Raw genomic sequence first — 71,632 nt, forward strand, 5'->3', positions numbered from 1 at the left:
GCACTCTAGAGAACACTGAGGATGGTTAGGTTTGCTTGGTGGCAAAAGAGGCCACCACCACCTCTTCCAGAAAGCTAAGGAAGCCAGGCAATGATTTCCAATGAGACCCCGGTGTCCACCTGGGACTTTGGGGGGGCAGGTATGCAGAGGAGGCACGGAATGTGTTTGTTCACCTGTCTTTAGTAGACGTATAAGACTCCAGACACGCTGTCCACAGCCAAGCTGAACTGCTCCCGTGCTTACCCAGGCGCCCTTTGCTGACCTCTATTGACGGATGGCGCAGGGTTTCTATGCCTCATGTCCAACCAGGTAAATATTTATTGAAGTGATTGGGCATCCTAATTAAGAGATTTGTGCCCTTCCTCTCTTTCCTTTTTAAGGATTCGTAGCAGAGGCTTAGGAGATTAAGAAATATTTTGCTGGTATTAATGCATCCAACTTCACAAGGGCGAGGCCCATGTTGTGAGAATGATCCCGGCCAGTGGAGGGGAGGGCTCTGGGTCAACCTGGGTGATTAAGGCTGGATTCTTACAAAGCACACTGACTTTCCATGGGGGGTAGGATGAGGGGAGGAGAGAGAAGAGGGTGTTCATTTGCCCGACTGCTTTGATTTTCACTTCCAAATATGCTCTCAACTTTCTATCCTTTCAGTAAATGAATTCATAAATCTGTGTTTGTCACATACATAAAATAATAGTGAAGAGTTTGTTTATCCAGTGTGTTCACATACACGGGTGGTTCTCAACCGAAAGTGATTTTGCTCCCAAGGGGACATTGGACAATATCAGGAGACACATTTGGTTGTCACAACTCAGGGTAGGGGTCATCTGGTGGGTGCAGGCCAGGGATGCCTGTAAATATCCTACAGTGCACAGAACAGCCCCCACAACAAATTATCTGGTCCCAAATGCCAATAGTACTGAGGTTGAAGAGCCCTGACATACATTATCTCATTTAATCTTAATAAATAGGGTAGTTCTCTGTGTCCCTAGTTTGCAGATGAGCAAACCAAAGCACAAGAAGAAAAATATCATGTGTGCAGGCAGGAGAAGGTGAGATTGCTGAACTCAGACCCTCTACCTTCAAACTCTTTAGTAGGGTCTTCAGACCCCTTTCTTCTCTTTTCTCAGGGCTCTCTACAAGTAATTAAAGTCAACTGGCTCTGGGATCCTACCTAGTGTAGAATTTAAGCCAATTTAAAGGTTGCCTATAAATTAGCAATTATGTAGTTATTCAAATGAGGTCTCTGTGAAGATCCAGCTTTAGGCAAGGTCCTAAGAACCCCCCCCCCCCCATAACTCCTACAAGTGGGGACAAGTGTGGGCTCTCTACATGTCTGTGTCACACCAGAAAATAGGAAAGTAGCTGTTGGCCCAGCTCTGACAGATGTCAGGCAGAAGGCTAAAGAGGACAAGATTGTGTGCATTTTGGGGTGGAGGGGTGACCCAGGAATGGTGTATACTTTGCTTTATTTGGGGGTGCTCTTCCTGGAACTGAGGTTCTGCAGGAGGGAGTCTGGGGCAAGAGGAGAAGGGTTGGCTAGGGAAAGGGTTGGGGGTGCAGAGAGAAGAGGGCGATGGGGACTCTGAAAGTCCAGGCTGCAGGTAGAGCCTGGAATTCTGGGAACATGGAGAGATAGGGGCAGGAGAAGAGGGAAGGGGCTTCAGTTGTAAGAAAGAGGGAAATAAAGCAAATAGACCATTTCAGATTTTGATGTTGGAATAAAATTGCAAAAAGAGACTCAGTTAGAAAGTCTGGAGGTTTAAATTACCATTTGACCACTAATCTACTGCAAAACATCTACAGAACAAAGCAAGGTGCAAACACATCCAACGTCACCTTACTTCTGTGTTTTCATCTTAAAGTACTATCATATCTATGGACTCATAGACAAGACACAAAATGTAGAGCTGGGAAAATTATCCCCATTTAACAGATCAAAAAATTGAGGACCAGAGAGATTTAAGTGTCCGCCACCATGCAAGTTGATAATGGTGAGTTCTGCCAGAATTGGGTCTTCTAGCACTGAAATGAATTCTTTCCATAAGCCAGCAGGTTTTCAAATTGTGCTCTAAGAAGGTCCTGGGAACTGCAGAAGTTGATGAAGTGAGAAGAAGAAGGGGAAGTAGAGAGAGAGTGGCTGTGGGGATCCCTTCCCCCACCTCAATCAGAACAACTCCAATTTTTATCTGTTTTACAGGTTAGGTTCTACAAAATATTTTGTTTTGGGGAAAAGCGGGGAGGTTCTGGGCCTAAAAAGAAGTTTTAGAGTCACTTAACTACACAGGATCTGTCCGGACATTCTCAGCTGTGACTACAGAATTTCTCCTGCTTAGAGAGAAGGGCTGCAGAAGTTCCAGGTCTCCAGGGGTCTTGACGATGCCTTAGAGCAGAAGACTTAGTATTGTCTTCACGCTTAGGGAGCCCAAATTCAGCCTCCCATTGGCTCTAGTGAAATGGCCTCAGAAAAAAGGGAGACTCAGAGAGGCCGAGGGCTGTACTCACACCCCCAGAGCCGGTGGGATGGCCAGGCAGCCCAGAAGGGGAGAGCTGCAGATTATTTGGGGCCCCCTCTCTCTCTGTTCCCCATTCGCTGCCCTTTTACAGAGGAGAAAAGAGAGACCCAGAGAGACCCATTGACCTGCTCAAGTGACACAGCTCACACCTGGTAGACCTGGGATTACACACCAGCCCTGTCCAGCTGCAGAGCCGGTGCCCATAACTATTGCACTACCATACCCAATACGTCCCTGCCTCATCAGCCCTCCATTCCTTCATGCTTAGAAGCTCACAGTGTATAGCAATGCTCTGCTCTGGACTAAGAAGGGGCCTGCACTTTCTGATACATCATCTAATTTATTATCTTGGCCCCCCGCCACTCATCGTCTCTTCCAGCCTCCTTACTGGGCACCTTCCTGCACTGCAAAGGCTGACGGTGAAATATCACACTTCTAGATTCCTCCACTGCTAGGGCCTTGGATGAGAATATGGCTCTTCAATCAGATGTTCCCAAGCAAGAATGGAAAGCAGCAGTATGGCAGAGGTCACCTTTGGCTACCCCAGTCGGTTTTGACAATGACACCTTTATGGAGATGCTGGGTTTTTCTGCACCCACGTTCCTATGTCTAGTCACTAGCTTCATAAATATTAAGGGAAAGTTGGGGCAGGGGTAGAGGGGTAGTGCAGCTTTCTAAACTCTGAATCTTGGTGACAGCGGGTATGCTTGAAGTTGGAGGTTCTAGAGGTGGCTATGTATTTCCCCATCTTCCTGACTGTGCTAGAAGAGGCAGCTCTCCCCACAAGAATTCTTCCCATAAGACTTCCCCACATGGAAAGTTTCATGATATTGGATATGATACCAAAAGCACAGACAACAAAAGCAAAAATAGACAAATGGAATTACATCAAATCTAAAAACTTCTGCACATCAAAGAGAACAATCAACAGAGTGAAAAGGCAATCTTTGGACAGGGAGAAAATATTTGCAAATCATATATCTGATAACGGGCTAATATCTAGAATATATAAAGAACTACAACTTCACAACAAAAAATAAATAACCCAATTAAAAAATGGACAAAGGATTTGAATAGACGTTTCTCCAAAGAAGATATACAAGTAGCCAACAAACACATGAAAAGATCCTCAACATCACTAGTCATTAGAGAAATGAGATAAAAACTAAAATGAGATATAACCTCATCCCATTAGGATGGCCACTTTAAAAAAGTACAGAAAATAACATGTCGGTGATGATGTGGAAAAATTCAAACCCTTGTGCACTGTTGGTGGGAATGTAAACTAGTGCAGCCACTATGGAAAATAGCATGGAGGCTCCTCAAAAAATTAAAACTAGAACTACCTTATGACCCAGCAATCCCACTTCTGGGTATATACTCCAAAACACTGGAAGCAGGATCTTAAGAGATATTTTCAAGCCTACGTTCACTGAAGCATAATTCACAATAGCCAAGAAGTGGAACCAACTTAAATGTCCATCTACGATGAATGGATAAATAAAGGGTGGTATATTCACACAATGGAAAATTATTCAGTCTTGAGAAAGAAGGAACTCCTGTCACATGCTACATACAGTATGGATAAACCTAAGGAAAATAATCGAGGGAAATAATCCAGTCACAAAAACACAAATACTGTATTATTCCACTTACATGAGGTATCCAGAGAAGTCAGATGCATAAAAAGAGAAAGTAGAATGGTGGTTGCCAGGGGCTCAGGGCAGGGGGAAATGAGTTGCTGCTCAGTGGGTACAGAGTTTCACTTTTGCAAGATGAAAAAGTTCTAGAGGTCTGTTGCACAACAGTGTGAACAGAATTAACACCACTGAGCTGTACGCTTAAAAATGGTTAAGATGGCAAATTTTATGGTACGTGGTAAAGTGAAAAATGGAAAAAACAAAGAGGCCATCCCTCTAGCAGGTGAGTTCTAAAGAGTTCCAGGGTTGGTTCCTGGAGGCCCAGTCCCCAACCCTCTCCTCTAGGCCTTCCAGTGGAGTCTTAGATGCTAATTCATTCCACTGAATGTTGTCTGTGTCACATAGCTAGAGTGGCCCCTGTTCCTTGCACCTGAGTCCTGACTGGAACACTCCTGCTTCTTCCAGCAAACCTCCCAACTGTGCCAGTCTCCGCCTGACTTGGGCTTTGGGGGTGTTTTGTCTTTCCTTGCTGTTTACCTGGTTCGCAAGAATAGTCATTGAAAATACCAGTGACTCATGGCCATCAAGCCTGACCGTAAACAGATGAATGTGTGCATCCTAGCAGGGGCCACACTCTACCATTCAGAGCTCAAGTGCTACTGAAAGACAGCTGGGGTGGAATCCCGACTCTCTGGTTCCCTTTCTGCTGTGGGACCTTGGGCAACGTACTTGTTTGGCCAAGCCTCAGTTTCCTCATCTGTAAAATGGGGATATTAATAGTGCCTTCCTGACAGGGTGGTTGTGAGAATTAAGTGGATAATCCCAGCTGGCAGCAAGCTTTCAATGATTTTTAGTGATTCTGAATGAATGAGGGCATATTAATGGCTTTGTCTCAGTGTGTTCAGATCCTTCAGCCTCTTTATCTACATCCAAACTTACATGCTTTTCTACTAGAGCCAGATTCTCTGCTGCCACAACTTAAACATGTTTCACATTTGTGAGAGACATGGAAAAAAGGGAAGCTGGAAACTCAGAGGCTCAAAAGCTGGAGGCCAATGTTAGTTAGAAGGCCCTTGGAGTCCCTGAAAAGGGAGAATGCAAAGGGGCGTGGCTGGGTGGGTTTGCAGTGGGTTGTGTGTGCATGTGTATGTGCATGCATGCGTGCGTGTTTGTGTGATGGGGTGGGGAATGGCTTGTCCAGAGCTAGCAAGAGCCTGGCATGGAGGCAGCCCTTGCCCACTTGCCTGCAGCCTCCTACCCTATGGAGGCCAAACCTAGAAAGACACTGGGAACCAGAGCCAGGCTGCCCCCTCAATCGGCAATGCAGGGATCCCCTTTTAACCCATGATGAGTGTGTCCTCTCCAACCCTTAACTGCAGCCTCACAACTCTTAACTAAGATAAGACGCCAGACCCAGTCAGAGGAAGACCAACGCCCCCACGGCCACGACTAGGGCTCTGGGCTTCAGACAGTCTTTAGGAGAAGACCAGCGTTACACTGTTGGTTGGGATCTGCGGAATCAAAGGTTGGAGTAGGTGTGGTCATCAAGGCACAGAGGGAACTGTGATCGTGGCACCCAGCCCAGATGTTGTCAATGGGCCTGATTTTGGAAAGGGCTCCCCAAAAGGAGTTGAGGGAGATTGAAAGAGCAGATAATTTTGGACCTGGATGGTTGATGGCCTTGAAGGCCAGGCTGAGTGACCTGACCTTTGTTGGGGGATGCTAAAATCACTGACTACTGACCACTAAACAGAATCCAATGACAGGTGGGACATGGGAATACAAATGCCCAGAGCCCTAGCCTCAGTTTGGGGCAGCTCTGAAAGGCCAGCCCGGCTCCAGTGCTCCCTCCCCCAGGGGTAAGGTTGTCTGCGACCTCTGTGTGGCTGCGACCTCTGTGTGGCAGCGACCTCTGTGTGGCAGCGACCTCTGTGTGGCAGCGTGCAGCCCTGTGCTCATCTGCTGCCCTGGCTCCTCGGCAGGTGCACTGAGAGCACCGGGCGGGCCATAAACTCTTGCATTCAAACAGTCTTCAAGTTACCATTGTCACACTGAGCAAATAGAAGTACAGGACACCCATTTACATCTAATTTCCCTTAAAGAATGAATACATTTTTGAGTATAAGTATGTCCCAAATATTACATGGGACATACTTATACTAAAAAACAAAACAAAACAAAAATCCTTCATTGTTTATCTGCAATTCAAATTTCACTAGGTGTCCTATATTTTATGGGGCAACCCTGCTCCATCTCAGAGTCTGCTCTTTGGAGAATCTGACCTATAAAAAACCCTATGAAGTGGCAATATCATTGCCTTATTTTAGAAACAAAACAGCTTCAAAGAAGTTACAGTCATCTAAGTGACCCTGGTTATTAGGGGAAGAGTGAAACAACAAACCAGTGTATTCAGGAGCTGGATCAGCTGGACTGGGCTGGGGGTGCAGAAACTCCCCAACTATTTTCAAAGCCTCACATCTAAGTGGGCTTGAGGCTCTGGAGGAGAGGGTTCCTCTCCGGGTTTTCCAACTAGCCTTCCCAGAGCAGGGCTGAACCACCCTGGGGAAGAACATTTTAATCAGCCACCTTGTCTCGGCCTCCTTTGGCCTTTGCTTTCATTGTCAGAGTTTGTGTCAATAGCTGGAAATCCAGGCAGCAGCACAAGTAGACATTTCTGCTCCTTCCCAAGCAGAAATCTCACAAAGGGCAAGGCTCCCCTCTTTACAAGGAAAACAAACAGGTCTCTAGGCTCCCAGGGGCTGTGGGTGAGCTGGGATGGAGGGAGGCTTGGGGGCGGGGTGGGCAGCCAGCTGGCTTAGCCTGGCCCAGGCTCCCACTCTCACTAGCTTCCAACTTCCATCTGCCTTTCCTCAGGCACATCCGGACTGCAGGGAACCCCGGCAGGCTTCCCCTCTCCTCTGGAGAGTGGAGTTGGCTTGAGTCTCGGGATTGTTCAGCTGGGTCGGGGCAATTCCACTCCAGCCCTCCCTAGGAGCCAGGGTGACCTGTGAGGCAAGTGTGGCTCTGCCAGCCCCTGCTCCAAACCCTTCCATAGCTCCTGTGGCCATTTGTTGCCTTGGTCTGCCTGTTCCCTCTACCTGGAATGCCCTTTCTTGTCTGTTTGAGCTAATGGAATCCCACCCACTCTTCAAGACCCTTTATCTAGGAAGCCTTCACTGTTAACACCGCCCCTCCTTTGGGTTCCTGCTGCATCCTCACTGGTGTCTGATGCCCTCTCCCCAGGGTGCCCTGCCCTGTGGTTAGCTGGGCAGGTGGGTCTCTCCCCTTGGCAGTGTTTTTCAGTTTATGTAAGTCACTGTTACATTCATGCTCCTTTATAGCTCTCTTAGATAGACAGCACTGTCTCCATTTTTTAAATGGTTAGGTAGGTCAGGCAGCTACTAACTGCAGAACATAAGTCAGCTACCCAGATCTTCTTAGTCAAACGCCAGTGCTGTTTCTACCAAAGGCTGACTTACAATCTTATATGCAAAAAAACACCTAGCTCAGTGGGCAGGCACACAGTAGGAGCTCATTAAATATTGAATAATTGCAGTGAAGCAGAGATTTTGCAAAAATGTGGAGCTGTCTAATGGCTTTCCATAACACCGAGAGGAACCCCTTCCTCTGTTCTCCCCCCACCCCCATGGCTGCCCCAGCTCTCGGGAGGGTATGGAATGCTAGGGTAGGAGTTCCACTTCCGGTTCTGCTTCCTCTTTCACCGGAATGCCTGGCTGGGTGACTGCGAGGTCAGCTTCTGGGAGTGCCATCGGAAGCTACCATCATTGTGCCATCGGTGGTAACACCAGCGGAACTGTGATTGAGGCTCATGCAGCCAGTCCCGGGAAGGGGAGGGATAGGAGGTACTTTCCATTTCTGGGGTGGCCCCTGCCTCACCAGCCTGCCTGGGAGAGAAGCAGACTTGGAATCTCCCACCCCAGGGCTATCCCTGAGGACAGGGCCTGGGTAAAGGCTTCCACCTCAAATATCTCAAGGGAGCAATAGTTTCCTCAGGAAATCATGATGGCTCCACCTTCCAGGTCGACCCCAAGTCCCACCTCTTGTCACTCCCTCCACGGCCACCCGCCGGTCCCAGCCATCTTATGTCTCTGCTGGATGACAGTAGTAGCGCCCAACAGGCTTTTGTGTTCCTACCCTTCCACCTCTCCCCATAGTCTGCTGTTAACAGAGAAGTCAGGGTGATCAGGATACGCTTGCTCAAAACCCGGCCCAGCTCCCCAGCTTTTCTCTGAGAAAAGCACAGGTCCTTACAGTGGTCCCCCAGGACCTCTCTGAGACCCCATTGCCTCTCTGCCCCACTCACTCCACCCACCTACTCCTGTGTACCAGACGCTCTCCTGCCTCTGGGCCTTCACTCTGGCTGTTCCTTCTACCTGGAAGGTTCTCTCCCCAGAAATCCACGTGGCTAACTTTCTCTCCTTCAAATGATTGCTAAGAACCCCACCTTCTCAACAAGGCCCATCCTGGCTAACCTGTTTAATACTGAAGTCAGCCCCAAGCTGTTCCCCACCACCCTAACCCTCTTCCATTCTCTACTTTTTCTTTCTAAGTAGGGCTGTCACCTTCCAACAAACCATAAAGTTCCCCTGTGTTGATTGTCTGTCTCCTGCCATGGAATGTCAAGCCCATGAGCCCAGGGACTCTGCCTTGCTCTCTTCTGTAGCCCTAAAACAGTGTCTTGTTTGTGGTACGTACTCAATACCTATTTGGGGATTGAATGGAATCTGTAAATGTGGGTGATATCGTCCCTATATAATTGGGCTGTGCCAGAACTAAATCAGTCTATTAAGAACACTTAGCTTAGTGCCTGGCACGTGGTAAGTGCTCAGGGGATCTTCTTATAACTAATATGGTAAGTGAATAGTTTAGAAAGATCAAAGGGGCATCTCCGGTGAAACGGGGAAGGGTGCTCCTACCCTCCTCTTTCCTCTTGCTGGGGCTTGGGGAGTCTATCTGTGAGTGGGACCTCAGCAGACCTGGCCTTCTCTCCCACCCTTCTAAGCCCGTGTTAGAGTGAGGGTAAGGGGCTCATCTGATGGGGAATCCGAGCACAACCTAGCTTAAAGGAACTCAGGTCAGCTAGCACAAACCCTGCGTTTGTTTCATAGGGGAACACCGGGGCCTGTGTGGGAAAGGGACTAGACAAAGGTCAGAGAGAATGATCTGATGCCGTCTGGGTCCCTGTCACTCTCACCCCAGCACTGTGTGTTTGGAATCCCAAAGCAGGAGTCAGTATCTGGCAAGAGACTTTTTAAAAGTCTTTTGTGAAATGTTTTGATATGCAAAGCCTTACACAGGCATTTTCAATCTTCATTTGGTTGTATTCACAATAAATTACCTTTACTGCAGAGAATAAAATGATAGGGAATTTAAAGTGTCCTGGAAAACTGAGCTATATGGTTGTGTATTTGTGGTTCCTGTTTCCATAGACATAGACTGAGGAATTATTATCTGAAAATCTTGGAGACAGAGGGGTACCAGATGCATTCTTTGCCTTCTAAGTGTTCTCCAGCTGAGACTGGGAGAGGTCCGGGACGTGGTGTGGAAGACACCAGGGTGACCCAGTAATTATTCCCCTTGGAATTGACCAAAATGAATTGGCAACTCATCCACACAAAACTCTGCACATGGATGTTTATACAGCAGTCCCCCCTTATCTATGGGGTGCATGTTCCAAGACCCCCAGGGGATGCCTGAAACTGCAGAGAGAACCACACGCTATATACACTATATTTTTTCCCATACATACATACCTATGATGAAGCTTAATTTATAAATTAAGCACAGCAAGAGATTAACAATGACTAATAATAAGATAGAACCATTATAACAATATCTTGTAAGAAAAAATTATGTGAATCTCAAAATATTAGTGTACTGTACTCAACCCTTCTTCTTGTGATGATGGAGATGATACAGTGCCTACGTGATGACAGAAGTGAGGTGAGTGACACTGTGACATAGCGTTAGGCTGCTGTAAGCATTGCTTGAATTTGTAAACTGTGACACTGCTACAGTGGATCTGATAACTAAGGCGCTGCTAAGTGACTAGCAAGAGGGTAGCATATACACAGAACCAATGGACGATTCTCATCCCAGGTGGGATGGAGGGTACGGTGTGAGATTTCATCATGCTTTTCAGAGTGGTGTACAATTTAAAACTTATGAATTGTTTATTTCTGGAACTTTCCATTTAATATTTTTGGACTGAGGTTGACTGTGAGTAATTGCAACCGTAGAAAGTAAAACTCCAGATAAGGGGGGACTACTGTAGCAGCTTTATTCATAATCGCCAAAACCTGGAAATAACAAAATGTCCTTCGGTGTGTAAATGGATTAACAAATTGTGGCATACGAGGTCAGACAATTAAGTTCGTGAACTTGCCACCATGTGCTTCCATTGGTAGCACTGTACAAACAGCTCGGTAAGGTTTCATAACCTTGGTATATCAGTGTCTCACAGCTGTGTTCGTGTACACGTGTGGCAGTGTCTTGCTGAGTGGCGTTCATTACTGTTATTGCGCGTTTTTGTGTGCCGTCGCGAGAATGTCTGAGCCTTAACTAGAGCAATGAACAAACATTAAATTTCTTGTTACACTTGGCAAGAGTGGAAGTGAAATCAGAGACATGTTGCTCCAAATTTATGGGGACAGTGTCATGAAGAAAATGGCAGTGTACAAATGGGTTGAATGTTTTTCTGAGGGGTGAGAATGCATCACTGATGAAGACAGGTCAGGGCAGCCAGTAATGAGCAGAACTGATGAAAACATTGCAAAAGTTTGTCAAATTGTGCGTCAAAATCATAAGCTGACTGTGAGAAGCATAACAGACCAAGTAAACATCGATAGAGAAACAGGAAAATCTTAACTGAAAATCTTGTCATGAGAAAGGTGTGTGCAAAAATGGTCCCCAAGGAGCTCGTGCATCAGGACAATGCACCAGCCCCCACAGCTCTGTCTGTGAGAGAATTTTGAACAAGGATGCTGGGGTTTGAATACTGGCTCTCCCGCTTGCTAGTGTGCAGCCTGGGTCCAGCCACTTCATTTCTGAATCTCCTCTTTAGCATCTATAAAGTGGCCATAATCATCTATCCTACAAGGTTCTGTGGCAGGGTGACCCGGGACGATTGCCAAGCGCCCAGAACACAGCAAGTCACAAAGATGGGAATGGTTGTCTCTGCCATCATTAGTATCATCCTTAGAGGAATGGAATCAAGAATATTTTTTCTTTTATTTCGATCTTTGTTATGAACATGTTGTATACACAATAAGCAATTGTTTTAATAATGAAAAGTTTAACTCATCAAGGGAATGAGAAGAGAAGCCACAGACTGGGAGAAAATATTTGCAAAAGATATATCGGATAAAGGAATGTTATCCAAAATATGCAAAGAATTCTTAAAACTCAACAATAAGAAAATGAATAACCCAGTTTAAAAATGGACAGATATGAACAGACAACCCACCAAAAAAGATATACCGATGGCAAGTAAGCATATAAAAAGATGCCCCACATTATATGTCCTCAAGGAAATACAAACAACAAGGAGATACCACTACATACCTATTAGAATGGCTGAAAACTGGAACACTGACAATAGCAGATGCTGGAGGAACAGGAACTCATTCATCGATGGTGGGAGTGCAAACTGGTTCAGCCACTTTACAAAACTAAACATACTCTTAGCATATAATCCAGCAATTGCACTCCTTGGTATTTACCCAGAGAAGTTGAAAACTTACGTCTGTACAAAAGCCTGCACATGGGTGTTCATAGCAGCTTTATTCATAATTGCCCAATGTTGGAAGCCACCGAGATGCCCTTCAGTAGGTGAATGGATAAATAAACTGCGGTTCATCTAGACAATGGAATATTTTTCAGTGCTGAAAGGAAATGAGTTACCAAGACAGGAAAAGACATGGAGGAAGCTTAAATGCATATGACTAAGTGAAAAGAAGCCAATCTGAAAAGTCTCCATATTGTATGATTCCAACTAAGTGACATTCTGGAAAAGGCAAAACGATGCAGACAGTAAAAGGATGAGTGGTTATTGGGAGTGTGGGGAGACGGGCGAATAGGTGGAGGACAGAGGATTTTTCGGGCAGGTTCAGACTGGAAGATTAGGAGGGCCAGGGTGCGGGCAACCAAGTCCAGTTGTGAGGGGCAGGGCGGGACGTGAAGGTGCCCTGTCCTCAAGCCCCGCCCCCTCAGCCTGCCCTCCCCAAGTCCCCGCCTCCTTCCTGTGAGTGGCTGTCCTCCTGGGTGCCTGGTGCTGGGGCGGCTCTCTGTCTACCTGTCATCACCTGGTCCTCCTCCGCCTTGCTCTAGCCTGCTCTAAAATGGGAATGGAGAGATGCCACACAGTCCAAGAGCTCTTTGGAAGGGCACAAGTGGGGTCTGTATCTTACCTTTCCACCCCCTGGCTGCCCAGCTGGACCTCTTCAGGCAGAAGGGCTGGTGCACCAATAGCCGGTATGTGATTTGGGTGCTGTCACTGAGGGCGAGACAGAGGCACTTCCAGGGGCATCCCCTCCATGGTTACAGAGTGCCTGCTGCCCTTTTACCAGATGAAAAGTCGGCATCTGCTCATGCGAAGATCTAATTAATTAATCATCTCCTTGTTACTTAACACCAGGAACTCTGAGCCCAGGATGTAACCTGGCAGAGCTCTGAGGGGAATGGGAAGATGAAAGAGACCTGTGGTCGCAGTCTACACGTGCCACTTGCTGGCCAAAGCCTACACCTCCTCCAAGGCCAGCAACCTCCTTGGGTGCCGCTGGCTGAGCTCCTGGGCCTCCAACCAGCCATGTGCCTGCCTGCCTCAGGCCTCACACACCAATGATGGACTGGAGCTGGCACCCACGGGCTGTGATTGCCCATGCCAGTCACATACTGCCACAGTGAGAGTATTTACACCACAGAAATGGGCAAACACTGCTAATCAGCTACCCCTCCGCCCCCACCCCGCCCTCCCCAGAGCCAGTTATTAGAAATTTACCAGCACACTACTCACATACTGTTTCTCTCACCAGGAACACACTTCCCTTCCCTTTTCTACCTCAAGTCTCAGTGCAAATGGGTGTCCTCAGGGAGGCCTTCTCTGCTTCCTAGGGCTGAGCACACCTGCTGCTATAGGCTGATTTCTCCTGTCTCTCCTCTGAGCTAAGTAGAATGTGGGACACGTAGTGGGATCTCTTTAAGGACATGGAGGGTGCCTGGGACCAGTTAAGTCATGACAGCTGTGAGAGTGAAAGGAGTGGTGTCATCCTTCTCAGGGGACCCGCGTGTAGCACTGCGGCTGTCTGCTCTGGTTAAGGGTGATGTCATCTTCCTGCATCCCTTCTCACAAGAACAGATGATTTTCATTTTTCTGTCTTGGTAGCCTCAAATTGCTGTCTGTCTGTGGGACAGAGAGGACTCAGGCACATGTCCTTTCTTCTCATCAATGGGACTTTCTCCTCAAGCCTCCAGGCCTGGCTTTTTGTTTTTAGCAAAGCCCTGGAAAGCTGCAACTCTGGTCCTTATATTTGTAAAGCCCTCTCCTTCTCTAGCGCCATCCTACCCTTCCTCCCTTAGTCTCTCCACACTGTCCTCAGTGTCCCTCTTCCCTTCTGCTTACAAATCTTGCTTCCAGGATGGGCCTGAACAGTTAATCATTTACACCTTAGTGAGAATTGGTGGTGAGATGACCAGCAGCAATGGGAAGGCAGTCATCCTTTCCCCTTTCACCTTCCAGGGCACAGCCTGGATCTCCTCAGAGATGTTTCCCTGAACAACCGCCTCATTAGTTTTGATCATAGGACTTTGTTTATTTCCGTCAGAGCCCGGATCATTTACTCCCCTTCTTCTGGCTCGTTATCTGTCTATCGGAATGTTAGCTCTAGGAGGGCAAAGAACACGTTCATCTCCTTTATTTTCACATCCCTGGTACCTGGCCTGTCAGTGCTCAATATACATTTCTCAACTGCACAGACGATTTCCAATCTGTGCTCAGGTCTGAGCTCTGCCCTGTCCAGCTGGATCACCGTAGTGAACTCCATTGCTCTTTGTGCCTCGATGTTCTCTTCTGTAAATGAGGAGAATAGTTCCCACCTTTCTGGATGTCGAGGTTGTTTGAAAGATCAAACGTGAGGCTGATTATAAGGAGCTCTGAGCACCTGCAATGTGCCATTGGGGTGCTAGGGCTCCATCACAATGCCTGTCCGAATGGCATCTCCCTTCCGTGTCTCCCCTCCGTGTGCAGGGAAGGGGTTAAAGTAATTCCAGGTGGCAGCAAAAAGCTGAAGAGAATGATAACGGACTAACCAAACTACTAGTAATAACTAAGAATAATAACTGGCTGAATACTTATTATATGTCAGATGCTGTTCTCCGCTCTTCATAGGAATTAAGCCATAGAACCTTAGAACTATCTTATGAGGTAGGTCCTATCACAATCTCTATGTTAGTGATGAGGAAACTGAGGCATAAAGAGGTTAAGTGACTTGTCCAAATAGTAGAGGTGGGATCAAATTTTAATTTTTGATAAGACTTTTCTAAAATCTCTTTAATAACTTCACCAGTTCAATTTCATGACTATTTATTGGATTGCCAACACCAAGAATTTATGTTTGAATGTGACTTTGCCCTGTGTCAGGCGCTGGGGGTCCCGAGTTGAGTGGGACGGATCCCTGCCTTCAGGGAGCCCACAGCTGCGAGGGGGACAGCTGGGAGTACTGCTGAGTGGGAGGGTGGGGGTGGGGCTTCCTTTAGGGCTCCCGTTGTCGGTCTGGGAGCTCCTGGAGGGTACGGGAGGGCTGCCCCTTCCCAACCCTGGTAATCTGGGACTGACTGAACACCTAAAGTCTGAGAACCCCAGAAAATCAGCCCCAGGAGGGACCCTAGAGCAGCTGTTCAGTCAACAGTAATTATTGCTCACAGGCCCTGTGCCAGCTCTGGGCTCCGCAGTGCTGGGCACATTGTGCCCATCCTCTAGGGGCTTCCGTGGGTGGGGGCTGGGTGGGGGCCATGCAGGCAGAGAGAGCAGGACCTGTCCACAGTCAGGCCCTGGGTCGGCGCAGAGCCGGGCCAGAATTCAAGGCTCCCTCCTCCCAGCTCGGGTCCTTCAGCTTCACCATCTGCTTCAGGGTCCTCAGATCCTGGCTCCGCCCCCAGGGGCCCCTCAGGGGAGGCCTGGTTCTTGCTCCCTACAGAATCTCAGGGTGCTGGCAAGGACAGCGCCCGTGATGAAAAAGGCCTCCCAGCCTGAGGCTGACCCAGCTCACAGGCTTTTAGCCCAAGGCTTGTGGGGTCTGTTGGGGTCTGGGCTCTGGAGATGCTGGTGAACTGCCCTCCTGCCCTCCACTTTGGCCCTGGGCCGCCTCCCTTTATCACTTTGTTAAAGGATTTTTACTGTCCATTTGGAACCTGGAATTTCATTATTCCGTGTGTGAAGCTTAAGGATAATAGGCTGCCACTTGAAGGCTGCTTTTCATCTTCAAAGCCCTTGCAGACTGTTAATTAGCCCTCTCTCCCCTGCCCTTCCCCGCCCCCTCTATGATGGAGGTAAGTGTTCTTGGGCCTGGCAGGGAAACTCAGTGGAGACTGAAGGACTTCCCTGAGGGGTGTGGGGCTGAGCAACAGTGTAAGGAGGAAAAAGAGGAGTCCTGAAATCTGTAATCGTCTCCTGATGGGTTCCAAGCTCCCAGGCTCCTCCTCCCCTGTCAGGAAGGGGACAGAACCCCCCTGCAGGATTGTGGCTTTAAGAAGCTTCAGAGCCAGACAGCTAGCTCTACGTTGGAATCCCAGCTCCTGCCAATTCCATGACTTGGATCGTTGAGCCTCTAAGCCTCTGTTTTCTTCTCTGTAAAATGGGGATATTAGTAAAGCTCTCCTCAGGTTGTTAGGGTTGAGTGAGGTAAGTCTCTGGCACAGATGTGAATGGATAAATGAATATGGGGGTTGGTGGGTTGGAGTGGGGGAAGATTGGAGGGTGCAGAGAGACAAGTTGGGGCTCTGATGGGATGGAGGGGCTCCTTTTCTTCCTTTTCCCCTCCTTTTTACCCCCACGGCTGGGCCTCGGCCCAGAGGGCAACCACTATCCATGGCATCGCATGGCTGGCCAAAGAGGGAGTTGGTTTTGTCTGCCTTTGTAGGCGCTTGACACTCATTGGCAAACAGTGGCATGATCTAATTTCTGACCATGGAGAGCTCCACCGAAGGCTTGCCAGGAGTGGACACTCCCATCTGCTCAGCTTCCCCAGCCCTCTGCCATGAGGGCCAAGCCATGCAACTGATGCTGCAGCCCTGGCTTCAGGGTCTCCCGGACCTGGGTTCAAATTGCTGCTGTAATCAGCTGGACAAACACTCAAGCTAAAATGGGGGAACTCATCCCCACTTCTCAGGGTGGTTTAGTGAGTTTCCCTGGACTGTATTGTGGGTACCAACTAGCTCAGTGTCAGGGTGAGTGACAGCTAACGTTATCCGTCACAGTGTGGAAACCTGGGGTGTGCACCCACAGGTGGTGGCCACACAGGACAAGCAGTGAGGCTGACTCTGGCTCACTGGTCACCTGCGCCAGCCTCTCCATTGAGCGGCATGGGGCCTGAGGGGAGGGCTAAGAAGTATGGTCAGTCTCAGAAACCATTCCTGCACATTGTGATACCCTCCAAATTTCAGTGCCAGAGACCCCTTTGCACCCCTTGATCACTCTGCTTAAGGCTCCTATGGAAATTATTTAATAATAGGTTTATCCTTCATGCCCTCACTCCAAACCCATCAAAAGCAGGGACCACATTTGGGGTGTGTCTGGGCCCCCAGTGGCTGGCACATCCTTACCACTTATTCTTGGTGACAATGTCAAGGGTGGAGTTTTAAACCCAGGGATCAGAAGGCCATCATCTCGTGAGGAATCAGAAGCACGGATCCTGCTTCCTGTCTGGAGTCAGAAGGTGAGGAAACATTGAAAGAGAGGACCAGGAAAGATACCCACAGAAAAAGGTGGTACAACCTGGTTGATGCTTCACATTGCCTAGCCCTCTTGACTGAGGGGTGGGGTGCAGAGGAGCTGCCAGATAGATAGACTGTGGGTGGAAAAGCATGCCCCTCCCTGGGTCAAAATCTCCTCAGTGCCTGTGCCAGGCAATCTGTAGGTTCTTGCCATTCCTTCGGAAAGCTTGGTGAGTGTGAATGGTACTTTTTGCCATGATGTGGCTCCCCAGGTCAACCTGAAATGACTCATCACATTCATTCACTCACTCGTGGCTTGTTCATTCCTCGACCTTGATGGAGCACGACTGTATTCCAGAGTGCTGGCCCCTGCGGGTTGGATGTGGAGTCCTTGCCCCAGGTGTTCATAGCCTCCTGAGGGAGACAGACAAGCACACGAAGCATTCCCACACCGTGTGATCAGAGCTCAGCATCTACCCCAGACCTGGGGTCAGGCAACGCTGTCTGGAGGAAGCATTAAGGTTTGAGCCCAGAGAAGCCAGAAGACATGGAGATGAAGGGCGAGCAGCTTCCATGCAGAGGAGCAGGATATTCAGAAGTCTGGAGGGGGCAATACGTCAGTCTGCAGAAGCACAAGCACAGGGAGTTTGGCGAGGCCCAGCAGCGAGCTAAGGGCCAGGAAGCCAATGACCTGGCCTGCTGGGCTTTATCCTGGGGGTAACGGGAAGCCACCGAAGCGTGTGGAGCCTCGGAGTGATATGTTCAGAAAATTTTCTTTTTCATTTTGGCTAGAATAATCTCAATTGAGTCAATACTATGGGGAAACACATGGATTGTTGTTTAATAGATGAGACGTATTCAGCAGAGGAAAGCCTGCTAAAAGATGGGATCCTTAGAGAAACGGAATGAAAGTGCTTTGGTGGTGATAATTTTGGTGGTCACAGGCCAGTAGGATGAAGTCTACCCTCAGCCCATGGCCGCTGGCCCTGCTCCCACTGCTTCAGTTGGAACATGTGTGTGTCGTGCTTATGATTTGGCTCCGGGGTCACCCTGCCTGTTTGTGCCACAGCCCTCTCTTTCTTTCTCCCCATTGCTCCATCTCTCCAAAAACCCAATCCTGCCACCTCCTCTAGGAAGCCTGCCTGCCATCTGCCAGTCCCTGGGACTATTGCGCTTTTCATGTGGCGGGGTTGCAGTAGGGCTTTCTAAAGCAATGTGCGTTAGAGTTATCTGCTCCCTAAATCTCCACGACTAGACAATGAGCAATCTGAGGGCAGGGACTATGCCTCCTTCCTCTTTGGGTCCCTCAGTCATTTAGCTCTGTGCCTGGCCAGCACAGGTGGCTTAAAATGTCTGTTCAGTGGAATCATGTTCTATTGTGATCACCACTACGTTGTTCAGAAATATTGTGGAGTAAGTATAGGGCTCCCTAAGTTGCTGCAGGTCCATTTTCCTCAGTGCCTGGTGGCCCTGGTTGTCCCTTTCTGAGTCTTGTTGAGTTAGTTGCCCAGGTGCAATTAACCATCCCTTGCTGGGCTCCCAGAGTCCTTCGTGCTTATCTCTATTATACTGGGTTGAAGCCATTTTTTCTTCAGTTTCCTTTTGTTTAATGGCTGCATTTCAAAGAACGCATCCCTTGCCTAGGACAGCTTCCCAGGAAGGGGCTGCATTAGTGCAACAGAGAGGCAACCCTCACCAGATGCAAGTGCTCCCTAGACATCGCGAGGCTGAGTTCTCTTCAGCCCAAGCCGGCCACCAATGGGGTTGTAGATACCGGCTATGAGAAATGACCGAGAGGAGCAGCCCTTCTCCTCACCCTGCCCACCCTCCCCAGGATGCTGAGCTGGAGGCCACTGAGCTGGAGGCCGCTGTCTCCCTCCCCATTTCCAGGCTGGGAGCGGAGGCACCAGGCGGTGGGAGCTGGAGGCCCCCACCCAGCGCCAGCAGAACCCGGTGGGTCAGCCATCCAGCGGCTCACTGCCCTCCATCTGCAGGCTTTGCCCAGGAGGGTGTCCTGCTTGGGGTCACGGCCCAGGAAGAGCTTCAGCCTGACGCTGGTATGCTGGGACCCGCCCAGTCTCAGGATGCAGCTTCTGTCGTGCACGCCCACCTTGCCACTGAGGACGCCTTCCTGCTTGAAGCGCATGTGGAGCGTGTCCAAGGAGAACACCTCGCTCCACAGGTGGCCATCGTACTGTGTGTTGTAGTTGCCCGCCAGGTGGCCGAAGGTCGCAGGCACGTTGGTCCCTGGCATGGCTGGGACCCCAAGCATCTGCTGGCAGAGGTGGGCTACTCCTCAGCCGTGTCTGTGGCCATCTGTGTACAGGGTCTGGTCCGCCTCGGCCAGGACCATCAGGTTGAAGAGACCTGTGTTGCCCTGTCGGGGCCTGCGGGGCTTCTCGGGCAGCCCCTGGGGGTGGTGCTGTCTGTGCTGTGCTCTGTGACATCCCGAGCAGAGGCTCCTTCTCCCATACCCAGTTCTCCAGCGTCTACTAAGGCACCTCCATGAAGTCGCTCCACGTGCATCTCGCTGAAAATGCTGAACTCCACCCAAGAGCAGAGCTGGGGCATCATGTGCCCACACTCATGGAAGCAGGTGTTCAGCTCATCGTGCTGCAGCAGGGAGGGGCCGTGCAGGGTGGGCTTGGGAAGTTGGCCCCATGGCCACGATGGCGATTTGGAGGCTCCTGTCTTGCCACAGGCAGCCCTGCTGCAGGACAAATCTGGCCACGTGCCTGTACTTGCCTGCCCAGGGGTAGAGGTCCCGGAAGAACGTCCCCATGACCGTCCCTGAGGCCAGGTCCCTCACTGAGTACAGTGTCACATCTTTGTGCCAAATGGCGGTGTGCTCCTCCAGGTCAAAGTTCAGCCCGGCAGCCCCTGGTGACCACCTGCATGGGGAAGTGCTCCTTGAGCAGGCTCTGGTCCATGCTGTAGCATGCCTCCTCCACCTGGTTCATGTAGTGACGCATGGCCCAGGCGCTGACCCACTCAGCCAAGTCCAGACCCTGCGTCTCCCACTCGGCCTTCTTCATATCAGGATCACGGCCGCTCCTGCTCTCCCACGGGCTTCAGCTTCTGGGCCAGCTCGTGAAAGCAGGTGGCCACCACCACTGGCTGGTCTTGGCCACGTTCACCCCCAGGGCGTGATCAGCATGTGTGCGGAATCCCAGCACACATGTGAGTGCGGGTGCCCGCTCACTGAGGATGGCACAGTTCCCTTCGCACTGACAATTGAAGGCCTCCTGCACCTTCCTCCTGGTCTCGGGCACGTGGCATTTCTTCAGGAGGGGAAAATAGTGAAGGTACTTGAGGGTGACTTTGAACTTCTCATCCTCAATCTTTTCCAGATTGTTCAAAAAGTCCTCGGGGAGCCCTCCCAGCTTCTCCTGCGTGAAGGGCAGGAAGGTCGTATCCTCGTTCAGGTTCTTACTGAAGTCAATGCACAGGAGACTCAGCTTCTTCTTGATGCCTTTGATTTTTTTCCTGAGTTTCCTCGGGCAGTGAAGCCTGTTCCTTCAGCAGAGCTTGATCCATTGCTCCAGGTACCGCGTAGCCTCGGGCCTCAGAGAGTCCATCTGAACTATTCCCTGCAGCCAGACCATACTCTGGTACCCGCCCTGCCTCGTGTTCATCTCCATGCCGAACCCTGACAGCTTCTTGTCTGCCCCTGTGCTGGCCATTCGAATGGCCTTGGATGGAGAAACATCCTGGGGGACGTCAAGGATATTCCTCTGAATTGTTAGGACAGCTCCACATCAGCCAGCATCTTGAGTGTACTCTCGTAGGACACATCCTTGAACTTCTGGGAGCCCACCTGGCCTTGCATGCACTTGGTCTGCTCCACGAGCTCCGCTGTGAGCTTTCCTATTTGCTGGGTGCTCAGGTCCCATCTCAAGTAGTTCCATGGAGCAGGGGGCACTGTGGCCAGGGCCTCTCCTGCACAGGCTGCGGGGGCTTCATGGTGGGCGGGTAGGCACTGGCAGCCTCTCCTTCCAACTAGTCTGCATTGGGGTGTCTCAGCCTCCGCAGCCGGCCATCTCCGTCCACTCAGTAGCAGCCGCCATCCCCACTGAGGCGACCGCTGCCCACGTGTCTACTCAGATCAAAGTCATTTTTAACAAGTGTCTACTCTCCCTACCTTCTCCTCCCACCACCCAGCCCAGTGCCGAGTGCACAGTAGGAGATCAATAAGTGTTTGATGAATGAAAAAAAAAAAGCCCTGGCAAGAGTACAAGAGCATTCCTTAGGCATATCAAATGGGAACACAATCACCAATTGAATTTGCTTCCTTCCAAAGAACGATATATCCTGGAAGCTCCATTCCAGATGCCCAGATGGCAAAGCCTAGGAGAATTCAGAGTTATTCCTATTGAAATCGTTTCCTCCAGAAGGTCCAGAGTTCAAAAGAGAGGCGTTCACCACAAACAATTGGGCCAGTGTGAGAGGATGTGAGTGGCATGCTCCGAAGGCCTCGGTGGGCCTTTGAGCCGTTACCAATGCAAATATAAGAGAAAAACTTCTCCTGGGGCAAATGTGGTCACTCAGAAATGGAGCCGTGGGCAATGAGAAGGAGAAGAAACCGTGTCAGCCACCGCATGGGCCGTGGAGAGGCCGCTGGACCTGGAACCAGCTGGGATCTGGGTTTCAGATCAAGGTTTCTGATCTCTAACCCCAACCTTATTTCCAAGTGACAATTTCCAAGCCAAGAATTAGATACAGGATGTGTCAAAGGAATTTTTCTGATTTGTGAATTGTTGTTGTTAACCCAGGCTTCTGAATGAAGGCTTTTTATTAATTCTTTGAGGAGACACCCCTATTGAATGTAGGACTATCCCTGAAAATCTCTACTCCTGTCAAGTTCACTCAGTCTTCCCCACGTATATCCTACTTTCCAGCTCACAGCCTGAACTCATGGCTTCCTCTTCTTGGAGGGTCATCTCCCGACAATACAGCCTCCCCAAAACTGGGTTCTACTGTTACCTTTTCTTTGAAACCTCTCCCTGATCATCACAATTTATAGGGCTCCAGAGGGAGAGAGAGTGGACTGGTTGTGACTTCAGAGGGTTATACTGGACTGTTCATCCAGTAAGTGTGCATTGAACACCTATTTATTAGTAACTGACGTTGAGCACTTACTAAGTGCCAGGCACTGTACTACCCTCTCTACAAGCGTGACCACATGTAGCTCTCACCACACTATGAGGGAGATAACACTTACATAATTTTTAAAATATGCATTAATGGCAGTCAGTGCTATCATCATATTTCTGCCTCTCCTGCTTCTGACTGCCAAGTAAAATTTCACTTCCTGAGCCCTTGTGTTTGGGAGAGGCCATGTGGACCGTTCTGACCAATGACTTGTGAAAGAAAATACTATGACATTCCACGTTGGAGAACATTTCATTTTCCCTCCAAGATGGTGACAGGCCAGAAGTGTTTGTGAAGGTGACAGCTTCATCAGCCTGCTTTTTTAAAAAAGAAAACTTTATTTGTTTATTTTTCACCCATCCCTAATTCCCTTCCCTTTGGCAACCATCAGCTTGTTCTCTATATCTGTGGGTCTGTTTCTGTTTTTCTGTTTTGTATTGTTTAATCTTTTTTCTTTTTTTTAGATCTCACATATAAGTGAAACCATACAGTATTTGTCTTTCTCTGTCTGACTTATTTCACTTAGCATAATACTCTCTAGGTCCATCCATGTTGTCACAAATGGCAAGCTTTTGTTCTTTTTTTATTGCTGGGTAATATTCATCAGGCTATTTTTTTGTTGAGTGAAAACAATGAGCAGATACTCAGGCTGACCCATGATGGACATGTAGGATGAGCAACAAATAAATTTTGATTATTTTAAACCACTGAGATTTTGGACTTGCTTGTTACTGCGGCATAACCCAGCCCATGCTGACCAATACAGGTTTTTACAGATGAAGAAATCAGCGTTGCATGGGGAGCCATGGACGGGCCTGGAGAAGAGGGAGCTGGAGCCCTCGCTATGCCCAGTGCCCTGACTAATTGCAAAAGACCTTGAGAGCCAGACAAATGGCTAGATCTTTATGCTATTATCTCTGGAGTGCAAGGGAAGGGTTTGAAAACGGAGGAGCAACACTGGCATACTTGGGCTTCAGAAGGACCATTCTGGCAGCTGCTCTTGGCTGACAGGTCACTGGCTATTTGTCCATCTGGAAGGATGAGTCTTACACCCCACTGAAAGCCAAACTCCCAGCGTACGTAGAGAGGTACAGGGCAAGTCTGCAGAGCACCTGTGCCTTCTGCAGCATCCAGAGTGGAGCATGCAGGCCCCCCAGAATGGTGAGGCCAGTGGGAAGAGGAGCTCCCAGGAGAGCCTTCTGCCCACTCAGGGAGACCTGTTGACTCTGCTGTCTTTTTAAATGACCATAAAACAGCATAGAATTGAGTGCCAACTAACAAGGTTAAAGGATCCTTAAAAAAACAAATGATGTCATTCCCCCCCCCCCAACTCACTGCTGAGTAAAACTGTGTCACTTCAGTAAGCATTTTATTGGTAATTACAGAGTTACTTTATTTGCATGTTACAGAGATGCTAGCGGCCCTGGTGAAAATGCTTAATGTCTTTGAACATCTTGGAAGGAATTACTCAATCCAGGGAGGGAGAATTCAGTAATTATTTCCTTAAAACTGAAATTTGCTAATAACTTTGCGGTAGATCACTTTGTGCTCCTCAATACAGCAATTAAATAATAAGCAATTAAGTGCCAAAGTGACTCAGGCATAGGACCTACCCCAAATAGAGCCTCTGCTTCCTTTCCTTTGAAAGGGTAATGGAGTTCAAGTTAACCCTTTGACTCCTGAACCACAAGGAAGCACTGATTCCTCTTGGAGCCAGTTAGAGAGGGTTGGTGCCAAATGTCATCTCCTCATCTTCAGAGTGGTATATGGGAGCTGAAGGGGGCTGGGGTGCAGCCTGCAGCAAGGAGTGGCTGGCCCCCCTCCCCAACAGCTGGGATCATGGGGACAGAGGTTAAGCTTGGGGATTCTGAAATCAAACGATGTCTGTAAATTGGGCCCAGTGCTTACCATCCAGGTGTCTTGGGCAAATTACTCACCCTCTTTAGGTCTCAGTTTTCTCATCAGTAAAGGGATACGTAGTGGTATCTCCTTCACTTGGTGGTTGTGATGATTAAATGACACGTGGAACAGAACCGTGTAAACTCAGGACACAGTAAATTCTCAGGAACTCTGAGTTGTATTGTCTTTGTCCGAGAGCCCAGGTCTCTGCCAGCTATGTGACGGGAGAGGAGATTTCTCTGCCTGCTTCAGGGAGCTTCAACAGTGGGGGTGAGGGGGGAGTGGTGCTTACCATCTTGGAGCCAGTTTACCCAAGATGGAGTCCTGGCCCCCATGTGTGCACACCCAGTATCTGTGTGGCTTTGCGGCACTCCCCACTCTCTGAGGACTCGGGGCTCCTCACCTGTAAATTGAGGAGAGCACGATACCCATCATAGTGGCAAGGGCGCCGGGTGTCCTGTGTTTAACCATGTGCTTTAGTTGTTTAGCTTCCTGCCAGGCAAATTAAAAAAAAAAAAAAAAATCAAGTGGAACATGGACCTGTCCTTAAAAAGGATCATTACAATTTCAGACTTGCTCTGTCTTAATTTCTGATTGATACTTAATCAGCAGTGGCTTGGAGCACTTCGGCTTTTAGACTCTCCCTCTGTTAAGTATTTAATGATCTGAAAACAAACACTGGAGAAGATGCTACCCACAGAAACCCTGGATCTTTCTGAGACCCAAGGGATCCTTCTGTGATGGGGCTGGGTTTACCCTCTATTTCATCTGTCTGCAAGATCTCCTCAGGTGTGGTATTCTGTTTAATAATGTAAAATGCTATTCCTTGGAGGAGAGTGTACAGAAATGTATATTTTAAGAGATTCGTCTTCCCACCTCCACACCAGGCCTGACTGACACCAGGTCGGTTTATGGGGACTATCTAGTGGCCTTCTGAGCTGTAATATTAAATCAGATAACAAAGGTGCAGCCCCAGCACAGGACTTGACCGTGAGGTCTGCAATTATTAGTTTCCATGTCCAGCTTGGGGGGCCTGACATTACACCTTGTAGGTTTTTCTCTTGAGCTTCAGGCAGTGGGTCCAACTTAGCATCCCTTTCCAGCCCTAGATGCTGAGAGTCTCACTGTCATTGGTCATGCACATCTCAGCAGGCGTTTTTGAGACCAGCTTCGTAACTGTTTTGCATCATACGGCTGGGAGGAAGAAGTGTGGCCACATTCTAGCGTCAGGAGAGGAAGCGCATAGTAAGTGCCACCTTCTGACTACCTCCTGGGGCCGTTAGCCCCTGGGGGCTGCAGTGACATGGGAGATGGGGGCACTGCCCCCTGTGTTGATGGCAATGGTGATTTTAAAAGGGGCCTCTCTTTGACTAGTTTCCAGCATGTGGAACCCAATCTGACCCTTGATTTTGCCAACTTCAGAGGCCTGTGCAGGCAGCAGTCTAGACAGTTCTAAACAGCAGAGCACGCTCTGGAATTGAGCTGTGTTACCTTGTGGATACTCCCCCTTTGGACAAGTTCTGCCCTTCACCGCACAGAAGACAAATTCCACATCCACGTGGTGGCTCTGTCAGCTTCCCAGTGAAGCTCTTGGGGTCAGAATGTCACCGTACCCAATGATGCCCGGTCCCCAGGCCTCCACCCTCCATCCTGTGACCTAGCTTTTGGGGTACAGCGTGATCTCCTGCTCCTGGACACATTCCAATTTATGAATGCTGCCCCTGAAAATTTGGTCAATCTTTATTTTTTCTGTGCAGGTGCTTCCAATGGGTTCAATGTGGAAGCTGGAGCTGATGACCGAGCTCGTCCACCGCTGCCCAAGGGTGTGCAAGGAGACAGGGTTGCTGACCAAAACTAAGTGTGGTGGGAGACCAAGAGGGGAGCCTTGGGTGGAGCTGGGCAGCGGTTCCTCAGAGGCTCTTCAAGAAGCCTGGCTCTCTGCTATGATCATGTCCCAGAGGGTCCAGCAGGGGCTTCTAGCAGGGGCTCCGGGGAAATGCGAAACTGGCCGAGAGGACAAGAGGTGTAAATCCATGTGGAAATGTCTTCAGAGCAATAAAATACTGGGGAGCCCAGTGTTCCCCTTGTGAGATACCTGTGGGTGACTGAGCCGCTGACACCTTCCTACTCACCTGCCAATGCTAAGCAGCCTCTCAGCCAAGCCCACCCCATCTTCAGGGCTCCCAACGTTGTTGGCACATCCATTTGACAGTGTCTAGAAAGGGGCTTGGCTCTTTTCTGACTCCCAAGTTCTCCAGATGGAGCTCAGGTGTAGCCACCACTGAGACTCACCATCACGGAGGACTCTGGGCCTGTCCTCACCCCTTCCCTCCAAATACCCACCATTCTCCTCCAGGTGACCTCATCTCTTATAATGTCCCCTTCTCCCATCTCAGTTTCCAGGCCTCATCTCTCTCCTGAAGGCTTCCTGCCTTGCCACACCCACCCGGGGTGCCCCAGGCTCAGCTCACCTCCTCTACCACCTAACTCACCATTCATTCCCTGTCTTTTCTGTGTACAACCTCCCACTCGCTTTCCCCAACCCCGTCTCTTCCCCACCTTCTACCCGTCCTGGCTTGTATCTGGGGAAGCCTGGAGTCCATGGATCTTTTCATCCCCACTCTGGCCTGGGCTTTTAGAAAATTGCTCTTTGCACCCTTCCTCCTGCACCATGGGAAATGTGGTCTTCCTAAAGCAGGCTCCTCCTCAACCGCAGGCCTTGGCTCCCCTTGACTGGCAGCAAATACATGCACAAGCCTCTCACATCTGTGCTCATTGCGGCATCTCTCTTACTTCATGCCTTCACATGGATTACACCCCAGCTTCGCTGAAGCATTCAGTGCTCCCTTCAAATACCCAGCGCCCCCCTGCCTTCATTTCTGGTGGCCATCAGCCTTCCTTCCTTCCTTCTTCACTGGGGGACACCATTTATCCTGCAAAGTTCCAGCTCAAAGGTCACCTTTTCCATGAAGACTCCTTGGCCCCTCCACAGAACGAATGACTCCCTATAGTGGAGCCTGGGGCCCTGTGGCGAGGAGAGCTGCGATGGTCTTTCCTCTTTAGATGGTTTCAATTTCAATTTCTGCCAGCTTCTCTATATCGTCTTTATAGCTTCCCAGTAGTTCACAAAGCACCTAGCAGTCAGGATGTTGTGACAGGAATTGATTTATTTAATTAGTTTAATTAATTTGTGATCCATCAGCGGGTGCTGTGCGTCGATTCCCATGTCCCCACACACTCATATGTTGAAGACCTCAATACCTCAGAATCTGACTTATTTGGAGAGAGGGCCTTTATCAAGGTAATGGAGTTAAAATAAGGTCATTAGGGTGAGTGCTAAACATATAGGACCCGTGTCCTTATAAAAATGGGACATTTGGACATAGACGTGGACCCAAAGAGAGTGCCTCGTTAAGATGAAGCCAGAAATGGATGATGCTTCTATAAGCCAGGGAACAGCAAAGGTTGCCAGCAACCCCCCCGAAGCTAGAGGTGAGGCAGGAACAGATTCTCCCTCACAGCCCTCAGGAGGAAACAACTCTGCCAACACCTTGATCTCAGACTCAGAGCTTCCAAAACGGCGAGACAACAAATTTCTGTTTAGAGCCACTCAGTTTGTGGTATTTTGTGACGGCAGCTCTAGCAAACTAATACAGTACTTAACTAGTGTCTCCAAGAACTTTCATCCCAAACTTACAAAAGCCGGGACCCGTTCAAGGATCATCTTATTCTACAAACGTTTATGGCGTACATACTACTGGCAGGTGCGACCATAGGTCCTGGGGATACAGCAATAAACAACGTGGACGAAGTCCCTTCTCTCCTCCAGCTTCTTTTCCAGTGGGGAAAGACAAGCATTAAATAAGTAAATAGCCAATGACAAGACCTGCAAAGGCTCCTGGGACACGAATCCTTCTTTCCATTCTCTTTCTGTTATTTGGGTCATGAAGACTCATTGATAAACGTTAAACGTTAAGTTCCACCTCTGGGTTTTGCTTGTGTGGGGGCTTTGAGAACAAGATTTTGATAATCAAAACGCCTTTTGTTTTCTTCTCACACCTCTGGTTAAAAACGGGCTAATAAAACACACATGAAACAAATCCTTTATTTTTATTCTTTATAAAAGACCTCATCCAAAATATTCATGTGGAGCCATGCGCTCTGCAGGATGAATGCAGGATCCACAGTGGTTCTCCCAGTAGATCGGGATATGGTTATTGGATGTGGGAGAAGAGGGTACTTGCTGTTTCATGAGGAAGTGGGTTAAATGGCCCCAAGGTGGTGGGCATGCTGCTTTGGCTGGGACGCAAAACAAAAACAACTTCCCACGAAGCCAGGGAGCCCTTCCCCAAGACAAGGCTTAGCCAGAGCCCAGCTGGCTAAGTAGCTGGGAAAGCAAGGGTGTGCCTCAGCTCCAAGCTTCTGGATAATTTTTGTGTGTGGGTGAAGAACCACAAATACTGTAATTTGAGAATCTATAGAATCGTAACACCTCATTTAGCCAGTGTCATTAGGGAGTAAGAGGTTCCACATAAGTGAGTTTTCCAGATAATTGAACTTTATTCCCCTAAGAGCCAAGGCTTAAAAGAAATTAACCACTTTGACAGAAAGCTTTCTAAAATATGTTCCGCTGCTTTCAGAGGCTGGGTACTGAGAGGGAGAGTTAGCCCCTCTCGGCAACTCTGATGCTTAGGACCTTCCACGTCTGATCCCAGGCTGGGTTGGGCTGCAGTCGTCTCCAGGGTTGAGGTTCTCAGCTCTGGCTGCATGTTAGAATCATCTGGACAGTTTAAAAAGTCCTGGTGCCCGCGTCCAGCCTCAGGCCATTTAATTCAGAATCTCTGGGAGGTGGAGCCAGGCTTGAGTGGTTGTTAAAGCTCCCCAGGTGATTCCAATGTGTAGACAAGTTTGAGAACTACCGTTCTAGGATGTGGTGAGTTTCCTCCAATAATAAAAAATAACATGAAGCACAGCAATCATGATACAAGTGACCGCTTCTGAGCCCAGACGCTTAGCTGGTGACTCCCAAGCTCTGTGTACGTTAATTCCTGCAGGTGGCCTTAGGCTTGACTTTCAGAGCGGGAAACTGAGCCTCAGAGTAGCAGGAATTTCCCACCCTCACTTAGCTAAACAGCAGAGTCAAAAGGCTCAGCTCTATCCCATCCAAAGCCCTCCTTTGTAAGATGACCCTCACTCCCTCTGCATTTGGACCACTTTCGTCCATCTTGCTATGGTGATTCCATCCCCTTCGTCACAGTTGGTTTCCAGGAACAGCTTTTCTCTGTTTTCTGAACCTGAGCTTCTAATCTGCCTGGGGCTGGGAATCCAGGTCACTCTGCTTGTTGGGACTACTTGCAAACTAAGAGTAAACAGGCTTCTAGTAGAGGCCTAAACGGAGCGCACTTTCTGAGGAAAAATGCATGTGTTGGAAATCTGTTTTCATTGTGGAAGGCCCAGGAGATGGCTGTATAAATACATCAATCCACTTCTCCACCTTTTGTCTGTTCCTTGGGGGATTCCCAGGTACTGGGCACACCCAAGGTGCTTAGTCAGTATTTGCTGCTGTCTGTTCGGCAGATGGCCCATGGCTGGGCACCCACCACACAGGAGGAGGGATGGTCAGCTCCCTGCCTCTGCCTGTCCTCATGTCCCCAGTCTCCTTTCTCTCCTGCCAAACTGAGCTTCTCACCAGCCTCTGAACTTGTCCCAAACATCTGGCCTGGATGCTCGTGTGCCAACCTCCTCCACATTCCCTTCTCTGAGAGCCCTGTCCCCACTTCCTCTCAGCTAACACTTCCGGGAGCCTCTGCATAAGGGCGGTCACTGTCCTAGGAGCTTCTTACCAGGGTCCTGGCCCTGGGGCAAGAAGCCCAATCTGTTCTAGCATCAGTTTCTTTATCTATGAAATTGGGATGGCACCACCTGTTTTAGGAAGTTTAAAGTACCATAAACAAGGCCTATAAAACACCTGGCCCAAATGATCACCTAGGTGGCTTATCCTCCTATGGACCAACTCACAGCCATGGGATCTCCATCCAGACCTCCCTGCCTCCTCTCCGGGCCCTCTAACTTGGCTCCAGGCTACAGGGCTGGATGGCTCCTTCTTAGAGCCACGCAGCTCAAATCATCATGCATTCCTCTCACACTGGCTCTTGGCAGGACTAGGAGGTTACATAGCCCTGGGTGATTGGAAGAAGGGGGACTGGAAGAAGTGCTGGGCCCAGCACTTCTGCAGACAGCACTGCAGAAAGCTCAGTTTTCCCTTCAAGCTTTGGTCTGACTGTGCACGTGGCTTGTCTCACTGCTGCCTTGGAGCGTGTCTGCCTGCCTTTGTCTGCCCTCCCCAGGGCTGGACGGGACTCTTCCACCTCAGGCAACTCCAGCAGGCCCAGTCCAGAGAGCAGGGGGCTGTTGTGTTCCCCCGCTGGGGCCTGATTCTGTGACCACGTAGCCTCTAGCCTCTCTGAACACGGGCCTTTCGAGGCCTGAGCTTGTATGGCTTCCGAATGCAAACAAGCAGTGAAGTATTTCAAAACCTGGTATTTCACCAGAAACGGCCCTTCAGAGGGGCCCAAAATACACAGTTCGGTATTTGCACTGAGAGTGGGAGGCCCAGCCCCAGGCCCAGCGGCCAGGTCTTCCCTGTGTCAACAAGGGAAAGAAAAACAGCTTGGCTGTGTCTGGGGCAACCTGACAAGGGGTTTTCCAACTGGGGCTGGAGCAGGGAGGGCATGGAAGGTGACTGCCAGCTCCCCTGGGTGCTTCCTGCGAATGGTGTGGAGACCCTGGGGTTTTCTTGTGAGCTCAGGGAAGAACCTGACAGGGAATTCCCCAATAATAATACCAACAGTTCCCGGTTACTATGTATGATGTGCTCAGCTCTTTCCATAGTTTATCCCCTATAATCCAGATGAAGCCTGTACTATCATTGTCCCCATTTTGTAGATTAGAAAACTGAGGCTTGGAGAAGATTGGCTCACACATTGGTCAATGGCAGGGCTGATTTCAGTGGTAATGGGCCTAGTGCGCTCCTATCAGTAAGTACAGTTTGCCCTCCCTCTCTCCCTCCCTCCCTCCCTCCTTCATGCCAGTTGGAAGGAGGGCAGCCCTGTAGACTGGTGATGATGGCCATGTGAGACCTGTGGGCACCCACAGAGGTTTATTCAATGTGTCATGGGAGTGAGGAAAGGAAACGCTCACTTCTACAGGGCCACATCTAGAAGAGAGGCCAACTGAGCTAAGTCATGAGGAAAGAGTCAGCATTTACCAGGCAGACAGGGGGGAGAGGGCACTGCAGGCCGCAAGGCCAGCCAAACCCCAAAACCCCGCATGCACTGTGGTCCTGGTGACAGCGGTGGGGCATGGGGGTGGTGGTAGAGCGAACTGAGGTCTGGGAGAGGGAAGGAGCATGGGGCTGGGCCTTGGCACAAATTGGAGGACTTGGAGGAGCCCAGAGGATGGGCTGTGAAGCTGCAGCCCTGGACGGCCAGGGAGATACTGAGGGGTGACAGGCCACCGACGATCCTGTCATGAGCTCTCTTGGCACACCAGTCCCCAAGAGGACCCCAGTGACAATTTCTCAAGGCCCCATACAGACAGTGAGGGTAGAGATGACACAGTGGTGGTGTCCCAAGTGTGCCCAGAGCTTGCCGGTGTCACCTTTTTGACAGGCCCATCCTTAGCACAGGCTTGAGATGCAGGTGTTCTCCGCCCTGTGGTCGTGGTGAGGGGGGCGGTGGGGTGGAACAGTGCTGGGTTATGTGTCATGAGACTGGGGCGCTTCGTGGTATGATTGTGGGGAGGCCGTTTCACTTCCCTCTATGGGTCTCAATTTTTTAGCAGAAAAAAAGGTGAACAAGGTGACCCCTGAATTCTGGCTTGAACAGCAGCTCCCATGTGGAGACGAAAGGGAAGGGTAGTTCGGATCATGGAGTCTGCCCTGTCTGTACCAAGAGGTGGGGCCAGCCTGGACCAGTACAGCAGCCCGTGCAGGAGGCTCAGTTAGTTCCATCTCAGGCAGGACGTGTATCCATGGGCAAGTCATTTCACTGCTATAAAGTGGAGATAACAACCCCTCTCCTGGCTCCCTCATGGGGTTGCTGTGAGCACCAAATGAAGTAACAAGCAGGGAAGTGTTGTTTAAACTATAAGCTACCGTAAAAAGTTGAATCACCTTCTGTTTCAAGAACCGTAGGGCAGGGGCCACTTAATCCAATTTTCTCATATTTCAGAAGAGGAAACAGAAGTTCAGAGTGGCTGTGACTTGTTCAAAGTTCTCTGGGCAACACTCAGACCAGCTCTGAGAGGCGGTCTCTTCTCTTTAACCACTGCTGTTGCTGCTATGATTCATTTTGTCATAGAAAAAACATTTAACCACCACCCAGCTGACCTTTGGCGTGGAGCATCTCTTTGCCTTGAAAATAAAGAAGAAGAAGGAGGAGAAGAAAAAAAAAAAGCTCCAAACCTCAGGAACCACAGAGCAGTGCTTCTCAGGAAAAGCCACTGCCCACGGCCACTAGGAATGCAGCACGACAGAAACTGGCCTCGCTACTGGCCGGCCATCAGACAAACGTGGCCTGTTCTGATGGCTCTGTGGCCAGTGTCTTGCTGTCACCAAGCTTCTCCAAATCGCTGGGGGGAGGAGGTTGTTTTGATATTTGATTAACCACAGAGAGTAACTTGTGAGTGCCTGAGCCTGTGAGAGATACCCCCCTATCAGGGGAAGTAACGGTGGGCAGGGCTCCAAGAGGGAAGATAAGTGGGCTGTTGGGAGAAATTAATATGAAGAAAGGAAGTGGTGAATGAAATCAAATGACAACAGGGCCCTGTGATATCCATGACTCATAAATTTAATTGATACCCAGGATGAGAGTTCCCTATTCTCCCTTGAGTTTGTAAACTGCTTGTCCTCAGGGCGACCCTTCCAGAAGATTCATCGGTGAGAGCGAGCTGAGAGAAGAGGAAGGGTCGGGGCTAGAAAGCCTGTGCAATGTGTAGGCGTAAGGTCCTGCCTCTCCCACAGGGGCACCCTGTGAAGACCAACCTGAGAAAAGGGTGGCTGCCTGAGGTTCAGGGGAGAAAGGTGAAGGTGGAGGGATACAGGCAGGTGATGAGGGTGGGGTGGGAAGGGAGGTGGGAGCGGGCCCAAGACAAGAGGCCAAACCGAATCCTAATTTGTAGCAAGGTGGCTCGGGCTAACCTACTGCAAGCTGTTCATCACCACAAGCTCCCTTTATTATTTTTAACCACCGTGAACCCCCTGATGTGAAAGACTGTATCTGCCCAATGAATTCATTTTCCTGTCTTATTCTTTTTATTTTTAAATCAGAAATCTCCCTAAGCTCCTGCTCAGAGAAGCTGAGCCCACTGCCTACCAAACCCAACAGGGTCCCTCGCAGGGCCACTGATGAAGAGGAGGGCTCTGGCCTCTGTTGAAAATGAGGGTGCTGTCTCTAGTTGTCCCCAAGACAAGGGGAGGCCACGGGGGCTGCATGGGGTCCACATACAGCTGTCCAGTCTCTGCCTAGTCCTTCTTCCCAGGGTCAGTCAGGGTTCCCGGTCTACAACGAACAGAAGTTTAACTGGGCTAAACAAAGAAGGGAGCTTGAAGGAAGAGTGTGGGGGATGCCATGGGATGGAAAGAAGGATGAAAACAGCCAGAACTGACTGACAAGAAAGAAGGGTGGCCCCAGAGCTCCTTGGGAGCGGCTCTTCTGGTCTCCCTGAATGGCCACTGCTGGTTGGCTACGTGAACTGCAACCCTGCCTCCTTTGCTTCTGCTCAGGACTGAGTCCCAGGAGATAGTCTCATTCATCTGGTGTCCATCCCCAGACCAAGTCAGGGCAGTGGAAGGAAATTTCCTGCAAAGAGGTCTCTGGGGGTTGGGGGGGCTCCCCCTTCCCAGGGAAACACAGACCTCCTGTGTTCACCATAAACTGAGGCTGTGTGCTGTGGGGGAGGTACTCCCCAAAGGAAAGTGAGGGCTTTTAGGAGAGGAGAATAGATGCTGAAATCCTCCCCAAATCAAATGTCTACTTCTCACCAGCCTCCCCATTCAGGGTCTAGGGAGATGGACTGGATCGGTTTTTACTTAAGATTCTTTTGGTTGTAAGTGACAGACTCCAACTCAAGCTCGTTTCATCAGAGAAAGAGGCTTTCTCCTAAAGAAAGCATGAAGAGTTCAAAGCCGTAGGGAGGGCCATCCAAGGACCAGCCTCTCTCTCGGTCTGTCTTTCTCCTTGAGACTCCATGGTCCCTTGAATTAGCTTCCCCCTGCTTGTCTGGGTCTCTCTCTCTCTCTCTCTCTCTCTCTCTCTCTCTCTCTCCCCAGACTAACTGTCTGCCCTCCATGCCCACAGCTCCACATTTACATTTCCGCTTTTCAACAAAGCAGTCCAGCTGTCTGGCTGCTTCTTGGTCTCAGTTATGAATTTCCCAGAGGGAACAGGGTTGGCTCTGTTTGGGTCAGGCGGACACCCTTGCTCCAATCAGCTGTGGCCAGTGGGCAGGGTCGCATGCTGTAGATGTGTCTGCTGGGGCCTCCACCCAGGCGGTGGGAACCAGGGGAGGCAAAGGAGGGAAAACGTTAATCAAAGTCCTGAGTCCAGCAAACCAAGAGCATCTCTAAATCCATGGAAAGTCAGAGGGAAAAGTACAGGTGTCCTCTATGGAGGTAGGGGTCTGGGCAAGGGACGGAAAGTGGGGGATCAGGCTGAGAGCAAACAGGATCCATAGCCTTGCAATGGCCTGAAATTACCCCAGGTCTTTGCTCCTTGCTTTTAGGAGCTGCACTGTGGCCTCACAGGGGCTGGATCTGCTCGGCTTCGAGAAGCACTCATGCAGCGGACAGTTGTGAACAAAGTGGGGATACAGTTTTGAAAAAACAATTTTTACTTTTTCCAAAGTAACATACACAAGTAGTTCTAAGAAACTGAGCAACACTCAAAGGCTTCATGTGCAAAGCAGCTGTCCCTGCTCCGTTGCTCACCACCCCTCCCCCACCCCAGAGGAAGCAATCTCAGTTCACTAGGTACCGCTCCTATTACTTAGCTCCACATCCTTCCAAGTAACTTGCTTTGCTGCATCCCCACCCGCACACACATTATCTATTGACCTCTTGTTCTGGTAACTGAGGACTTAACTACTTTACAAGCATCCCTCCCCCATTTCTCCTTCTCTCATGATCCTGCTACTATGTTATAGCACAGGTTGGGCCTGTGTTTACATTATTCAGGCTATAAAAATACTGTTTTGCCATGAATCACATCAGGTCCTTTGATTACACCCCCCCGTTTGTCCATCGTTTTGCTTTTCTTGATATTAATTTCTTGGCTTCCTCATTTGGTCAGTTCTCTAGGCTCCAAGAGACCTATTGAACGTCTATCAATATTGTTTTCTGAAAGTTTGGAACAAGGGTTTCATCTCTGGCCTTCCCACTCTCAGCGCTCGTTTGGACTGGCCACTGTCGGTGTCTTTCCAAAGGCCCTGGGCCCACTGCGCAGTAGCTACTTGAAACGTGCCAGTTTCTTGGGTGGGAACCCTGTTTCCTCTAATCCCACGTGTTCCCATTTTTTTGGGTTATTCTCTTGTTTGGCTGAAGCGCATGCTACAGTAACTTCTTAAGAAAAGGTGCAAAGGCGGTGAATTTTTTTGCATGTGTGAGTATATTTATGCCACCATCACACTTGATTTACAATCAGGCTGAGTATAGAATTCTGTGTTGCAAGCAATGTTCCTCTCTGCATTTTGTGGACCTGTTTCCACCGTCTTCTACTTTCTCAAGTTCAGGTTGAGGTCTGACACCACGTGGATGCTGTGGAGGGTGGGAGGGGCTCTGGGAGTGCTCTGCTCCACATGGAGACTCAGCCACTGCACCTCCGCCTTCAGCTGTGTGCTGGCTGCACCACGGACTTTCAGGGACTTGCCACGTGTGAGCGCTGAGCCTCTCCAGGATTCTGTAAGACAATCGGTTTGCATCTCATTGGTCTCTCATCTGCAAGTGCTTGAGTTTGTAGCTTTGTCCACTGGACTGAGTCATTATCGCTTGTGATGACTTTCCAGATATCTGTTGAAATCTCTTACTTCCTGATGTCACGGACCACTTTGGAGTTACGATTTTATACATCTCCCCCTTTACTATTAATTTAACGAGATGTTGAGAATGAAGGAAGGTCAAGGTATGTTTAATCCACCATGTTTAACTGGGTTAGAATCTTGATTCCCCCCCCTACTATTAAAACGTAAATATTTTTCTATGTTGCTGTAGGTTTTCTGGACTTCTTTTGTAATTGATGCGTAATATTGTATATTCCATCATGCAGATGTGGGATGGTTTACTTAACCGATCCCTTATTGCCTGATGTTTAATTTGCTTTAATTTTTCACATTATGAACTCCTTTATGCATATGGTCCCCTCTGTGCTTTGAATTGTTTCCTTAGGATATATTCCAAAGGATACAATCTTTTAAAAATCCCGATCAATTTTGCCAAACTGCTCCAGAATATTTGTACCAGATTTCCCTGTGGGCAAGAGAAAGGGGCAGGCTGTCGTAACCGCCTGGCTGGTCTTCCGTGGTTGTGCATATCTTGTTCAAATTCCAATTTCCCCGCAGGCCTTCCAACACTGAGTTCTGGTGAGTATGTGGAAACTGACAAAGGTATCCATTCTTGCTAAGAAATGCCCACATGCTTGTTTCGACCAGTTAAAAAAACAACAACAGTGCTGTGAAGGAAGAAAGGAATGTCGATCCCTTCATTTTCTTACCTCTGTATGTGAGGTGGGGTGGGGGTGGGGAGGACGGAGGAGTACAGGGAAAGGAAAAATAGTTTTTAAAAAGTTATTTAACAAAAATAGCATGAGTTGAGACCAGCCTGGATGGAAGGAACTGTAAACAGGAGAACCTTGCTACTTCACCTCATCTCCCTTGGAACGAAAGTGTTTTAATATACCAGTAGGGGAACCTTCTGAAAACTGCTTGTAAAGATGCGTAGATCTTCCATGATGGACAAACTAGCCTTAATTCAGGGCCCCTATTACAGATGAGGAGACAGAGCCCAGACAGGGGAAGGGGCAAGGCCTGGAAGAGAGCCTGGGGCTCCCCCAGACTAAGACGCTTCCCTCTGACTTGGGCATGCTTGAATTGGCTGGCATTTGTCAGCATCTGATCTGTACTAATAGGATCTCAGTGGTGTCGCATGGTGGGCTGTGGGCTTTTCCCCAGCACAGCTCTCTGGGAACCATGACAGCAGTAGCAGTCGAATCAATATAGCACTTTGCAGGGAGCCCATTGGCAGCTGTGTGTTTGGTGAATTGTGGCTGCCTGGGGCTTTGTAGTGGGGAAGGTAACCGTCTGTGAGGCTGGCTAGGCATCAGAGTGTGGAGTTTGGGTCCTGGGGTCCCCAGAGCCTAGCAACCCTCGGGACTTGCTGTACAGAATCTAAGTGCCCCACTGGTTCCTACCCCCACACAGAGCTTTGCTCTGACCATTACACTGGGTCTTTCCAGACTTCCGACTGGGTCCCACCAAATGTTTCCAGTGCCAACAGGTTGGAATTGGGGATTGTCTTGTGAAAATAGGACCAGTGGTGGTTGTCCTTTATTCCTAGAGCCTGGGGCTTCTTACAGACCCTCTGCCTCCCCATCACGCCTGGATAAGCTGACAACCCCGGTGTCACCTGGTGGCCAGGAACCCACCACGGCTCCACCCATGGCTGCTGTGCCGATGGGAGCTCCTTGACATTCCTGGGCCTCGGCTGCCTCATTAACAGAGTGGAAGACGTTAGGTTGAACATATGAAATTGCTGACAGTCAGCCATTTTTGACCTACAAAACCAACACATTGCATAGGCTCAATCTACAAATAGTACCTAATTTACAGCATTTTCAGGATTAAAATGAGATCATGCATACCCAATGCTTAGCACGTACGTACAATGTAATAACCACCAAAGTTCGTGCTTATTTTCTATACACAGGGCCTGGGCAAAGAATGGGCAAGCTAACGTGTATCAAGCATTTACTAATATGTCTTATCATTTCATCTTCTCAACAATCTTAGGGAGGGCTGGTATAATTATCTCTTTCTTACAGATGAGGAAACTGAGGCACAAGGAAGTTAAATAGAGTGCCCCAAGTCACATGGTTAGTTAGCAGCTGAGCTGGGACCACAGCCCAGGTGTTTCCAACATGAGGCCATGGGCATTCCCTGCAGCACTCTGCACTTTCTGAGTCTCAGTGAAGAAATCTTGAGTGTTGGGGATTTAATGATCTTTCCCCCAATTTTAAATTAGGAAAGTGAAAAGGTTACCTCCAATGCATTGAGTTCATAAAATATCAATCATCATATCACTTCATGAAAGAGGAACTCTTGTCTGCATTTTGCAGAGAAGAAAACAGGCTCAGAGAGGTTATAGGACTTGCCTAAAGTCACACAGCAGGAAGCAGAACAGCTGAGATCTACCTCCAAGCCTGCTGGACTCCAAAACCTTTGCTCTGTCTATGCTGGGTGAGAACCATGGCTTCTCATGTCCTGCAGAAAGGGACACCGCCTAGCCGGTGGAATGTTCTCATCCAGGGGCTCAGGGGGTCCTCGTCCCATGCTGTCTGTTCTGGTTGCACTTCACCCTCCTGCAATGGTGCAGGGCCCGGATTTGTGGGAAACCATCCCACCAGTGGGATCGCCATGAGCTGCAGCCTCCCTGCAGCAGCCCCCCTTCTCCTGCACATGCACACCAGAGCTCTTGGGGGTGGGGGGCGGGTAGGCAGAGGGCCTCCTGGCTCAAAATAGCTGTGTGTTATTAGCTGCATTTAATTGAAGGTGTTTCGAGGGCAGCCTCCACCGGGCCCAAACCAAATGGAAAAGGACACACTGTCAAATTAATGTCCCCAGACCATGATAAATGGCCAGGGTGGTGAGTAATGCTTCCATTTCTTGTTTTAAAGGAGAAGGATGCAGCCGTGCTCCATGGGTCTGTCCCTGTCGTGTGGGGAAAGGTCAGCGGCGTCCTCGGAATAAATAGCATTCCTCGCTGGCCTGCCCAGCCGGGATGAGCTTCTCTGGCTACTGCTGAGCTGTGCTCTCTCCCTCTCTCTCTCTCTCTCTTCCTGTCTCTGGAGGCTGGTGAGGTTGCTGAACAGCTTGCAAACCTCCAGGCCAATGTCCAGGGAGGAAGGAGAAGAAGATAAGACTAATCCTTCACCATCCGCCTGTACTTTATACCTTCCAGAGTACAGTCACCCGGTCGGCCCGTTTGATTCGTTAGCATTCGAGGCCTGCTCCTGACCTCTGACCCCCCACCCCCACCCCCGTGTCCGTGGTGTCAGCCCTGCAGGTTCATTATACCCACACCGCGTTTCCAACCTCTTGTACCGCACGGGACACGCTTGCTAAGTGCCTGCTCTGTGTTAGGCCAGGAAGGAGCAAGAGTCCGTCCATTCCCGGAAGGACGCAGACAACCCCCGATGGCCAGAGCTGGCCTGGCTGGCACCCCAGCCCGGCTGCCGTGGTCTCCTGTTGAACATAAACAATTTCCCAGAACATAAACATCAGGCGAGGCCACAAGCAAGACAAAAACAAGACCACTCTGTAATCGTGTCCGAACACAGACAAAAACAAGAACCTGGTCCAAACCACAAAAGTCACCAAACGGCCCCCTGTCCTGGCTAATATCAGCGATTACTGCCTTGTTAGCAATTATAACTTTGCTTTGCTCTCGCCTTCCCTTCTTCTAGATAAGATTCATTAAGACAGTACAGAATTACTCCTCCCCCATTTCCTGGAAGCATTCAATCCAGAACAAAGGTCTGCTTCTTTGAATTCTCCCCCAAATCACCTCTCACTAGCCCAGATCCTAGAACCCATTTCTAGCACTTTTTCACCATTCCCCAGGATGTGAGTTCTCCTTTATTGCAACAGGTAATACATGCACCTTGGTTCAAATACAGGTGTGTTCCCCGTGGTCTTTGACTGGGTGGCACTGGCACCACCAACCTTGGGCACAGGGCAGGGCAGAGTTATGGAAGAGCTAAATTGCCCCACAAATTATCTCTGACAAGTGCTGGGGTGCTGGGACCATTCATTCTGGGTGGGAGACTTTATGAAGGAGATGGTATGAGCTGATGGTTGAAGGAGGAGAGAAGTGAGCCAGGGAGGCACAGGGGAAATGGTGACAGGACCCTCCATGGGACAGGCCCCTAAGCAAAGGCCCAGAGGTGGGGACCGGCATGGGACAATGGGACATTTCCTTCCTCCTCTCATTGCCTCTCAACGCAGGGGCAATTCTGCTTATCCTTCAAGGCCTCAATGCACATGTCACCTCCTCTGAGAAGTCCTCCTAGGCTGCCTTGGAGTCACTTCACCACTTTGGGCTTTAGTTTCCCTGTTAGTAAAATAAGAGGATTGGACTAAATCAGTGCTTTTCAAAGATTTTTGGTTTTGTAAAAAAGGAATACAACCCTTTGCTCAAAGGCGATCTTACACAGAAGCCCCACCAATAAAAGATATATGTGGAGCCGGAAATGCGGACCGGGCGCCTGCTCTTCAGCTTTTTGGCAACTTCCAGGGTGGCTCCTGGAAACTCCTAGGGTTTCCTCAGTATCAGCTGGGAAGGCATGAGAGGGGAGGGCATCTGTGTTCCCCTCCAACCCTTTAATTCAGTCTCCCCAAGTCTCCTGGAAACTCCCCAAGGGCTGGAGCCATGCTCTAACTGGTTCCCCTTTCCACGCCCTGCACATGGGGGACACTAAGCAGACGCTGTTTGAAGCTGCGTGATCCTCACATCAGCCCCGCCAGATTCTTGCTCTTCCATGCTCCCCACGTGGCTGCTGAGGGTCCCGAGGAAGCCCAGGTTAAGCAGGGGCCATGCCACAGGCCACGCAGGCTGTGAATGGCCAGCCGGAGAGTCCCTCATCCCCCTACTCTCCTTGGTCCAGCACTTTCCCCACTGTGTGGGGATCCGAGGCACAAGGCATGCTCTCTCTGTCCGTCTGTCTGCCTCCGTGGGCTCCTTTCTCTTCCCATGACAGCCTGAGACAATATTGAGGGCACACAATGGCTCTCCCAGCTCCATTATCGCCAACTCCCCTGTTGCCTCGAATGGACCATCAGTCCCTGATGATACATCGCAGAAAATTGGTTGTCAGTCCAATAAATGTATCCGATTGGATTTTTGACATCTGGGCAAACCCATTCGTAAGGCATTTGATTAAAGTGCTAAAAGGTAGCGTAGCAATAGCCAGGCACAGCTGCCCTCAGTCTGGCCTAAATAGGGTGCTGTCTTCCCTCTGGGCAAGATGCTCCCTCCTTCCCCATCTGCTCCTTTCCCTCCTTTCCCATTTCCATCCTTCACTGCTCTGCAAGTGCAGCACTCAGTCAGGGCTCCCGAGGGTGGGAGGGACAGCCTGGCCAAGCAGGAGAGGGATTGCCTTCCCTTGGCTGCCTGCCTCAGAGGCTCAGGCCCTCAGGAGCTGGCCTGAGTTTCCAGCCACCCCACCTGCACCTGCCCTTCCTCCTGGGCTGTCAGCAGGCATCAGTCACCAAATTGAAGCCATTCCCCTTCCTGGAGGTTAGGGAGTGGAAAGACGCCCCGTTGGAGAGGCTGAGTTCACATCTCTGCTCAGCCCTTCCTGGGCTTTGTGACCTTGGTGAGGGAGTTCTTATCCACCAGCCTATTTTACCATCTATGAAATGGGGGTAATAACCACAGACACTGCTCCACACACATTTCCATAGCTTGAGTTGGAAAAGGCATGGCTGATTAATTAGGGAACAGGATACATATTACTGGACTGCTACTGGTGGTGACGTCATCACAGTGGGACACAGCACCCCACGTGCGGGAAACATGTCGTTCCGTTATTTTTAGCTTGCAATCACAAGTGACAAGTTTGAGTATAAGACACTGTAATTATTGGAATCACCACAGAGAAAACAACTTTATTGGGAGTCCATTTGGTTTTTTTTTCATTCTGTGATCTCTTTTTTTCCTTCCGTGTTTCCCTGAAAATAAGACCTAGCCGGACAATTACCTCTAATGCATCTTTTGGAACAAAAATTAATATAAGACTGGGTCTTATTTTACTGTAATATAAGACCGGGTCTCATCTAACATAATATAATATAATACCGGGTCTTATATTAATTTTTGCTCCAAAAGACGCATTAGAGCTGATGGTCTGGCTAGGTCTTGTTTTTGGGGAAACACGGTATTGCAAAAATTCCTTCTGCAATGTTTTGACCACATGAGCTTCTTAGAACCCATTCATCCCATTGTAGCAGCAATTGAGAAGATGAAATGGGATAAAGGATGAAACGTACTGTGTGCCGTGTTTGGAGTAGAACGTATGTTCAACGAGTCTTTTTTCCCTCCTTCCCTCCTTGCTTCCCTCCCTCCCTGCCTCCCTCCCTGCCTCCCTCCCTGCCTCCCTCCCTGCCTCCCTCCCTCCCTCCCTCCCTCTTACAGCCCTTGTCTCTCCAGCCTCAGAGCCACACCCTTGTGCAAACTCTCATTACCCTTCTAGGGTCTGGACAACAGCCTTCCAGATAGTCTCTGCCCTGTTCTCTCTTTCCTCTCAGTCCATCTTACATGTGGCCTGTGCATTGATCTTCCTGAAATTTAGCCCAGTATTGTCACTCCCAAGCTACAAGACTGAGTGGTTCCTGGGTCCCTAGAACACGTGCTTGCCGCCTTATATCCCAAAGCTAATCCCCCTGCACATACCTCCTTTCGGTTGTCCCTGGGCACCTAGGAGGCTTTCTTGCCCACACTACTGTCCCCTGATCTCTACTCTCCAGGCCACACTCTGTTATTTCTTGTTGTGTGCACAATTTCTACTCAGTCTGCAGCTCCCCAAGCATTGGGATGATGTCCCATGCCTTTCTTCCCCCACGGTGTCCCTTTCAGAACCAGGTCACAGCACTCAGTAAACTAGTTTGGCCAAGATTGGCCAAGAGTTCATGTCTAGTAGCCTGGAGCGAGAAGGGCCTTATGTACTCACTGACATAATTTCACGACCTCAGATCTAAAGGCATGTTTGGCACAGGCTCTGATAATGATATAACATGCCCTGAACTGGGACAGCTCTGCCAAACCTGGGCTCCAGAGCCTGTGCTTGGGCTGGGAAGAAAAGATGGTGTCTTTGGGGTTCATGTGAGATGCACTGGGAGGTCCTGTCCTGTGTCCTGCTGCTGCGCCTGACTCCCCCTGTTGGGTCTCCACCTGGTTCTCTTTGCTGTGTCCTCTCTGTCCCTGCGTGTAAAAGGAAGTAGTTTGACTGCCCTAAGTCCCCTTCAGGCTTGGTCATTCCAGTTGATGGAGTTGAATTAGCTGGCTCATTTGTCTCTGAGCTGGAAGACAGGCTTGCAGGCAGCTGTTGCCTCCCCAGAGCTGGAGACACCTTTGCAGAAAGACCTCCTTCCCTCCAGGAGTGAGCAGCTCTGCCCTCAGCCTTCTGCCTCGCGGTAGGCAGAGGAGACAGGCAGGAAGCAGGCTGCCCCTCACTGCGGACTCCCCACCCAGCTGGCCTGAGCTGCCAGAAGCCTCTCAGATGCCAAGAGACAGTGAGTATGGAGTTCCAACCTTGAGCCCCCAAGATGCTGCTATAGTGGGTTGAATGGTGGCTCCCCCCAAAAGAGATGGCCATGCCCCAATGCCCAGAACCTGGGAATGTTTCCTTATATGGAAAAAAGGGTCTTTGCAGATGTTATTAAGAACCTTGAAATGAAGCGATCCTCCTGGATTATCTAGATGGGTGCTAAATCTACTGAAAAGTGCCCTCATAAAAGACACACGGGATATTTCACAGAGAGGTGGTGGCCATGGGATCACAGAGGCAGACACTGGAGTGATGCAGCCACAAGTCAAGGAACGCCTGGGGCCACCAAGAGCTAAGAGGCACAAGTCCCCAGAGGAAGCACAACCCTGATGACAACTTGATTTTGGACTTCTGGCCTCCAGAACTGTGAGAGAAGACATTTCTGTTGCTTTAAGCTACCCAGTTGGTGGTAGTTTGTTACAGCAGCTATCGGATGCTAACACACGCGTCCTCCGGCAGCTGCCTCCTCCACCAGCCTCTCCGTGCAGCCATCTTTGCAAGCCAGCTTGAGGGGCTGTTTGCCTCGCAACTGTCAGGGCTGTTGCTACTCAACCAGCAGCCTTCTGGGGGAGCGAAGAGGGGCGCTCTTTCTTCAGGCTGCCTTCCTTGCTGAAGCAGCCTTTTATGCTCACCCTGCTCCCCATCCTGAGCCCAGAGGTCCCTAAAGTTCTCCCTTCCCCTCTGGGTACTGCAGACTTCTGGCTATTTTCTTTGTGCGTTCCAACATGAGTCGCCTTGTCATTGGTGTTCCTGTGTCCCTCCAATGGGATGGCAGGCCTTATCTACCACTTTACAGAGTGAAGGGAATACTTGGGAGACCACCTGGTCACCCTCCTTACTTCTACAGATGGGAAGGAGGCCCAGAGAGGTCAAAGACCGCAGCCCCTGCTGCCAAGGCCCCACAGGGAGTCAAAGTGACAGGCCCCTGGGCTCCTGGCTCTCAGTCTCAGCTCTTCCTACTGCACCTACCCTGGCCCCAGCAGGACCACCCACTGAGCTTGGTTCCTGCTTGATTCTGCACATTCCGGAATGTATGTCCCTTGAGGATGCTAGAGTTTCTTAGCCTCCCAGGCTTTCTGGTTTCCAGTGAGGTCAAGTGCACAGGGCTAAGAGAGCACGCCCACCTGTGTCTGTGTCCTGGACTGCTTGCATTCAGGGCCAAGGGCCTCTGTCTAAAGCTGAGGGCAGCTGGGAAGCAGGCAGAAGTAGGCACTCAGTCCTGTCTTTCTCACTGCAACACACAGAAAGTTCCACCCCTTCTCAGGACAGTTAGGTGACTGGTACCTGCCTCAAGGTCAATAAAAAATGAGGGATAAGGGTATGGAACCAGAGGGTCTCTAAGATCCCTTCAGGCCTTTGCATTCCTGCAACAAGGAAGCACTTGATAGGAACCGTTTAAACAACTACTGCAAGTGTAATAGGGACCCTACACCATGTGATCTCAAAGCCCTAGGCAAATGGGGGTTAATCTCTCCAGTTCTTGTTTTCTTTATCTGCAAAATGGAAATAATAGCTCTTCCTGCCCAGGGTCATTATGAAGAACAGAGTTACAGCTCAGAGCACAGAGATCTGAGGGTATTAAGTGGCCCAGTGATTAATCCCAAGGGAATTCCCGAAGCCGAGCGCCTCGTACGTATATAGTAGATACTTAATAAATGCTCATTAGCCACAGTGAGAACCACAGGCCAGGGCTGACTCACCCAGAAGTCACCAAGGCTCACGGAATATCAGGACTGAAGGTTACAAGGAGGAACGATGGAGGAGATGTGGCCAGAGGATCACGCAGAAACTGGGAAGAGGACATGTTTCCAAGTGTCACCGAGGAATGGGAAGAGGACAGGGTTTGGCATTAGGCAGTCCTGGGTTTAAATGCTAGTTTTGCCATTTGCAAGCTGGGTGACCCTGAGCAAGTTACTTAGCCACTCTGAGTGTCAGTTTTCTACTCTGTAAAACGAGAATGAGTAATGCCCTCCTGGCAGGAGTCTTGGAAGGAGTACCTGAGGAGCTATGCACCTGGCACAGAGAAGTCATTTAACATTCAAGAGTAATTTCCTTGCCTTTTCCTAATTCCTTATTTACAAAATTGAGAATAAGGGGCTATTGGCCGGTTGCAGGAACCAGGGAAGCCTCCCTGGAGGAGGTGGCTTTGCCCAGGCTCTGGCAAGGCTAAGAGAGGCTGAGTGTTGGATTGCAAAGGTCCTCTCCTTCTTCAGAGGGCATCTCCATGTCACTGTGAAGTGGGACAGACGGCTACCCCATCAGGCTGCCTCTAAAAATAACCTCCCATCTTGCTCCCAGCGTTGGCACAATGCTCCAGGCTTCCTCCTGGCACTGCCCCTGCCCTGGCAGGGTTCTGCTATGGCTCTGGCTCAGTGCAGAGCCTCTGCAGGGCAGGGCCAGCAGGACTAGAGACCTGGGGGAAAGCAGGGGTGCTTCTCAGAGCAGAGGACCCTGGGCCTTGAGGGCACAGGTTACGGTGGGATCTGGAGCAAGGCCCAGGGTTCTGTGCTAATTTAATCTTAATCTCACACCTGGGTGTCAGGGAGGATTGAAGGAGGAGGCTCCTGGGTGGTCTGCTAGTCTGGTAGGGGTCTGCCAACAACTTCTGGCCTCTGCCTTCCCAGACCCCTTGGTCTGGCCGAGCAGAGGCAGGTCTGGCATGGGGGAGGTGGGCATGCACTGTCTTTTGACATTTACAAGTACTTTCCCACCCATGACCTCTTCTGGCCCTTGATATACCCCTCTCCCACCCCCAGTCACCTGGGGATGGAGGCTGTGCCTTCAAATATCTTGTTAATCCTCTGCCTGGCGACATGCTTGGCACTGAGTTGGTGCTCACTCTGAACTGAGGGATGAGCACAGACTTTGCACTTGGATAGACCTGATTCGAATTCGGATCCAAATTCTAACCAGCCTTGGGGCATTTAGGCAAGTGAGTTCACCTCTTTTTCCTCATTTATAAAACAGACGTAGTCCACGTCACCACTTCTGGGTGACCCTCTTTCACCCCATCTCCACTCAGGTCCATTTGGGAGACTGCAAGGGGGGAAAATAGGCAGAGCAATCCCTAAGGAACCCCACACACAGAGTGGGGACCCCAAATGTTAGCTGGCCCCTCCGCCATCTCGGGACCCTAAATGGCTGCAGGGCTTGTTTGCTTCATTCTGAGGATTAAGTGATTTATCCAAGGTTACCCAGATGTGGAATAGGGAAGTGACATTGGGCCCTGAGCCTCCTGACCCCAAGTACTGCGTCCTTTCCTTTCTGGGCGAGGAAGAGGAAAGTTGAGAAAAAGGGGAAGGGAAAGGAAGGTGGCAGTGTGTGTGTGTGTGTGTGTGGGGGGGGAGTGGGGCATGAGGAATAAGAGAGGGGAAGGTGGTGAGAGAGAGAGTGAGCCGAGGGTCTCCAGCTCCAGGCTGGACCAGAGAAGCACAGATTTCATCAACGGCGCTCAATGGTCAAGATGTAACTGGACTCTAACCGACATTCCACAGGCCTTGAGACAGGCAGTGGGTGAGCCAGGAAGTGGGGAGCCTGGATGGGCCAGCACCATGCCCCTTCCTTTGGGGAGAGAGGGTAGATCGGGAGGTAGAAAGGAGCAGCTACAAGGATGGGCAGGGGTTGGAGGGAGATCAGCCCCAGTGGGGTCGCTGTCAGGCTGAGGGCCACACTGAGGGCACTACTGCCCCAGCCAGCTCCTCTCTCTGGAGAGGGAGATATCTCCCTGGCCATCTACATCACCTGGCGTCTACATCTCCTGGAGTCTGGAGCTTAGAAGTGCTGGCTCAGGGGCCAAGGGGACCTGGGCTTACAACCCTGCAACAGCCACCTGCTCACTGGGGGAAGTCACTTAGCCCCTTTGGGTATCAGCCACCCCATCTGAGGTTTGGACAACGCAGTGAGGCTTGGGACTCCTTGGAGCTTTCCCTAGGGGTCGACGTGAGCCGGCAGTGAGACCCCACACAGGTGGCCCCGCGAGGCCACGTATGAAGTGAAGATGACCGGGGATGACGACGGCGTAAGCGTCGCGAGGATTATGAGGTGTGGTCATGAAGCATGTAGTTGTGCTCAGTTTATTAATCCAACAAGTCCTTATTGGGGACGACAATTCAGCGACTCATGGAGTCAACAGGGGTCCTGGCCCTCCTGGAGTGGCCGCCCAGGCAGCTGCCTGCGGCCCGTAGGCTGTGAGTGGGCCCTGCAGACTCCTTCCCCTCACCCGCCCCCAGCCGTGCCAGCTCCGCTCCAAGGAGCAGCGTGCTGTGCAGTCTGAATGTGGAGCATTGATGAGGGCATAGGGAACATCCACAGAGGGAAAGGAAAAAGTGAAGCCGGTAATTAGCTGCTGAGGATGCTGGGAACATGTCTCCCCAGCTGGGGCTCAGCTGATGAGGAACCTGCCCTGGGGGCCCGGCCCAGCTCACTCTCTCCTTTCATTAGCGCAGTTTCCACTCGGCTGTTTCCACACCGGAATTTCCATGCTGGGCGCCCAGCTTCCCTGGGGAATGCCAGGTGGGGTGGTGGAATTGGCCCTGGTTCTGAGGTCAGGGGGTCTAGAGTCAAATTTCAGCTCTGATACCTACCAGAGGTGTTTTCTTGGGCAAGTCACCAAGTCTCTTGGGGCCCCATCCCCTCATTTGTGACAGTGAGGAAACTCGCATCCCTGTGGGATTGTTGTGTGAATTAAAGAGGGGAATGTTTTTATTGTATTAGGCATATGTTGGGTGGTCAGCAAATCTTAGGTTTCATTCCTCCCCTGCCTGATGCTAGGCCACTGAAAAAGGAAAGAGGGAGGGTTTATCTTCATAGAGATAGCAGGAGAGAGGATGCTGGATGACCAGGAACAAAGGACCAAGGACTTCTCCAAAGATGGAGAGAAAGCGAACCCGAGAGCTGGCACAATCCCCTTTCAAAGATGCCTTAGGGCTCTGCTAGCTTGCTGGAATCTGGCCCACCCTCTTCCCCACGGGTTCTGCTACATGAGGACTCAGAGAGGGGCTGGCCCTGCCCCGTCACTCCCCCAGCCCAAGGAAGGCTGGATAACTGAATCTCAGAGAGTCTACTTCTAACCCACCCTGAAGGCTGGGGAACGGACCCCACAGAGGACCCCCAAATCATTGCATCAACATCAGGATGGAAGGACTGGTGGGCTTGAAGGATGAGCTCTGGACCAGGAGTTGGGAGGCTGGCTGAGGGCTAGTTCTTTCTCTGGGCCTTGGTTTGTTCATCTGGGGAAGTAGAACCAATAGTAGGCCCCTCCAGGGCCACCATGCTCGTCTGCACATTCTACAAGTCTAGAGGGGATTCCCAAGATGTCCCTTCGGGGGCTTCTGGCTCAATCTCTCTCTCTGAGGGACTGAGAAAAGGCAGGATTCCTGCCAGAGTCCCCAGGTGCTCTCATGAGCAAGTGACACTGGGTGCTCATGAGCCTGGGGATTTGCTTTCTTGAGGGAGAACATCAGAGAACGCTGTGCGAGGCACTCTTCCAGGCATTTTATATATATTTCAAGTAACTCATTTAATCATCACAACAACCCAATAAGATAGCTCTGTTATTCTTATCACCTTCATTTTATGGAGGGAGAAAGTAAGGCATAAAGAGATAAAATGACTCACCTGAGGTCACAGCTAGTAAAGGGTGTAGCGGGGATTTGAAGCCAGGCTGTCTGTATTACACACTCTTACTCTGTATTGCCTCTTGTGAAATACACCAACACTATTTAGAGTGTGGCAGTGGAGTAAGATCGTGTATCTGTTAGCTATTGCTGCATAACAAGCGACTCTCAAAACTAAGTGTCTTACTTTTCACAGGTCTGTAAGCTGGCAGAGCAGTACCTCTGCTGGGTTCTGGGCTCACTCACTCAGCTGCATTCAGCTGGAGGGTCTGCAGGACTGGAAGGCACACTGTGGCATCACTCACATGTCCCATGCTGGCTGTTTGCTGGTTCTCTACCTGTCCTCTTATCCTCCAGTAGGTAGACCACCTGTCTCAAGACAGCATCCCAAAGGGCAAGAGTCGAAGCTGTAAGGTCTTGTGAAGCCCAGGTGGCCGAGCTTCCACAATACCCCTTCTGCCACATCCCATTGGTCACAGAGTCCAGACTCAAGGGGTGGAGGAAACAGTTTCCACCTGTGGATGGGAGGAGCCTCAGAGACTTTACAGACACAGTTCATCTGTCACACGGCGCCTGGGTTCACTATTGGGACACATACAGTTGTGAACTTGGTCTCTTTTACTTTGTCTGAACTTCAATATCTCCCTCCATAAAATGAGACAATATGAATACCTCCTTGTCAAGTATTGTGATGAGTAAGTGAGAAAATGCCATAAGGTGCTTTGCACAGTGCCTGATACATAAATGCCTGCGGCTACTATAATTAACAGACTGCTCTTACTAGCCCATGCCCTCAAGGCAGGAAAGGACGTTGAGGGAGCTCTGAGAGGCCTGGTGCCCTGCCCGAGTGAGCTGACCAGAGCTGTGACAGTCATCCAAGAGCCCCAACACAAAAACCCCACACAAACAGCCCCCCCGCTCCCAAAAATGCCATACCAGCTGCCACTCTTAGACTAAAGCAAAAAAGACAAATATTCCAGCCTGGGGACTGCAAATCGCTTTCTCACACTTGCCAGCTGTGATTGATTGGTGCTGGCTGCCAGAGGCCTGCACTGAGAAGGGCTGTGAGGGCTGGTCCCTGCTCGGTGGCCAGCATGGATCAGCGGAGTGGGAGAGGGCCACATGTGCCATTTATTTCCTACCGCTGTTCTGGCCTCAGTTTTGACTTCGTCTGCCGCAGAGCCACGCACTCTGGGCCTTTCATTCCACAAGGTCCAGAGTGGTCAGGAGACCGGCCCAGGGTCACATAGCAGGACCATCTCCTTGTCAGTAACTTTCTTGTGTTTTCATTCTTCCCAAATCCTTGGGGAGTCTGGACACATATGTTTCCAGCTCCTGCTGTTTGAGTTTCCAATCTCCAACCAAGAAGGTGGAGACGCAGCGCTTCCTGCTCTAATGCAGGCCGCAGGGGTCCCACCAGGGGCAAGGCAGGCAGCATGAGGGAGAAGCCTTCTCCGCTCTTTGCTTGGATTCAGATAGGGCATTTTCAAATTTCTTGAGATCACAGTGGAGGCCAGCCAGTTCTATTTTCACCCGAGGATCAATCATCACTTTCCCTGGTCTCATGTACACGTCAGCTGCATGAACTCAGCCGGGCAGGCACACGATTAGGAGTGAGGGAGGGGTGATTATTTAGGCGCTGGGGGCCAGCAGGTTTGGAGCTCCTTTTCTGAGGCAAAGACATGACACAAATCTTCCCACTGCGTGGCCAACTCCTCCTCCGTGTGTGCCGGGGGGTGACACTCAGACAACGTCTGCACACAAGGCCCGACCATTAAGGAATTCATTAATCAGAGTCCTGTTTACAGCTCGCTGGCAAGCGATCATAATTTGCTGGCTCAGGCCAGACCTGGGCCTTCCTGCACACTGCTGGGACATTTGGTAAAAATATCAGCTGCGGACCGGGCCAGGCTGGGAGGTGTGTGTGCAATGCATGCTGACTTGTGAAATGGAGGCACAGTGTGGGTCGCAGGTATCAGGGAAGGCTGGAAGACAGCCTGTCACTGGCTCGAGGTGTCACCTTGGACAAGTCACTTGTCTGTCATCTCACATCTGTACTGCGAGGGGTTTGGAGTAGCTGGCTGACAACATCTGTCAGACCACAGACTTACCCTGTGTGGTCTGCACTGGATCAGCCTGCATTGTATTGAAAGAAGAGAAAAGAAAAGAAAAGAAATCCACTGGCAGCATTTATAAGCTGCAGCTTTCACGAGAAAACGCAGAGTTCCAGTGTGACGCTGGGTGTGTTCTCCTAGACGGCAACGGTGGCCACAAGCTGAGTGGCCCCTGGCATCACCAGCTGGGTCTGCGATCTCAGGTTTGCCAAGGCTAGTGCCAGTCCCTGCTGCCAGGCCTGGGCCCAGTGCTTCCATGTAAGGCTTCATGGTGTTCACTACACAAAGCATCCTGCTGTGGGACCACATGGAGCTGAATTCCTACCATCTGCCTGCCATGCCATAGGCACAGGTGTGGGGCTCTGTTTGGCCAGAGAAGAGTACTTTTTTATAATTCTCACAAAGGCATTGTTGGGTCCAGTGATGGCCTTGCCTGGGCCCTCAGAGCTCCTGTGGTTTGCATTCCTGCAGAGACTGAGGGTGGGGCTTCTTCAGGGTAGGAACCCACACAGGGCACCGGCCTGTCAGTCAGGACAGCTACCTGTGAGAACGTGGGGAGTCCCTCCCCCTCTCTGAGCTGCAGTTTCCTCTTTTAAAAATTGAGAGGGTTAACTAGGTGACCTCAAAGCCCTCTGGCTATGAGAGAATATGACGCATAGAAGGGAGAAAAGCTGCAGACTCAGCCAGGGGTGCTGAAGGGGTGAATTAGACTGCGTGTTTTAGGGCTGGGGAAAAGGTTGGGGAGGTGAGCAGGAGGGAGGGATAGGGCACAGCACAGACTGGGCGCAGCCCTCCTGTCCCCAGACTCATCTTGTGGTGCCCTGTGAGGCCAACTCTGGCTGGCAGGGGAGGCCCTGGGGCTGCAGCTGCCTTACTGGCCTCACACATGAAGTCACACAGCAAGTTCATGGCAGAGGTGGGACTAGAACCTTCGCCCCTACTCAGCTTCGGGCAATGGTATTTTGACCAAATGCGTTACATTCAGGAAGTCTACCCTGGTCCCCACTGAACATAGAATACCTGGTCCCTACCCTCTCCAAGGGTGTGGATGGAATGGGAGAGACCCTTCGGAGTTGAAACCTGGAAAATGGGCTGGGAGAAGGGGCGGCATTCTAGGTCGGGAGATGACAAGAGCTCAGGCAACCAGCAGGGGGGTAGGGGGAGCCCACTGGTTCTTTTCACCTCCTCAGTTTTCTTTCCATGAGCTCAGGAAGGTTTTCAATCATCCCTCCTCCTTTGTCCGGGCTCTGTCCGTTCTTACTGCCGCTTCCTTTGTCCTGGCTTTGACATTCTCTAGTCCAGAGGTCAGTAATCTGTAGCCTACAGGCCAAATCCGACTAATTGCCTATTTTTGTAAGGTATTACTGGAACACAGTCACATTCGTTTGTGTCCTATTCTCTGTGGCTGCTTTGTACTGCAACCGCAGAATCGCATGGTCAGGCAGAGACTGTATGCATGGCCCTCAATGCCGAAAAAAAATTTACTATCTGGGCTTTTACAGAAAAAGTTTTCCAACCCCTGCTCTAGACCCACCAGAGCTCGTGAAACTGGAGTCCTGATAAAATGATCAGCCTGTTTCCTTATTTTACAAATGAGGGACATGAAGCACAGAGACATCAAGCAACTTACCCAACATCACACAGCTAATGAGAGACAGAACCAACGTCTGAACCCAGAGAGTCTGCCTCTGGAGTCAATGCTCCCTTCTTGAGCGAGGTCACTCTTCCAAGGTAGTGGGATTTCCAGATGCCAATCAGTGCCCAGAGTATAGGCCAGAACATGGACATCTTATGGCCTCTGCCTTGGCCATTCTCTCCCAAAGCCACTCCTCTTCCTGGAATATAATGGACTAGATATTTCATGTTGATCATGAGAAGAGGGCTTTAGTGTAGGAGAGCCTGTGTGTTACTAATGTCTTTCTAAAAGTCCTTTAAAGGGGGACCATGAGCTAGTTTGGCATGTGGTCATTTGCACACGGCAGCAATGGTGTTTGCTGTTACTCTAGCCAAGGAGAGAAGGGGTTCCTTAAGCGACTGGCTACCCAGGGAGTGACACTGCAGGAGGAAAATTTAACTGACTTAGGGGAATGAATGGGGTACAAGCGCATCTGAAACCCCTGTTGGTACAACTGGCCCTCGGTGTAGGTCCTTGTAGAATACTGTTTGTTTCATGTTGATTGATGAACTGCTTTTATGTGCTGAAAAACAAATATCCGTTCCTTGAAAGATCCCGAAGGAAGACCACTTAGGCAAACCCACTTAAAATGTGTACATACCCAAGGATTTAACACATTTTATGCAAAATAAACTTTTTACATAACACTATATAACCAATTTACCACGAATCCATTTTTTTCATCATTCCTTATTCATGTAAAAGAGTTTCAGGTAATGGATTGTTGTAGCTGTTTCATACACATATTTTATTACTCTTACGAATGCTGCGGCTCCTTAATTTTGAACAATATAGAAACATGTTTGAAGGAAGAAAATGCCCTGAAGAATGGGTCATACCACTACCCCAAGCCAACCTGTAAAATTGGCACCAAAACCCTGACTAGATGTTGCTGCTGCACCTTTTCCAGAAAGCTGTTCTTGTTGATTCTGATGACGAAAGCTACGCCCGTAATTCAGCACCAACCAGGAAATGCAGCTCCGCCTGGAACAATCGTCTTAGTTCACTTGCTGAACCAAACAGGTTTATGTCACTGATAATAGATTTCATTACTGTCAAATAACAAGTCGAATACCAGTCAGTCACAGATTTGAAATATAAAAACAAAGTTGTGACTTGATAAATACTCTTTGGGCATTCTGGAATCTTCTGGAAAAATCTGACTTTCTGCATAATGGTTTATTCTCCAGATTATCCAGAACTTACTCCTACGTTATCTGGTCATCCCTGCATTAACCAGTGTGGTGGACATTGCCATCCCCATTTCACAGCTGAAGAAACTGATGCCTAGAGAGTTGGATGACGCTTGACACAGCAGAGCTGACGCTGCCAGCTCAGCCATTCCTCAGCTCTGTGCTCTTTGGATGTGTTGAAAGTAACACCGTTACACTTCTTTTCGCTTTGTCTCTTTAATTCTGAGGGCTCCTTCAATTAGATCCCAAAGAATGAGACATGTGAGTGTAGTCCATGGGCCATATGCCACATGGTCTCGTTTTAGGGCACAGGCCTGTGAGCAGAAAGAGCCCTCTTGAGGAAGCCGTCAGAGGGAACAAGGAAAGATGCTTGCTTAGGAGCCAGAGTGAGACCGCTGTTCCAAATCCTGGCTCTGCTACTGGGTAACCAGGTAAACTTGGGCGAATCAGAGTTCTTTGTGCCTCAGTTTCCTCGCCTATATAATAAATATACTGATGCCTATACCATCACTCTATTGGGCGCTTATGGCTCTTGGAAGTTGAAATGACAAAATATATGTAAGACTCCCACCACTTAAGACACCACTCAGGAATGGTTTCTAGATTATTATTATCTAGGCCAGTTTATTTGCTCCTCTGCCATGAGGCCAGAATCACATACCCAGTCCTTCATTGAATGACTAGAATTTGTTCCTGAAAACTCTGCTGCTAAACAAAAAGCTGTTAAACAAAACACCCGTTTCATAAATTGTAATTGGAAACATTATGAGGCCTTCTATCCCAAGGCACTGTGTTAAGGCTGCACCTTGGGCAGACTCCCCACGGTTTGTCTCATGCCTGGGAGTTCCACGGGTGGTGCTAATGCTTGTCCAGGCCTGAGAACTCCCGTCTAGCCTCACCCCTTCCTTTCACGGGTGAAGAGCCTGAGACTTCCCTCCTCCTCCCAGGCCGGGAATGTGTTCTGGCTAGCCTCCCGAGCCCCATTTTACAGACGGAGAAACTGAGCTGGAGACCCACGCAAGGCCACCCAGGCAGTCCATGGCGGTGCTCTGGGCTGAATCCCAGGCTGGTCTGGCCTGAGCCCCTGTGGTCTCTGCCCTACACGTGGGAGGAGAGTGGCTTTGCTAATCCAGGCTTTCCTGAAATTCGACCTGGGGGTCTCAGATAATCATCCCACAAGATCTAAAGGCTCCTGGCCAGGGCTAGGCGTCTGCTGCAGCTTGCATGTACATAGCCAAGGGGCAAAGGCACATTGACTTGGGGACCAGCTCCCGGGTTCCCCAAGATTAGCCAGTGTCAGTGGGGAGAAATTCCTAGCTAGGGCATTCGGCTGGTACCACTGGGGCCTCCTCACACCTCACTGGCATGGTGAGTGGGGGTGATTCTGGACAGCCGGATAGAAGTTGGGTCTCCTGCCATATGTGCCCCCTCCCCAGCCAGCTGGGCCTCTGCCTGGACACCAGAGGCACTGAGAGCTTATTACAATACCTGGGAGACAGCGAGCTCCTGTTCTGCGGAGCGGTGCCAGGTCCTGTGTGCAGAGGTGAGGGACACCCCTGTCCCCACAGGGTCTGCAGTCTCCTGGGGGACGCCCCTGTCCCCATAGGGTCTGCAGTCTCCTAGGGGCCACCCCTGTCCCCACAGGGTCTGCAGTCTCCTGGGGGCCACCCCTGTCCCCACAGGGTCTGCAGTCTCCTGGGGGACACCAGAGCACACCCTGGAAAAGGGAGTGTAGGCTGTGTGTGTGTGTGCAGAAAGTGCAGGAGGGGCCAGACTAGGGAGGAGAAGGAGAGTGTGGGGACAGAGTCCCAGAGAGCAGTTTCCAGACTCTCGGCCTCATCTGAAAGATGCTGGCTCAGGTAGTAGATGGCCATCAGCTATGGTTAGTTGGCCGTCAGCTGTAACCAGTTAGCCAATTAGCCACTGATATAACTGCTGCAACTGTGCTGGTTGGTGAGTTGGTTGGGTGGCAGGCAGAGAAGCGGACAGCAGGTTGCAGGTCGTGTGGATCCAGCCTCCAGTGAGACTATAGTGGTATGATTCCCCTATCTATGGCCCCGTGGGTGTTCATTTTTGGCCTCACCATGTCCTGCATTCTTATGTGGGGAGCGGGAGCTGAGACCCCCACGGCCGCCCCACATGACAAATGGAGCAGCGAGCAGGGTCTCCCGCAGGACAGAGAGAAAGGGAAGAAGGGGCAGGGGAGGGGTGTGAGGCAGTGGAAGAGAAGGAAGGGGAAGGAGAAAGCTCGGGATGCTGGAGCCAGAAGAATACTTTTCCTGTCTTCATTATGTAGCCTTTCCCCCAGTGGGATGCAGCAGAGTCAGGGATATTCCCTGAGGCTGGGGTCATAGGCCCAGCAGGCATACAAGGGCAGGAGAGCCAGTTGCCATGTGGGACAGAAGGACCTGGCTATCTAGAGAGGCTTGTCCTAAAGGCTGGGCCCCCACGCAGCTCCAGCTCCTTGGGTCCGCGTGGAACAAGAGCTTCGTGATACCAGATTTCCCAACGTTCCAATCCAGAAGCTCGATTTCTGTGAAAATGTCCCATTTTCAAAACCTCACTCAGGCCAAACAACATGCATCTGTGGGCTGGATTCAGCCTGGTGAGCGTCTGACCTGGTCTGTTTGCTCAGAAAAGAGCTCGGCTGTTGGGATCAGAAGAACTGAGTTTGCCACTCATCTGCCACTTTCTGCCTGTGGGGTCCTGAAGTAATTTCATCTTGGAGACTCTGTTCCCTTATCTGCAAGATGTGGAAAAGAATGGCTGTCTCCTAGGGTTGTGGTTGGGGTAAAGATAACGCTAGCCAGAATCCTCCTGCAGGGAACCAGCAACTAGCACACAGTAAGTGATTAACAATGATCAGGTCCTTTTATCTGCAGCTTGTTCTTCTCAGGCCTTGTTTCTTAGAATCGGCCTCTTTGACAACTTTCCGCTTAGAAACTATCTCCCTTGGTTTAGGATGAAGACTCAGACAGCCTGTTACTTTGGATCTGGGACTGACTGGCTTGTAGCTTTACTGGCTCCACGTCTTTGAGTACCAGGTGTCCCACAAAGGGGAGGGCAAAAAGTATTAGACACGTGCCCGTGAGTACACCCATCCCCCCATTCTGTAAGAAACTGAAGCTCGGAGAAAGACAAAGGCTTCCAAGGTCACCTGGCATCTCAGTGGCAGAGCTAAGACTAGAATCGCAGCTTCACGGCTCCCAGCCCAGTGCTGTCTGTCTCCCCACTCCCAGCTCTGGATGGTTGTCCAGCATTGGGGAGGGGCTAGGGGAGGGTCACATTTCTCTCCCAGAGGGTGCTGTCAGACTGCCACTTGGTGAGCTGGAGTCTGGGAAGCTGGCCCCTTTGGAGAAGCTGAAGCCTGTGGATTTGGTAGCCGCTCATGCAAGCTCTGTCTAGCCTTGGAGCCCCCAAGCTGGTCAGAGGACCCCATGAGCAGAGTGCAGCTCTGTCCCTGGGCTCCCAGCCTTCGCTATTCTCATCCTGACACTGCATTGTTATGACCCCCAGGCGCACTCAGTCCCTCAGCCTTCTCAGCTAGAGTGACACTGGTTCAGAGCAAGGAGGACAAACCAAGTGCCGGAGACCTAGGGGTCCTCATTGAAAGCTTGTTGAATGGAATAAAATAAGAGGAAGAAAAACTGACTTCCTGTCTACCAAACTCACAAAAACAAATTTAAAACAATACCAGCAAAAGCTGGCAAGGTAGTGGTGAGACTGCTACACTCAGTCACTGCTGGTGGCATTATTAATTCTTTCATCTTTTTAGATTGCACAATATATAAAATATACTTTACAGATGCTCATGCCTTTTGCCCTACTAATTCTACTTCTGGGAAAATGCAAATGACCTGTTTTCTTCAGTTGCCACTTTCTTCGCCATGGCTCCACCTATTATTTGAACAATTTTTTCCTTTTTTTCTGCCTTCCCTTATTGCCCAGAGACTTACTGAAGCACTTTTGCTATACTTGTCCAAGCTACTTTTAAAGGAACATTAACTCACGAGCAAGGCTGACACTTTTAAGGCCGTTACTATAAGAAAACACGTGGACGGCAGCCCTGGCAGTCTTGGAACTCAAGCCATGCCCGCAGGACTGGTTTTGCTTTCTTTCCTGGGGCTTCCCTTGTGCTCATGGAGGAGTCAGCTATGTTTGCCTTTGCTGCCCCCCTGCCAGCCCTCTGTGCCCTCTCTCTCTCTTCTCCCTTCTAAAATCTCATGAGAGCCTTACGGGTCTCAGCTGAGGGGGTCTCCTTGGGGAACTGGTTTCATGGGATGGCTCTCTGGGGATGCAGAGGGGAAGACAAGCTGAGTAAGTATCAGGGCAGGAGGCAGGATGGCTGCAAGGACAGAAAGTTTCCAAATAGTTCCGAAAGGAGTTGGGATGAAGTTCATGGTGACACAGAGGAGCCCAGACAGATAAGAACCCAAGGTGAGATTCACATAATAGTTCAAATGTTTTCTGTCCCATATGGTACTGTCGCCTCAAATTTTCTCGTTGAACCCAGGACAGCTTCTGATCAGATTTGTGTCTTGCAAACAAACAAATAAACATGCTTCTAAGACCCAAAGGAGTGATTTTGAGACAAGATTTTATGGTGAGACAGTCCCAGGGGCCTCTCCAGTTCTATGCCATGTGCATCATGACAGCCTCTGGCCCCTTTCTGCAACAGACAATGCTCAGATGCACTTACATATTGATTTCATTCTGTTTCTTACTTTTTAATAACATACTATTTCTTTTTCTATGTACGTTTAGTGTTTGCTTCCAACTGCTCCAGAGTCTCCTAAAACTTGTACCCACTACATTCTCCGTATCTTTTCTCCAAGTGAGGGACGTCCCATGCCAAGGTGTCACTATGGTGGTCATGCTTAGATGTGCACCTCCGTGGATGCCATGTTCAACTGTCGGGAGAGCCAGAAACCCTGCCCTCCCCTGAGCAATTGCCCATCCGTATGTTGATGTTGGAGGGAGTCTCAGAGATGGTTTCTTCCAGCTGGTCCATTTCCCAGGTGAGAATTCTGAGAATTAGACAGGGAAAGTGACTAGCCTCTGGTCATCAATTGGATGGGTGGCAGAACCAACACTACAACCGGGATCCACCTGCTTCCCCTTTCACATTAGGAAAATTACAGAAGTGGTAGCCAGGTAAAGGGTGGGAGAGGAGGGTAAACAAGGTAGGGATCCATAGATTCTAGGGCAGGGCAAGGAGCTCAGCTGGATGGTAGGAGGGGAGGGGTGAACATCACTTAACATCTGGGGTCATCTCTCTTATTAAGGAAATGGGAGTCTGGCTAATGCTGCCTGTTCCTTGAAGGCAAGGAAGGGCCGTGTGTGTGTGTGTGTGTGTGTGTAGACCTCTGCATTGTTGATAGCAGCAATGGTGCTGCTTCTACAAAGAGCAAACAAGCATGGAGTAGGGGCAGAAGGAAGAGAGGGGAGCAGCCCAGTCAAGCCAGCTGTCCTCTCAGCAGGGAGCGTGGCTTCCCGATCCGCGGGCTGCATGCAGCATGGGCTCAGGCCAGAATTGATTGTGTGTGACTGACAACTCAGAAGGGTCTCTCCTAGACACTTGTTATGTCACCAGGAGATTTGTAGTAAAAATAACAACACAAACCATAGAGGCTCTTGAATTTGTCAAAGGGCCTTCTCTCTTATCACACGATTTCAGGTCAGGGTATAATCTTATATACTGAAAAAAAACCCCACAAATGTGCTTATTGTTAAAAATCTGAAAAACAGACAGGAATGACAACAAGAAAAATTCATAATCCTTAAAGTATTTGTTTTGCACTAAATATTAGAAAATTTGAATCCTACTCTATACACAAATATATCTTTTTACCAAATAATTTATTGTCACATTTCTTCTTTATGCGTCATTAAATATTCTTCAGAGACATTGCTTAAAAATACTAAATAATTGTGTGATGATACTGTAAGTTATTAAACCAATCTCCTGCAATGCTATGTTATCGGTCATCTATGTAGTTTCCAAAATTTGGCTTTTGTAAATAATTCAGTGTCAAGCATTGTTTTATATACATAAATCTTTGTCACAAATTCTGATAATTAGATTCTTAAGAGGGAATTTGCTGTGTAAAAGAAATATAAAAAATATAGCACCAAACTGTTTCTGGTATATGAAGGTGTTTTTGATCCATATCCATGCCCACATAGTCTTTGCTAATTTCAAAGTTTAAGCATGATTTTAAAATTGTTTATGGTACATTTTTAATTATTTGCATTTTTGTGGTCATTAATTTGCATTTCTTCTGTGGGCTTTCCATGTATATTTTGTTCATTTTTCCATTGGTATTTGAGTTGTTTTCTTTTCAATTTGATTGAATCTTTACATAATAAGATCAGTCCTTCTGTTTTATTTATTACAAATGTTTTTAAGTTTGTGTTGAGCCCTTTTAGTTTTGTTTATAATGTTTCAGAGAGTTGGGAAGATTTTAATTTTTTCAGTCTGATGTACTAATTTTTCTTTATCTTTTCACTTTCATATTGTTATGCTTGTAGAGCTTTATTTGGTCTCATTATAAAAAGCTAATAGATATTTATCTTTGCTTTCTTCTACATTTTCATGGCTTTGATTTTTACATTTAGACCTTTAATCCTCTAATTTATTTTGGCATCAAGTATGCTGGGAAGATCTGAATTTATTTAGTTTTGTAACTAGTTAATCAATTGTCTGGCACTAGTTAATCAGTCATCTACCTTTCTCACCTTATCATCTACTGACTTTACTTATATAGCTGTCACATTTATGTGCTAAGGCCTGCTTTCGAGGTAGTGTTTTCTTCCATTGATCTAGCTCGTAATTTTTGTGCTATGATCATACTGTTTCATAATGATTATAACTTTGTGTTATATTGCATTTTTTTTGTGGGGAACGTCTCCCTTCATCCTACTTAATTCCTAAAATCTCCTTGGGAAGACTTGCCTCTTCATTTTCCTGGATGAAATTTAACATAATTTAGAAACTTAGAATAACTTGATCAAGATCTAGATATCACAGGTTTTTTTTTTAAAAAAAAACTGCGTTAAACATATTATCAATTTGGAAAAGAAGGAACATCGTTATAATATTTAAGTTTTCTACTCCGGGAATATGCTGTATCTCTCATTTATTCAATGTCTTTATGTCTCTGAAATAAAGACATTGTCTCCTACACATTTATGGTTAAGGTAATTCACATTTACAATATCTGTAACTGTTGTGAATGGATCTTATTTTCCAGTGTTATGTTCTTGTTGGTTCTGGTTGGTACATTCAAAAAGTACTGTTTAGAAAAATATGTACTTATTTTGCGTTTAATCATTTGAGTATTAAGAGTTGTAATAGGTTTTCCCTTTTTTTTGATAATTTTTTTAGGTAGGCCATTACAGCAGGTCCTTAAATAATGTCCTTCCATTCAATGTTGATGAGAAGAAAAAAAAAAGATGGTTCTTGGCTGTCTGCATGGAGTTTGCGCAATCTCCCCATGTCTGTGTGGGTTTTCTCCGGGAATCCCTGTTTCCTCCCACATCCCAAAGATGTGCGTGCGAAGTGAACTGGTGTGTCTGAACTGTCCCAGTCTGAGTGAGTGTGGGTGGGTGCGAGTGGCCCTGCGAGGGGGCGTCCTGTCCCCTGTCTAGGGTGGGTCCTGCCTTGTGCCCTGAGCTGCCAGAAAAGGTGCCAGCCACCTGCAACCCTGAAGCAGAATAAGCGGATTAGAAAATCATCCTACTTGTTTTTATTCAACTTTCTTAAGTGTATATAGAGTGCACATTGATTTCAGTGTTTAATATTAGAGGTGTTTTGGGTCTTTATTGAGAAGTTTGGTGATGTTTTTGTGACCAGAAATATGCCATAGGAACTTAAGTCTTATTTCTGTCAATTAGCTTGTGGTAAAATTGGTTTCCTTATGTGTTGTTTTGCTTAAAGTCGAAGTTTCTAAAAACCTAATGAGCCGTTGAGTGAGAACGTACTCTCTACTCTGTGATAATTGAATCTTCTCCCTTCCAATAGCTACACCTCTTACTATCTTTTCATGTCTTATTGTATCTACTAGGGCTCACAGAACAGTGTTAAATAACGGGAGTGTTTTAGGGATCATTGCGTTTTTCCTGATTTGATGGAATGCTTATAGATTTTTACCAATAGGTATCATCTTAGCTGTTTGATTTGAGAAAGCTTTCTTAAAAAATCAAGGCAGGAAGGTACTCTTAGTTTACTTAAAAAAATTTTAAGTGAGATCTTTATGGAGCATTTTATTAAATTCCTTTTTCTATTTCTTTAAAAATCGTCCTATGGTATTTGTCCTTTAACCTACAGATATGATGTCCTATATTAAGCAATTTCCTGATGTTGAATCATAACCATATTCCTGGAATAAAAATTACTTGATCATGGCCCATTCATGTTCTCATTCAAAGCCGGTTTCGCTTTGCTAAGATTTTGTTTAGAATCTTTGTGTTAATATTACAGGTTGTTAAGAAGGCAGGATCTGGAATGAGACTGCCTCGTTTTGAATCCTGAGTCTGCCACTTGTGTGCCCCTGGGCAAGTTCCTTCCCTCTCAGATGCTCTAAAAAAAACATGAACCTTTGTATGCAGCTCAGATCCCAGGGCTGGAGGGATGAAATGAGAATGATGTACGTAAAGTTCTTTCACATTTATCTCACCTACACCAACAACTCTACGAATTAGGCATTGCCATTTCATTTAACAAAATAGGAAACTGCGGGTGCGAAAGGTTGAGTCACTGGCTCATGTCACAGGGCTGGTAAATTGCTAAAGAGATAGGACTTAGCGCTTGTCTGTACCCGTCCCTCAGAAGTTAAGACCCATTTGCAGTTTCTCTAGGGGCCAGCCGCTTGACATCTTCCTGCCTTATCTATGCAATTCCCTTTGTTCTGAAAGACTTTTTCTCCCCACCCCACCCCACCCCTTATCTGGAAAACTATTCTTTAAAACCAGGTCAAATATCTCCTCTTCTGCGAGGCCTTTGTGCCTCATCCAACAGATCCAGTGCCTCCCTTTAAGTTACCACTGCATTTCGTATTTACATAGTTGTACTTGTCCCTCCGCTTTGCAGGGGTGTCCTCTTCACCCTGGGTCCCAGTGCCCGGCACATGTTGCCTCCCAAAGAGGGTTCACCTCTATCTGTTGAGAGACCCCAAATAAGAAGCCGTGTGGCATGGCAGAAAGGGCTCGTGCTTTGGAGACCAACTGGAACCTAAACCTTAGCTCTACCAATACTGGCATCTTGTCTTTCTTTCCTGAGCCTCATTCTCCTCTTCTGTAAATAGGAATAATATTCTCAACCTCACCAGGCCGCTGTGAAAACTACACGAGCGTAAAGCCCTTAGCTCAGTCCCTAATTCATTGTAGGAGCTCCTTAAACATGCTGCTTCCTTCCCTTCCCCTGGAACAACTACAGCTTCCAGGGCGGGGCCTGGGGGGTATTCTTCATACATGTCTCTCTCCCCACCCACACCTAGCATGAGCTGGACAAGAAATGCCTCTTGACTGAGTTTCCTCGTGACCCTGTAAGAGAATCAGGGATTGGTGTACCCATTTACAGATGGAGAAACCGAAACCCTGAGGAGGAAAATGAGCTGCTCCGGATCACAGAGGCACAGAGTGAAAGAGCCTGTCCCAGAACCCCAATTCCTTGAGCTAATTCCAATTCAGTGGCATTGTTTCTTTGGACCCACACAGCATTCTTCAACCTGCACCCTCTAAGACCCTGTCAATAGGTAAATTTTGAAAAAACATCTGAGGTTAAAAAACAATGGGCTGCCTAACAAGACAAACAAACCCACAAAAACTCATGGACACAGATAACAGTTTAGTGATACCAGAGGATAATGGGGGAGGGGATGGTAGAAGAAGGAAAAGGGGGCCAAATATAATACATGGTGACAGAAGGAGAACTGACTCTGAGAGGTGAGCACACAATGCAATACACAGATGATGTATTCTAGAATTGTACACTTGAAACCTATATAATTTTACAAACCAATGTCACCCCAATACATATATTAAAAAAAGAGAGAGAGAGAGAAGCAAACAACACACAATGGTTGAACAAAACTCTTCCACTGTTTTGGTGTTTAATTATGTTACCCTTCCATAGCATAGGGGGGGTGTTGTTGATGTAGATGATGCTGGATCTACCGGCAGTTTCTGGGTGTGGGCCGGCATCGTGTCTCGTGCAGCCGAAGAATGGAAACACGGACCAGGGAGAGGCAAAAATTTTAAATAGAGGATAGTTTATTAGAGGCAGGAGAAGAGGTTGCAGCTCCCGAGCAGGAGGGGGACCTGAATGGGGGGTGCCCCGTGACTGAGGCAAAAGCTCTTACTTTTATACCTTCCCTTGCCTGCTTGGGGGAGGGGAGCTGTGTGAAGAATGGAACTTGTTTGAAGAAGGGAACTGGCGCCTTCTAATGAAATTCGTCTACCAGGTTTGTTCTGCTTGCCCATCCTAAAGGAATTACCAAAGTAACCTACTCTTGTCTACCAGATCTGCTCCATTTGTCAGGCCAAAATGAATTTTATGATTAACCTCAAGGCCTTGTTACATTATGTCCTGGAGCGAAGGAGTGATTTCAAAACCTGAAGTTTTAGGATATGGTTGTCTTTTGTTTATTCCACCAAGGACCTCCCTGTCTACCTAGGGACATGCTAGCTAACCTGTATCATTGTCACCTGGGCTCTCTGTCAGCCAGGCGTTGAATCCCGGCTCTGCCCCTCACTAGCTGGGTGATGCATATGATAAGTGACAGAGTCAGGAACATTTTATTAAATGCTTTTATGGGCCCTTGTTTCCAAACTTAGCAATGTAACCAACAAGAATAAGAACAACGACAACACCTGTAAGAGTTCTAGTCTAAGAGCTAAATGTGAAGTATTTTTATTCCTGTTTTATAGGTGAGAAAACTGAGGCAGGAAGACACATAAATGGGCCATATTTACAGCGGGGACAAATGCAGGCGGCCTGCTGCAGAAGCTCTGTTGATTTTCTTTTTTCTTTTTGAGGGATGAGCTAGAGTTCTAAGGAGGGTGTGTGGGAAACCCTTGCTTGAGGGACACTGCCCCTCCGACGACCAGAGTGAACACCGAATTCCTCAGAGGTACAAAAATCAAAGCAGCAGTAAACAGCAGTTGTGGCAGCAGTAATGGCAGTCCTGGAGGTTGAGTTCCTGATTGCGGCATGAAAACAAGAAGCTCTGGCCTTGCAGGCTCGGGTTTTGATCCCAGATCTTGCACTAGCTATGAGGCCTGGCATACGGCAAGCCACTTAACTTTTAGGCCTCAGCTTCTTTGTCAATGAAATGGGAATAATCTTAAGATGCTGGAGTTAAGCTTGACCTCCTTTTCTGTTTCATGCCCCAAATCCAATCATGACCCAGTCTTGGCAATTTTGCATTAGGAAAAGATCCTCTCTCCCCCGTGACCACTTTTTCTCTAAGCCCTTTGTCACTCACCTTGTTCTTGCCAACATCTTACCAGTGCCCCTTCTTCTTGTGTCTGATCTCCAGGTCACTCTGCCTCCTCTCCCAGGTCTCTTCCTCTGCTAGTGCCATTCCCTGGCCCAGAAAGTCGGCAATCCCCAACCCCCACCAGGGTAGCACGTGCACATGCGTGGGTGCAGACACACACACACACACACACACACACACACACAGTCTGGGTTTGGGTTCCCCCAGGAGCAGAGCCAAGCACTCCAGTGGTAGAGCTTTCTTTGGGAAGTGTCCCAGGAAACACCAGTGGGGCGTGAAGAGGTGAGGCAGGGAGGGAAGGTGCTCGATACAGACAGGGGTTGTTACCACAGTGACCACTGTGGGCCCTGCAGCTCTATCCTGCAGGGGATGAGCCAGAGTGTGAAACCCATTGCAGCCTCACCTTCTGAAGGACCAGGGAGCTGGGGTATTACTGTACCAACTCCTGTCAACCATTAGAAGACAGCTGCATCCCAGGGCCTCCAACTCCTGGCAACCCCAGTCTTCTCATGCCTGGGCAGGGAACGATCCAGTGGCCCCAGGAACTCAACAGTTGAAGGGATTCTGATGGTGGCAGATGGAAGCTGGCAGGGCTGGGGACAGGGCACAGTTGGCTGGCGTCAACATCCCCTGGAGGGCTTGATAAAACACAGATCCCTGGACCCCGCCCCCCCCCCCCCCCTTGCTGCTTCAGTAAGTCTGGGGCAGCCTGAACATTTGCATTTCTAACCAATTCCCAAGTATAGCTGCAGCTGCTGGTCCAAGGACCACACTGAGAGCTACTGCACCACACACACACACACACACACACACACACACACACACACCTCTACCAAACAAAGTCCAAGTGCCTCTGCCTAGTGTTCAAGGCACTCTGTCACCTCCCCTGATACACTTGCAATGTTATCTCCAGTGGGCCGACTGCAAATACCCATGGCGTATTGCACTGTCTCTGGAAACTGTCCTGTTATTTCTGACCTTTGCTTACGCTGTTCTCTGCTGGAATATCCCGTCTCTGCCATTCGTGCCTGTTGGGATTGTACCCATCCTTTAATTTCAATGCCACCCCTCTTCTCATTAGCCTTCCCCACTGTCCCAGCTACGCATGCTATCTCCTTCTCCCTCTCCCTCTCCCTCCTTTCTCTCATAGCCCCTTATCTGGGACTCTCTAACAGCACTTAAGACTGTCTACCTTGTGTCCCACGGAATTAAGTGTTTATTTTATCTTTTTAATAACGACCTACAAACCACTTTGTCAAAAAAAGTCTCTTGATTTTCAAAACCACCCTGGGAGATAGGGAAGTTGAGTGGTGTTATTACGGAGCTCTGTTTTGAAAATGAGGCTCAGAGAGGCTAAGTAACTAGCCCAAGGCCAGACAGCTAGAAAGTGTTGGGCCCTGATTTGGGGTCTTCTAGGTGGAAATTCTGCATCCTGCTCTCCTGCTATCTCCCCCCTCCTCTTGAGGGTAGGGTTGGGGAGTACCTTCCATAAATATTTGCTGGATGAGATGGGTTGGGACAGACTGGAATCCTTTTCTTTGTATTGCTCCTAAAATAAGCTCTTGTAGAAAAGCTCAGTTCCTGGCTGACAAAATGCCCTAAGTCCTTGGTGTTGTCTCAGAGAAGAGTCAGTCCCTTCTTTTCCCCTCTAGAACCCTGAAATCACTAAGAACCTAAACTCCTGTGTGGCCCAGGGCCACCCTTATCCAGGCTATGCTTGATCTTGGACCAGTATCCCCTATTCTGATACCAATTTTGGTGTAGGGATTTTTCCCCACACCAAGCAATTCTCCAATACCAGTGGGGCACCCTACAATTCAACTCAATTCTGACACTATCTGCCTGGAGATAGCATCAGATCCTATAGGTTAGGTGCTCAGTCCTACAAAATTAACCCACCCCACTGCCACTTCAGACACCATTCACAAGTCCAGGTTGTCACCTGGGCTCCTGACCAAATCATCCCCTCCTTGGGTTTGATTAATTTGCTAGAGCTACTCACACAACTCACAGAAACAGATTATGTAAGTCATGAATAGCCAGATGAAAGGACGCATAGCACAAGAGAGCTTCCATGCTCTCTCCAGGCATGCCACTCTCCATGTGCAACAACGCAGAACCTGTCCTGTCAGGTTTTTATGGAGGCTTGGTGACATAGATATGATGGATTAAATCATTGACTATCGGCAATTGATCCAAACTCAAGCCCTTCTCTCTTTCCTGGGGTCAAGGGGTGGGACTGAATGTTCCAACCCTTGAATCACAAGGTTGGGTCCCCTGGCAACCAGCCTCCATCCTTAGTTTATCTAGATGCTTTCCAAAAGTCACCTCATTGGTATAACCAAAGACAATTTTACAGCTCCCTTCACAGGAAATTCCAATGGTTTTAGAAGCTGTGTGCCAAAAATGGGACCAAGACCAAATATATATTTCTTATTATAAATCATAATATTACAACACCCTTGAGCTATCCCTCACTTCTGCCAGTGAGGCTAAGAAGCCCCGTTGTCTCTCAAGGTGGCCTCCAATCATTTTCCCACTGTCCCAGACCCATCAGCCGAATTCCAGGAAACACGGCCCCTTCCAGTGAGCAAGGGACACCTATGGCTCACGATAGTGAGCAGTCTATCTCCTGTGGCAGAAACAAAGGGGCTTGGGGACGATGAATAGAGCAAGGGAAGGAACAGGTGGCCCATGCCTCCTGCAGCCTGGGACTGGCCTTCGGCAGCAATGTCTGCGTAGAGCAGGGCCCCATTCATGGTCTTCCAAGAGGGAACTCAGTGAGACGGGGACCTTGACATTACAGCCAGGAGATCTAGACTTGATCTCACCTCTGGTCAATTGTGTCATCTCTCTGACCTACTCTACCTGTGTGCCTTGGCTTCCTCAGAGGGAGGCTTTAAGAACCAGAGGGGATGACTCTTCCAAAGGTGGTTTATAAATCAGGCAGCCCCATAAACAATGCTTAACACCATAGTTTTATGCCACAGATGGGGAAACTGGGTTCCACAGACGTGACCAGAGCTACTACACAGGCTAGTACTATCCCAGCATGGACTGGCAGCCTCACCTCACAACCTCCAGGCTCCCAGCTCCTCTGTGCTGAAGAGAGATGGAGCCCTGGAATTAGAGACAAGAGTCCTGGGTTCCACCTTCACCTCTGGCACTAATGTGCTATGTAACCTTGGGCAATTACTCCGTCTCTCTGCACTCTAGTGCCTTCATCTTTTACTTCACAAAGAGTATTGTTCTCTTATTTTTCTGTCTGAATCCCTTCCCCCAGCAAACTCATCTACCAGCCAGACTATACCTACGACCTCCGGTCCTGTCCTTTACTCTGTCCTCACACCTATTTTATGTCTGTAAAACACCCCACTGACATCTCACAATTGACAGGCCCCAAATGGAAGGCAAGTCTTTACTCACAAGCCTGACCCTCCTTCTGTAGTCCTTGTTTTAATGAATGTCGCCATTCCATCTAACCCAGCTGCATGACAGATGACAAGGAAACTGACGCTCAGAAACGTTAGAAACTTGTGTGGTTTACACAGTGATTAGTTGGCAGAGATGGAACTAGAGCTCAGCTTCCTGACTTGAGACCAGATCACCATCTCACTGGATGTGACTTGAAAACACTTTCATTAGTCTCTAAATGACAGGTTTGTGTTAGTCAGGATAGGCTGGGCTATGGTGCAGTAACAAGTGCGCCCTGGCTTCTTAGTGGCTTAACATAATAGTGAATGACTTTCCACTCCTTTAAGAGTCCACATGGATTGGGTTGCCTTCTTCATCTTCCAGTCAGAATACCTGTGGTCCCAGATCAGCAGGATAGGGGAAGACAGAGATGAAGAAAGAATCCTGGTTCTTCCCTTTGACCTGGGAGCCACAATTGGCCAGAACTAGGCCTCAACCCTGTCACTAGGGAGGCTGGGGAACACAGGGAAGCATACAGATTCAGTGAGCAGTAACCGCCTCTGCTACAGGTATTAGCCTACAGGTGCCAGGAGAGACCAAAACCATTTGAAGAAACATTTTTTGCTCTCAAGAAAGTCACCACATCCAGGCGAGGCCATATCTCCTGGTGGGGCCAGATCTGTTTGTGGGTGTGACTAAGAAAGGGTTCACCACTGGGAGACCTGAGAGAGCCCTGCCTGAGGTCACCACTTCTAGCAAGGGCTATGGAGAAAGCCCCCACTTGTGGGGGTAGCAGTGGAACTGGGCAGGATGAAGGGGCAGTGTTTGTGGCAGAGATGACAAGCAGAGTGGAATGTGACAGGGAGGAAGGGAGAGGGGAGGCGGAGCTTCCCTGAGACCTGGTCTGTCTAAGCCAAGGGGGGACGGGCGGGGGCGGGGGTGGGGGGTGGGGAGGTGCTGGAAAGCAGTCTCCATGCTTGAGCCTTGCTCTGCAAAAAGACCCCAGGCTCTGCGGTATCTCAAGTGATGGGCCTGGGAGGCAGAACCTGACAGGGCTTGTTAGGTAGTTACAGGCCCAGTGTGGGAAGCTGTTTTGATTAAATTTGGGAGCATAATTATAGGGTTTGTGCTGTGGTCTTATTATGGCTTTTTTAATCTTGTTAACCTCTCCTCCCCATCTCCCAACTCCCCCCTCCCGCTCACCCCCACCCCCCTTTGCTTCCTTCCACAACCACAGGCTGTGGCCTTAGAACAATACCAGGAATATTTTCCGTCTCTCTGTCATGGCTTTCTCCTGCTCCTCCACATGGATCCTGCAGGCAGGACAGAGTGGAGAAAGAAGGGAAGTCCTGGCCATCGGGGATTTTAAGTGGCTTAGTCACTTGTAACACTTCTGAGTTCAGTTCCCATGCATCCAGCGGGGTGCTTGGTTTCCTGAGGGACACAAAGGGCACTCAGGCCCGACTTTAGCTCTCAGGAGCTCACACTTCAGCTGGAGAGATGGAAAGGCCAGGTGAATTGACAGCATGAGTAAGTGTAGGTAAGGCTGCTGGAGTTCGCGGCAGTAGAGGAAAGGACAGCTTGAAAGCGATGGGGTGGGGAGGAGAGGAGTGGTGATGCAGACAGTGAGGGTAAGTGGGGAACAAGGGGTGAGCTTGGTGTGACGTGACCTCTGCACAGGGATTCTATTCGTTAGGACAGGCTGGGTTGTGGTACAGTAACAAATAAGCCCAGGCACCTCAGTGACCTAACATAATAATGGGTGACTTCATGTTCATGTAAAGTGCTCTGTGGGTTGGACACAGAGGGATGGCTGAAGGCGATGTGAGAAGGGAAAGATTAGTGAACAGTGTATTTGGTGGCCAGGGAGGGAATGCTGGCAGATGAGGCCCCGTGGCAGGGTTAGGTGGCGTGGCGAGTCTCCCAGCCTCAGCCTGTATGACTGGGCCTTGGGCTCTGAGCTGCGCTGGGGGAGTTGACACCACCCCCCTATGGGGCTGAGGGGTGGGGGTGATCAGAAAGAAGCAGGCAGTTTCTGAGAGGCAGAGGAGGCAGGCCTGGGGTGGGGGGTGGGCTCCACTTACCCAGGGTGCTGCACCTCTGTGGTCCCCCCCAGCCCCTCCTGGATGTCCCTTCCACCTCAGAACTCTCAGCAGCCATCTCTGGAGCCAACATCTTCCCTGAGCTCCCCAAACTGTTCCTCTCCCAGTCGTCCCCCTCCAGGGTCATGACACTTCTGGCCAATCCAGACACCTAAGAAAAGTACCGGCCCCAGGTCAGCCCTTCCTTTACAACTTTGCCCACTCCTGCCCCCAACCCTGCCACCCAAACAGTCACTAACTGTCAGTTCCACCTTCTAACTAACCCTGGAATC

At 49.4% G+C, this 71,632-nt stretch overlaps 1 pseudogene; it reads right to left on the reverse strand.

Annotated features, from left to right (window-relative positions):
• Nucleotides 1–19,062: 19,062 nt before the first annotated feature.
• Nucleotides 19,063–22,044, reverse strand: LOC109449563 (thimet oligopeptidase; annotated as a pseudogene).
• Between the last annotated feature and the right edge of the window lie 49,588 nt (nt 22,045–71,632).

The sequence above is a fragment of the Rhinolophus sinicus genome, linkage group LG03 (genome assembly GCF_036562045.2).
Source record: "Rhinolophus sinicus isolate RSC01 linkage group LG03, ASM3656204v1, whole genome shotgun sequence".
NCBI classification, from domain to species: domain Eukaryota; kingdom Metazoa; phylum Chordata; class Mammalia; order Chiroptera; family Rhinolophidae; genus Rhinolophus; species Rhinolophus sinicus.